Raw genomic sequence first — 72,089 nt, forward strand, 5'->3', positions numbered from 1 at the left:
ACTTTTTCTACAAAGCGGCGTCCCAGCGGGCTGGCCCCCAGCCTGTCCCGGTGCACGGGGTTGTTTCTCCCAGGGGCAGGACTTGGCACTTCCCCTTGTTGAACTTCACGACGTTCCCGTCAGCCCATTTCTCCAGCCTGTCGAGGTCCCTCTGGACAGCATAGGAAAATCATTCCAGCAATGTTCTTGTGTCATTTCCGGGCTTTAAAGGGCTGCTACTCATCTGCATGCCCTTATCTCCAGGATTGATGAGTCCTACTTCCCTAAATGCCAGTCAAGTATAATAACAAGGAAAAAAAAAAATCATACTGGGCCTGTGCTACAGCTCGTAATGGGCTGGCATTCCAAGAGCTACAGATCCAGGCTTCTTTAGATGGAAAGATTATGGCTTGGATGCTGGTATGGCTATCAAGAAGCTTGCTTGTATAGAGTTCCAATAATAGACCAGACAGTGTATTAGCTTTTGTTGAACAAAAGTTCTTTATATGTATAAATTTCTGGTACTAAGTACATTAATAAAGTTCTCATCTCATAATACTCCAGCTTGATGAATCATGAAATTTGAGTATGCTCTTGTGCAGCACAGCTAAGGGCAAGGCTGTAATTTTGCCGTGTGAAAGGAAGACACCAGAGCCTCACGAGCAGAGGGAGAAGTCTGACATTGAGCAATTACATGTGACCTAAAGTTTCTGTGTGATGTGATATATAAATGCCCTTTTCTTTTTGGAGGGTGGGTGTGTGTGTGTGTGTTTCTGACTCACACAACTGATTTCGATATAGGGACTAAAGACTTTGTGAAGACTGTGGATGAAGGCTGTATCCTTGGCATAATTATGCAGCACTAGACGTGCAGAATACAACTGGGAGCTACAGAGAGACAGAACAAACAAGAATCTGGCAGGCACACTCCATACAGGCACCCTCCACACATACACACACCCCCACGCTTCTTCTTTAAAATAACAGAAATACCTTCCGCTCCTGCCTAGTCCCCCCTGCAATGTTTTCTATTCCATCAACATTTCCTCCCCCAGCTCAGAATGGCTTTTTAATCTGTGGCAATTACCAGACCATGGTGTAAGAGCAAAAACCGTTTGGCCTGTTGGCTGGCCGTGTTGTTCAGATCGGACCTGTTTTAGGACCGTGTTCCTTTTCGTCGTTTTACTTGTGTTTTCCTGCTTTTTCCTGAATATGGAGGGACTTGAGGAAATGTAGTTTCTAATCCAGTCCTTGAAACTGAATATATCAGTGAAACGCAGGATGCAGTACTGCAGGTATTTGATCTGTGTATATGAGTAAGTTAAAGCATGTGTCTGTGATACTTAAAGAGGGCGCTCTGTTGTTTAATATGCATCAGCGTATACTAATGCCTCATGTAAAAAACATCAATGAAAATGTGTCTGAAAGATAATGTGCAAGAATAAACTGACAGCTTACAACAATTTATTTAGGGTATTTTAATACCAAGTTAATGCATTTCTCAAGTAAGAATTTATAAATCTGGTAATTTATAGAAAAAAATAAATCACAGCTTCACAAAAAGCTAACTTTCAACAGTTTGTCCCCTCCCCCCCAAGACGCAGTTTACAATATATTTCAACTATGTTGGTAGAAAGTCATCAGTGGTGTGAAATTCTTACAAAATATTTGCAACAGCAATTGAAAAGAAAATAATGATTTTTACTCAGTGAAAAAGTAACAGGAATTGTGTTTCCCAGTAAAAGATAAGTCAGAAAAGCAGCAAAAAAATCTCCCTCCTCCTTATTATGTGCTACCTTTCCCCCTGCTACATACGTCATTGGCAAAGGCAACACTTCAGCATTAATCGTTCCCAGGTTCAGTACTTCAGTGTTTTTGGCAAGAAGTCGTACTCAGAAGTCCCGTGTTTGAGGTGTGTGCTGCCCTCGCCCTGCGTGCTCCAAAGGCTGCTGTTACTCCTGTTCCTTGGGGTAAGGTGGGATCAGCAACAGCTCCCAGTAAAGCTAAGGAGCATAAAGATTTTTCTATGGGTTCCTGTTCATTTTTCACTCTTTCTTCACCTCTCCAATACAAACTGGAAAACCCAGAAATTTTAGTTGTCACACCTCACATTTGAGTATTTACAGGAGATATGGGATTTGAATGATGTTATATTTTCACCCGTGCACAAAAAAATCCCTTCTGTGGAATTTATACACGCAACCACAGGACGAAAAATGTTCCTTCTCTAACTTCTTAACTAAAAGTCACATTTTCAAAGGTCATTGCACTTGATAATAAAAAGGCAATTAATATGCATTTGATATTAAATATATTGTATAGACCTGAACTTCTGTGCAATCCATTGCTTCAGACACACACATATTTAACGTCTTTTTAAAAACTAAGCCTCTAATCAGTTTAACAAAGAAAAAACTTTTTAAAGACTATTTTTTTAAAGACAAAAATCTTTAAGAACAAACGCACACACAAAAAAGCTCCCTTTAACTCCTAGTGCATTTAAACACACCTTTGAAATTCCCCATGTTGTTCCCACATTTAACCTCGCTATCATTCTATACTGATCTAATGACAGTATACAAGAACACATTTTCTCTGACGTAACCAATAAGGCTGGCATTCATCATGCTGTTGGTACAAACAGGAAAGCTGAAGATAAGATTATCGCCTCACTCTGTTACCTACGGAGGACAAAAAGTTTCAAAGTGGACGCAACTCACTTGTCACGCATGTTGCCTGTGAATTCCAGTGGCCCATTTCAGATGCCAAGTGCTTACTCTTCCAAGCCAGGGTTTTGGGTTGTCTCAGCGTATTTTGTGACAACTTGCTGTTAAAACTATGGACATGGAAACTGAAAGGGAGATTTTGGTCCCTGAGATATACTAAGTGAGATCAAGAACTAAAGCACTGATATTTAATTTGGAGTGGACCCTCTCTAAGGAAAACTAAGTTAGCTTCAACTTTCAAAAGTTTAACAAATAGTCACTAAAATATCCTTAAGCAGGATGACAGAATATATGCAGTATTGGTCAAGAAAAGTGCATTGTACAGAGTAGTTTTAAGAGTTATCAGTTGCTGAGGACCAAGAAGCTGTCCTGTCAATAGCATGCTGTATCGAAATTGTCTTTCCAAACTAACACAAAAGCACAAGAACATGAAACATGACCTTAACCGAAATATCTATTTGCTCCTATCTCTTTAAATGTACAGACTTAAGTGTCTTAAATACTTATAATGGGCAAACTGACTGCATATGCCAGAAGCCAAACCAAACTTTTTAACTTTGTAATTGATCATTTCAACAGTACTCTGTGGACCATATCAGCAGCCTCTTCATTGCCAAACCAGTGGCTATGTGTGCTACTGAAAATACATTTTGAGCTAGTGTTTAAAAGGTTTATACCACTGAAGGTGTTTCAGACCAGCGGCCACTACAATAAAACATCTTTGGCAACCATAGACATATGAAAGATAATTCACAGCAGCTGGAAGAATTGTAAGATGTTTACAAAGTCCTACAGTGCACCATTAACTCTCTGCAGTGTGTTGTATAAAGTACCAAACCCCTGAAAAGGATAGCTAAACATCTGATGTCATTACCTCAGAAGTTGCAGGGTTTTGTTATACCAACTTTCTCAAACAAAGCTAGGGCTTGTGAAATTTTAGAGGATGATGTGAGAGAGTCCACGCAAAGGCCTCCACTGCAGTTGGAGTTGATGAGGAAGGGAGCAGAGTAACGAAGGGCTGAAGACGTAAGTTTCAGTGTACCACTGGGAGGTTACTCAGGGACTGGCAACAGATGGATTCATGAATGTATTTAGTCACACAAGTAGTATAATCACATTGGTGGTGGAATCTCTTCAGACAACAAAACAAAACGAAACAAAGAAATCAGCTGCATCCAGAGAGTCCACTAAGCAGTCTCATTTACCAGTACCTTAAATAAGAAAGAATGTGCATTAGTAACATAGAATTTACTCTAAAGCATTAATAACACTCTATAACACAGCTGAGCCACGAGGGGAATTCAGTGTAACCATCTTTTGTTTTCAATTAATGCAGTTATAAATTAGATGTATCTTGTGACACCAGATAAGCCAGCACTTAAGTGTGTGGGATATGCATATAGCAGGAGAGAAGAGACCACACTATTAAGATGGGTAAATTTTTAACAAGTAGAAGAATTGAAGGAAGGTACTCTAAGCTTATTTTTTCTGAATATGAGCTCAGCTTTCAGAAATTTGGGAAATATTATTGCAACTAACTTGCAGAACTGCATAGTGATCCCTGTATGTAAATTAGTATGCAATTTGACAGTAACTATCACAGTGCAAGAAACTAAAAAGGAAAAAAAGAATCTTAAAAAAAAAACCCAAAGGGTATTTAAGCAGGAAGAATACAGTATTACTATCAGCACTGACACCTTATTCTGTGAGAACAAAGTCAAAGAACTGTATACCCCAGAAGTCACATAAGATCCCGTAGATATCCAATCCCTACTTATATCTCACGTGAGAGCTGCCAATTTAAGCATGCAAAGGCATTTCTTTAAATTTGAGTCTAATAAAATATAGTATCACTTTCAGTTAACTCCCACCCACCGAAAAAGTACAGCTACAGAATATGTTGAAACTTCTCAGATGTCCGCTTCCAAAACTAGTGTGAAAAACTTAATAGAGTCTTAGCACAAGGACACCAGTCACTACACACTACTTGCTTTAATAGTGAAATAAACCAAAATATTTGGCCCTTTCTCCTCTGGGAGAGAAGAATGAAGATCATAAAGTAAGGTACAAGTAATTGACCTGATTTTGATGAAATTACAAAATGATATCATGAAATACAGTATTGTTCTTCATATTCAGTCAAGAGGTGCTGCATGAGAAGGAAGTTAGTTTAGTAGTTCTGCAAATGGGTTTTTGCCATGTTAGTGTTCTTTATTCTGCCACAGCAGATTTTTCCTTCACATTTCAGTAGCTGTAAAATCATGGCCCTGCCCTTCAGAGACATGTTCAACAACAGCACTGTTGCCATGCAAGACTTACTGCTGTTTCAGCACATGAAGGATGAATTCAATCCTCAGTAGATTCAATCCTCAAACCTGCTATACTGATGACTGCATTGGAGTTCCAGTGTTTCATTAAAAGATAAAATGTAACAAATTAATTAATGGAGTTCCTGTACTGAATTGGAAGGAAAGTCTGGTCAGCTAGTTCTGGCTTTTAAAAGCAAAAGGATATTTACCAGAGTAAATATCTAAGGGGGGAGCAGCCCTGCTCCAATCAGCAACACAAATTCTGTATGTCATGTCCTATCCTAACACGTAGCTGAGCAAAACTACAACCTGTACATATCATCACTGATGCTATTCTTTGTTAGACATCATCATTTTTAAAACAAGTAACAGCTGGAAATTTCTTGCAACTTCTCCTGTCCCCAAGCTTACCATGCAAATAATATGCCAATATATTGGTATATAAAGTACCTATATCGGTATATATAGTAACTATATATATATACAGTAACAGTAACTATACCAATAGTTATCTGTAGTTAACTATACTAATAGTTACTGTTATCTGAAAACAAGGGCAAAAATGGGTTCTGAAGGCCGGAGGCAGTTGAGATGAAAATGTTTTCCACTTGTGGGTCAGAAAGTCACTGACAAGCTTAGGGAAAGGACAAAAAAAAATATCTTTTTTTATGAGTTCCAGCAGTGCAAGTTTAGATATTTATAGGCAGGTTACTGATTAGTAGTTTTTAAAAAGCAATAAGCCCAGAATTTAAGTTGCTTATCTGCCCACTTAACACTGATCTTCATATTATTTTAGGTGTCCTTCATGTGGTGAAGAACCTGACCTGGAATTAATATTCAAGTTGCTTAGTTCAGCTTGTTAAAAATTTACCCACTTATTCACAGCTGGTTTTATTTTATTCTTCATAATCAAGATTGTTCTCATTCATAGATGCATTCCAGAGTTAGTAAATCAATGTCAATTCAGTTTGATTTTTGCCTAGCATTTGTTTAGTTTGATTTTAGTTCTCCTACAAGCTCAGACAGTCTCTTCCACGCAAGGAAAATTACAATTGAATAGTTAATTCAGGCTGAATAAGTAGAAACAAAATACAAACACATCATCACAGGAGCATGCTAGAGTCCTCAATTGTCTGTTTAATTAACACCCCCCGCCCATCCCACCAAAACCAAAACAAAGAAAGAAAACTAAACAACCACCCCCAAAAAGCTTACTAAGCAGCAACAATGGCTATACTGTAAAATATTTTCTTTGGAATGAAATTATGAAACACAACAACAAAGAACAAATGGCATCACCATATAAACTTCTTTTTCTTATCATAAGAATATCTTAATGAAATGTCTTACTTCTGGCATAAGTAACTAACAGTCATTCATATTAAGAACTTTCTTTTAAAATAAAACATATATTAATAGGTTGAAGATGCATCTTCATTGCATATGCACACAGTCCCTTTCCCCAGTTTTGCAGATAGGCCTTTTAGGGTCTCTTCTCTTTACACAAAATGAATTCACTTATCCATCAAGAACAAAGTACAAAAAGAATATTCTATAGATTTAGTAGATGAAGATTTCTGACCACACAATAGCTCCAAGGGGAGCAGAAAAATGAAAGGGGTGCATGAAGCCTTTCAGGGACAGAAGAAAAGTCTTCACTTTATTCAAACAAGATCCTCAAAATAATTTTAAACGTTATGAGAAGAAATATAAGATAAAGGATGGAACCTTATTCTAACTGCAGTGCACGCTGTAATGCAGGCAATGCAAAACTCTGCTAGGCTGGTCCAACCTATATGCCTTTTATAAACTGTGTAGAGTCTGCATAGCTAGACAAAGGGAGGGAGGAGTTCAAGGTTTCATGTGCATCTAACAATTACGAATTTCATGGCACATGAGGATGAATTTGAGATGGCATTCACTTGGTTCCCTTAGGTATCATATGTCTAATTCACATCCTCAGACACTCGTGTGCATGAACAACAAAAAGCATCAGTCATTTTTGCTAAAAATAAACAGACGGAATACAAAAAAAACCCAACACTTAAACTAGTGTAGATAACTTTTAAAGTGATCTAGTTCAAATAATAACTAACCTGAGACGTACTTTGCTCCGATTAACATTATCATGCTACTCATAATAAAAAAACCCAAAGGCAGACTACAGAAGATACTAGTGTCACCTGATGTCATCCAGGGGAAGGTGTTTCCAGTCAAGCAAATCAAAAGAGAAATATATATATATAAATTGCAATATATGTGTTAAAAACCATATGAACAGCAAAAAGTAAGAAATGTAGTAACATTTGCAGAAAAACTAAAAAAGATTAGCATAACCCCCACAATAATTCAAAACGGGCTCTCAATGTAAGAGTTCAAATCCAAATTCCACTGTTAGCAATAGTAATTGAGTTGAGCCCATTTCTAGTATTCTTCAATCTTAAACACTCCTAGCAGGCAGAAGACAAAGTTTCAAAGCAAGAACTAAGGAAAATAACATTTTCCTGTCCAGTGTTAAACCAGATAATCACTGAGGCTAAGTTTTGATAAACATATTTCACATGAGCTGAAGAACGCGATCTAGTTTTATTTTCTGCAAGGCAGAATTTTCTATCCTTCAAAAGGAAATAAAGATATGTAAGTAAGATACGCATCAAGCACTTGGGATTTTAGGATCCATAACAGAATTTAGATGTAAGGCTACTAAACCATAATAGACAATACTGAAGTGAATCTTGTTACTTAGCATAAGTTACCTACTTCCCTTCCAAATAGCCTTGGCAGAATTGTTTGTATAACCATGGTGTTAAATAAAATACTTAAACCAACATATAGGATGGTAAAAAGAAAATTTTAGCTTTAGCTTTCAAGAATAAAGTAAGAGACTTCAAGCAGCTTGAGGGCTGCAACTGTGGATTGTGGGTGGAGTTTCCATTTTGAGGATTCTTTACTTAATACTTTTCATTCTAATAGTTTTTCCAACAATAGGGAAATGAAATTAAGATAAAGACCATAAATGATGTGTTGTAGGATGATTCAGGACTCAAACCTCATCCTGAAAAAGTGCTGAAATATAAATTCAAATTATAGATCATAGAAGACTGCAGGTTTTATTTAATTCAAACCTGACAGATGAAAAAGCCCTCTACGTCAAAAGAAAGATCTTGTTCAGTCCCTCAAAAGTTTTTGTATATTCTCTGTGTGTGAACAACAGGTCTATGAAATTCTTCACTTTATGATAACTTCTTGCTCTTAGCCCTTCTCGGTCAGATTTTGATGTGGCTATCAATCCCTCCTTCCTATACAGCAAATAATAAAAGCAAGATGTAGGGAGAAAAATCACAGGATGAAACTTTTCTCCTTTGCAACATGAGGTTATAGTATAAGAAAGTTTACAAAATCCCTGCACTGTCTTACGATTGTGCTGTATCTCTTCTTCTAGGTAAGATTTTTTTCTTTTGTAAACCAATACTATTCTGCAAAACCTGCAGTTAGTCTGGATTTCATGTCCTCTGTTTTTAGAGCCCTACAAGATGTTGCTTGTGCCCTCTTTTCAAGAGGAAGACCTATCTATCTATTCTCCTGCTTTGTTTCTACAGTGGTCTTAAGTAGTAATTTTTAAATCATTGGAATGGTCCAGAGATGGTACGAACAGTAAAGGTCACCAAACTCAAGATCAACTACCTAGGCTAACTGGCTAATTAGTAATACTTGACCTGCATTAATTTCTGGTTTACCATTTGAAGGAGCTTCAGATGTCTCCCAGCCCATAGATTTCAGCACAGCTTTCTTCCATCTGGCATAGCGATATTCACTTTCTGAAATTAAGAAATCAGCAAACAGAAAAGCCTCTCAATGCATACGAATACAACTACAAGTATTTAAGAAGCAAAGACTACAATAGTAGCTTTCCACTCTTTTGCACAGTATAGTTTGTCTGCACAGAACAAGTATTATAAAATGCTGTTTTGAATACAAAAAAACCCTCCCACCCCAAACACCCAAACAACCCCAAACCCCACAAATATGCACAGTTAGGAGAAATAAACCTTAAAAAACATTTTCTGCATGTTCACCAATAAGAAGATTTACAAGTAGGACAAAATGAAGCAATTGTTATTCATGCAGAAGCCCTTCAGTGTTGAAAATACTGTCTTGAAGTAGGGATTATAGCAGTAATTATAATCAAAATGGTAAAGCAAAATTCTGTAACAAAAATTAAGAAATAATTGAAAAGACAAAAATGCATTTGTCTTGCACATGGATTAATTATGTCAAGTACATGCTTTCCATCTCTAGAAGCACTTAAGAACTGATGAAAAAGATAATCAGCTAAAAAACAATGATTAATGTAGGCTTTTTAAAGCCAAAAGAAAAGTCTCTCCAAAACAGTCAGTCTGTCCTTTTTACATCTGTGAAAACTCACAAATGCACAGGAGCTTTAGGAGACATCTTTCTCAGTAAAAACCTTTCAAGATTTCTTTGATTTTGCTTCCTATAAATCAAAAGCTACTAACTGCAACGCCCAGTGACAAGCTGCTTTCAAAAAGAAGAAAGAAAAAAACCCCAACACATTTCCTTGTGGAGTTAAGTTGTTTTAACCATTTCCCAATCTTACTAGTCAATAAACGGACAAAACAGCAAGTGAAATGCACTTTTCTCTAAACCAAACACTACAAATCTGATCTTCAATGTTTTTGAGGATATTCATATATAGCTGTTTTTCTATCAGCATGTTAGACTGCAACAAAGAAAAAAACGATCTGTTGGACATAAAGCATTAAGTCTGCAACTTCTTAGATAATATGAAAGGGTTTTACCCTCTGGGTTGATCTGTGGTTCAAATCGTTCACATGTCACTGCTGTCAAATCTCCAGGATTCAGACTCCAAATTCCAACTCCTTCTGCAGCTCCTGCTGCCATAGCAGCTCCTAGAGCTGTTGTTTCAGGCATTGATGGCTTTACTGAAGTAAATTGCAGAGAAGGCCATGATGATTTTTAGTGAAAGTCACCTTGATGACATCAGAACTAAAGATTTACATATATATCTAGAATGATATATATTTCCTACAACTGCTATATGCTTCCTTTAAGTTTACCAACTGCAAACCTCATTTTATTGCCATTCACATGGTTATGAGGCTAACTTCACCTATGAGTCGTCCAAGTCTTTGAAATATCTCAGACGACTACTTCCTTCAAGACTGAATCATGCAATTGCCTATTTTCATACCATGTGCAGGGCTGCTGACTTCAACCATCAGTTTTCTTAGAGTACTCCTGTTAATAATATACTATTTTCTTGTCTTGCTCCCTCCTCAAAGCAGTGATTACTGGCTAACTTATCAGTCTTGTTACCATGCTCTAGATGTTGCGTTATTAAAAGCACTTATACTTAGAAAAGGCATCTTAAAAGAGGCTACACACCTGTACTTACTAGCTTGTTTGCCTTCCACAGATGCTACAGAAGACCATCCCACCCCCGAGACGTGAATGGTAAATCTGTTCCATTAACTCTAGAACTGCCTGCTTATCTGCTTCAGGCAGAGGATCCTTTAAAATCTGATTTTATTGATCATATCCTTTCATCTGTTAACTGTGCATCTGCACCGATAGTATGAGCCTTGTGCATTATGTATTATTAAAGGCAAGCTACAATATCTCTAGAGTTAAAAACTTTCCACTGAAGTGTCTCACATTTATGCATAAGAAACAACACGATGTTTTTCTAAATGATTTTCTAGGAGCTGCATTAGGCAAGATTATTACATTTATGCAGCAAATTATCAGTCTTCAGTATAGATGAAGATATATAATATCCTGATGTTACTCAGTGACACACTGCATCCTTAGAAATGTTTATGTATAGCTTATAATAGCAACCTGAGATCTGCTACAGGTGTTAAAACATGTCTTCAGAAAGATGCACCCTTTTCACTGATGCTGAAACGCTCCAAGTTTCAAGTGAGGTCTTTAAAGAGTTTTAGTGCATTGAAACACATCCTTCAAAAGCTAAAAACCCAAAGGTTTGTGCAGGTAAAGGGAACAGAATAAAGGGTATTTTCCATTTGCTGAAATGCAAGACCAAACATGAACGAGCAGTGGAGGTGCAAAGTTCTGATTTATCTCTGAGCAAGATTCTCAGGGCCAACATGTTGCAGCAGAGCATTCATTTCACATTTTAAAATTGTTAGATGTTTAGAAATTGATATGACAACTTTAAAGTTCAATACTCTCATAGTGCTGTAATATTTCAACACAAGAAGTAAGTCAGTGATTCTCTATGAAAGTGAATCTCAAAACTGGAAGCAAGATCTAAAAACTTTTTCTGAAAAAAACCCAAACATTCTCAAGCAGTAGCAAAAGACCAGCGACAACAACAAAGCAAGCCATCCAATTTGTCCTCATTAGCCATTACAAGCCAATGTTGTTTTCAGCTTTAAAAAGAAAATAGGAGTTGCAATTTCATCTTACCTACTGGAATACAGAGAATGTCTGATTGGAGTTGCATGAGGACTTTGTTATTGGTCATTCCTCCGTCTACTTGTAACTGATTTAGTGGTATCCCACAGTCTTTGTTTATGGCATCTAAAATCTTAAGTAAGAGTAATATATGTTATGATTTAACTGCAGAGAAATCCATGACACCCTCTGAGTATAAAATACTGATAATTCAGCATTTGCTAAAGAGTGTTAAGTAGATAATTCCCCTCCCCTACATATCAAGAGGGCAAAATAGAGGTAGTAACAACACAGTTTTGTTTAATTTACAGCAAATACATTCTATTTATTACAGAAATCCTAGTGTAGATGTTTCTCCTCTGTTGCTCTATATCTAGCCTATGTGTTGGTTATATGGTCTGAGAAGAAGAATTTTGAAGAAAAGCTGATGACAACTACAACATTTATTAAAGCTAATAAAGGAAGAAGTAATACTAAATGGAGTCCTTTAGCTGATTACAGTTTGCTAGGTACTTTCTCTAATTTGATGCATTAAAGAATTGAAAAATTAAAATGTTTAAACTGGCAATCTGGAAGACACTTCAATAGGAACAGCTGAACGTTGAACTGTTTTGAAAGAGCAGCGTCTTGAAATATTTTCCATTAGTGGTTGAAAATTGAGAATTTTACATTACACGAGATAGACTGCAAAAATAAACTGTTAGTGTAATTTTTTGTAAAATTATGCTTCCTTCTTTTGGGCACAGTGGATAGCTGGAAATAAATGAAAAGTGTTGAAGTGTTTGCAAGGGATAATTAACTAAGAGTGAAGTATGTAATTCACTGATACCTATTGATATGCTTTTTAGAGGGTTTCCTAATAAGATTTGCCTCAAACCTTAGCTACTGGTGACACCATGGCATTATCCTACAAGCACCTATTAAATGCAGAATAGTGGGTTTTCTAGGGTTTTGTAAAGGCAGTCAACTAAATGTCTCATTTACATTTTTTAAGGTTAGTGCATAATTTTTGTTGACAAAGTTAGGCATTAACTAGTGCAGAATGATTTTATCTTTGTAATTTTTCAATTTATTTGAATAAAAAAAAGGTGTGCTTTTCTCAGCTTTAAATGACAAAGCAACATAGACCACTAAAGAGACCAAAACTACAATGCATTCCGTGCTGTTCTGTAGTTCACAAAGTACCCTATTATACAATCCTTACTGGGAAAAGTCAACATTTTTTTTTTAAAAAAGAAAAGAAAAATTGTAGGTTTGTAAGCTAGTAAAAGGTATATAGAGATCAGTTGTCCAGTAGATTCTACCCATTCCCAGAAAGTAAGTCAGCAAGGTCCCTCACCAGAAAATCTTTAAAGGAACTAAAAGAACTGCCACAGGATAAATAATGGTTAAAATTAGAAGTTGAAAGGCCAGTTTTCATGGTGGCAGCATCTATCCACAGGCCTGTGCTGTTCAATACATTAGAAATAACCTGGAAAAGAGGATTCATAGCACAGCAGCAAAGTTTGCTGGCAGTACCAAGCTAGTACTGCTCCCCACCACTTATTTCCTTTTTTTTGCATTCGTCTATGCTGACCTCACCTGCCTTTTCTACCTTTCAGAACTTCAGCAGTGCCTCATAATCTCAGCTTTACACACACATACTGTTGGAGGCTCTGGCTTTGTTTATCACTGTGCAAGAGCGTGTTGGATCATGCACTCGGTAGAGATTAAAAAAATGAAAAGAATGCTAGAAATCAGGAAGGGATGAAGGAACAAAACAAATCATGATCATGCTGCTGCTCTCTCTATTGTACTGAGGTTAGATGAAGAGCAAGGTATCCAAGTATGAAAGTTTTGTCTAACGACAGCATTGTACAGCTCTTAGAACTGAAAAATTGCTTATTTTTTCATAATGCCTTCTGGAAGAAGAAACGTTACAAGTTTCATCTGTCTGCACAAGGAAGGAGCTTTTTGTATAACAAGGAAAAGAGACTTAGAAGGACTGGATGGCACCATAAACTAAGCAAAAACTCCAATGAACATGAAATTTGAGGGTTTTCCTGAAGGATACAAAAGACTTCCATTTTAACTGGAATTAAAACAAAAGAACTTTGTTTCTGACAGGACAGAACTAACAATGTATCTTTGAAAAATGTACACATATTTTATCTGTGTCGCTAGGACTTAGTCTGTTAATTTAAGCGTGTCCAGAGACCTGATCAGGCACTCCCGCCATTGCGATAAAAGCACATTGACTAAAGTATGAGGAAGTATTAGATCTGTTCAAACAGTTAACTTCACCCTCACTCAGTCTGACAGCTTTACTCCCCTCCCTCCTACTCCCAGCCACATGCCCTGTCTCTCATTCTGACATTTGCTACACTCCTCTGCGAGGCAGCTGAGGTCATTAATTCAGCAGAAAAATAGCCCAGCAAAAAAGAGGGATAATTTTCTGCTGGAAAGTTCATTGAGCTGTCATATGAGAGGGAATGGATGGGAGGAGGGACAAGGAAAGAGAGGAGCAGACAACAAACTGAAACTATCGGTTCAGTTCCCTGTAACTTTACCCTGACTTCTAGTGCCAGAATTAGAGATATATGCTACTTCCAAGCTCCTTTACAACTTTCTGAGAACTCAGATGCTGTTAGCACAGCTTCAAAAGCAGACGTCTGGGTGAGATTTCTGGCTGTCTTTTTCCACATGAGTACTTTTTACTCTATTCTATATCACTACAGAAACAGCAAGCTGCTCTCCTCCGCTCACATGGTTTTAGCCGGGTGTTATTTTAAAACTCAATGTGTTTAAATATGAGCAGTTTAGAAACATGCAATCAAATTAAGGTTGACTGTTACCCTTTGAGGTCTAGGGATTTCATTTTCTCCTGTATTTGTATGGAACACAGGGAGTGTAAATTGATGGTAGATGGTGATATAAAGATTCTAATGCTCAGAACATACTGATATCAACCCCTTTGATTTGATTGGAGGATTCATTTCTTCTGTGAGAATTTAGGTTTGCTGTTGCAGAACGCCAGCTAAGGTAATACATGATGTAATGGGCAGGAAGTGAATCCAGATTTCCCTTGGTATGTTTGCTGCTGTCTCGCTTTAACTCATTTTTGTTCTTGTGTACCAGAAGCAACATAAGCTATCTCCGACACAGCAGACAATATAAAATGTAGTCTCCTACCAAATGCAACTTTTTAGTTTTGGCACTGGCCTTGTCATTTCAATGTTTCTATGTTCTGCCTCTCAACATATTCACAAAGTATGTTCACCTTATTTTAAGTGCTGATAAAAAGCAGCACTGCCACCCCAAAATAATGTACCACCCAACCACATCATTGTAGCTAAGCCCACAGGAACAGTTTTTCAACATTAGCACCATGTAAAGAGAAGAATAGCATCCAAGTACAATATAAAGCGTATGATTAATCTTCATTAAATCTCTTCAATCCTCTCTCTTCCTGAAGAGCTACGGTCCCTGTTATTATACTAATTTACAATGTATTTAGGACCCAATTTGCCTTTACCTCTCGTGTTTGAAAGCAAACCGCTTCTAGTGCAGCAAAGGCGATGTGGTTTTTATTTGTAAACTGAGTAAGGCCACAGATAATACTGTTGAAGAGAAAAAAAAACCCCAAACAGTTAGGACATACTTCTTTACCAGACATACACCATTACTTCAGACCTAAGCTTTCTAATTCAAAACTCATTCAGTTCATTTGTATGAAGACTGCTTTTCAATATTAAAAAGCTTGTTTCCCTTTAATCTAAAGTCTCTCATCCCTGTTTTCCTGACAAACATGGTTTCAGTGTCCAATCAATACAATTGCCATAAATTAAAATTTTATTGCCAATCTGCATGCAGATGGATGCATATTCACCCATACACACACAAACACACACAAAAATTCTAGTCTTCCTTTAAGAAAAGGAAATGTATGATTGAGGCTGATTGTTCTTTAAAAAATAGTATCATTTATCACTAAAATCTTAATTCTAGTCTTTAAATTCTTAAGGAAAAGCCCAGCTGCGTCAGTGCTATGCTCTAAATGCTTAAAATTGTGTTCAGATCTATTCTGATCATTAGTTGTTTCTGCACCTTCAAAGAGATTTTTGATTATGGAAATTATGGTACATCTAACCATGAGTAAGCTGAATTCTGTCAAGGTACTCTGAACTGCAGAGCAAATAATCATCCTTTTATTCTATTTTAACATCTGAGGAATAGTAGCATTCTACACAGAAATGAAGCTATATTTGGTGCTGGATACATGCAAGTTCAAAGATATTTTTAGTTGTTGCCGTTCCAAAGATCAGCTTTTAACAGTTAAAAAGTTAAGCACTATGATCCTAAAAAGGGTAAAAACATCTAACTGAAAGATTTTTTTCTTCCTTACAAATTCTAAATTCTAAAGATGCAACTACTCAAAACCTTGGAAACTAGGTATTCTTTAAGATTTCTTTTCTGACTTTAGGAAAGCTATATTTAAATTTGTTATGCTTCTGTGACTCCCATGGCATGTTGTGATTCCAGCAACAGGAGGTGAACTCACAATAGCAGAAAAGACAAATGGAAGGTTATTGTTTGAACAAGTAGTTCTAACTAGTACCAGCTAGTTAAGTCTTAACAACCAGGAATGGGACTTGAAGGAGAGGAGAAAAGAGTATTCAATAGACTGGAAAGAAAGCTGGACATAAGGGGAAGGAGAGGGAGGAGAAGTGGGGAGGAATGAAGTAGCCTGTATCATTTGAAATAGTGAATGCAGCAGCCATGGGAAACTGAGCTCAAAAAAACTAATCAGCACTAAATTCTTCATTTTCTACTTTTGTTGCCTGACAGTTCACAGGTATGCAGGTGTCCTTTCAGAATCAGAAATGTGTGACGAAAAAAAGCTGGCCCCATTAGTGGCAAGAACGACAGAACTATCTTGTACCTGTCCTCTGAAACACACAACCCAGCCCAAATGTTCTCCCTGCCCCCTGCCCCCCCCCCCCGCCTTTTTTGGGGGGTGGTGGTGGGGGCAAGATGAGGGTGACTAGCTGAGCTAGCTAATCCTTCTTTTTCTCCCAGTAGCAGTTGCTGTTTTGAACAGATTAAATACAAAAGAGATACACAGTAGTTGCTTGAAGATACCACAGAGAATGATGTATCCAGACACATCAAAGGAAAAAAAAGAACAATTTCACATACCTGGAAGAACCAGTGATAGTATTTGTAAAATCATTAAATCTCCCTGCAAATGCAGTGTTTAGTCAGATCCTTACCCCCTTGCACTGGGTTCCCAGTATGGTGCATACAGTCCTGAAAATGCTGGCACAAAGTAGCAGCCATAAGAAGTCCCCACTTCCGCGGCCAGTTTTTCTAATGCACACACACAAACAGTCTTCACTTAGCTTTTCACAACAGTACCAACACTTAAATGTGACACTTAAAAGTGTTATTATTTAAATAGGGAAAATATTCAGAATATGTTAGATAGCTACAAAAATAATCAAGCCACATACAGTTAGAAAATACACCTCCAGCGCTCTGCTTCTCATTAACTAGTTGTCCATTTGCAACAATATGAACAGAAGATGGGTTATAGGGAGTTGTGGGAAACGTAAAATACAAAATGAAAAATCAAAACGGAAAACCAAAATCGTGTACTCAATATTCTGACCTAGATTCTGTGATGTTTTCAAAGGGTATCCTGTGGGTAAAGAATGCAACCTTCAAAGCAGTCCAAAAGGTCACATTTACTTGCATTTAAGTCAGGGCAAGCAAGTGAAACTGGATCAAGACCAAAGGGAGTTAAGAACTAAATTCCCATTAATTTCAAATGGATTTAGAGTTCTAAATTCTCAGCTTACGTATATAATCACAAGGCCAGCTACAAGGAAATCTGAGGTTTCTTAATATCTGAGTAATGACGTTGGATAGCTGAACTCCACAATATTAAAATATTTGTAATTTTAAAAATTATATTAAAACATCGAGAACTGCAAAGGAAGTAATGCTAATGTGCAGCTCCTTCCTATAACAAGAAAGGAAAGTATCTTTTTTCTGCTTTTGTAAATTTCCTCTGCATTGATCAGAGAAGCATAGTAATAGAGAAAAGAGGTAGGAAAATTTATTTAAAGTCTTTTTAAAATGGTGCTTTCATACAGACTCCACCTAAAAAAGGAGTGAAGGGAGAAGGAAGGACATGTTCAGGGAAACAGGACGAGATGATGAAGTCCCACATGACTTTAACAACACTGACAAGATTAAAGTTCTTGAAACTCAAAACTTCCAAAGGTCTAGTCAAACTCGTGAAGGCAAGAGGTACTGTAGCGTTTCAACAGCTGGCTAATTCACATGACAGTAGTTTATATTCTTCTGTATGATCTGCGAAGCTTTCTTACAGAAAAACAGACTGACATTTTAAGTTTTTGCTTAATCTTTGAAGTTCTACATAAAATTTGAATTCTGAATTTTTCCACCTTTGAATAAGATATCAAATTATTAAAAATATGTAATGTTTTTTAATCCTTAATCTCATCAAGTCAGTCACTTTCAAACTGTTACACTGGCATGCTTCTGACATTTTCTCCTTTTTCAAAGTTTGATATATTCCTAGTCTTTATAATGTCACCCACCAGCTTGTTTCAGTTCAGCTCAAGCAGAAAACATCAGCTCCCCAAATGCTAAAGGATTACTGTATTCTTAGCCAAAACAGATTACCATCCTCCACAATTCCTGTAAGAGGCAGCTTTGCAAACTGAAGTCCCTAACTTAATGGATATGAAGCCTTCTACATAAATCGTTGCATATGTAGGGCCTCAGGTTCTCATGTTTATGACAGGAATGAATATGTAGGTTTAGGATCAAATATGCTCTGGCTTCTGTAGTAGAGACTTACATAGTCTTGGCTCTGGAAAATTCAATATTATAAGAAACCAGGAAATACACTGTAAGTATAGTATCTTCCTGAATATCTGCTTGCTAGGGAAACTACTAAAAAGTACAGACTGCAATAGAACAAAGCTGACAAAGGGTTTCAAAGACTGTATTGATATGCTGTATGAAACACATATATCAATAAACAGTGATTTTGTGGATGCAAACCAAATTGTCCAAACACAGCAAAATATATGCATCTTGCATCTTTTCTTCACTTGAATATTTTGAGCTTTCATTCAACATTAGAGACAGCAAGACATTGGAAAAGAAAACTTAAAAAACTGAACGACTCCAAATTGTGAATACTCACCAACTTCCTGTGAAGTCTTAACAATACCTAGATTGTCCCTTAGCCAACGAACAACAGCACCAGCTATTGCAACAGATCCCTGAAAGAAACAAAATCACTACAACATTAGGATACAACAACTGGTAGCTTTGTGTTCCTTTTTACAAGACTGGAGAGGAGGGGTAGCTGTGGCCTCCAATTGCAGGCTTACAGTCACAGCTTAAAGCACTCCCAAGAATGCTCACAGCTAAACCACAAGTTTCTTGGCAGCTGGAGACTGCCGTGTAAATATGGCAGCCTGTTACACAGGCTCCATGTAGAAAAGGTGCATATTGCGTGATTCTTCCCCTTGGGGGGAGTTACCATGACATTTGCTAAGCAGTCTTCTTGTCTCTCTAATTTAGGTCTTCTCCTGAATATACAGTTATGAAGTCCAGTAGCCTTAGCCTTCTTTTTCTGACAAATTATTGAAGAGTTATTAAGATTTTTATGCTTTGATTTAAAAAACCAAGACTGATTATGTCTAGAGTCTAAATACAAATGCCCAGAGAGGCAGAAAATTTAGGCACTTGCATTTGCCAGCAAAATTGCTCTGTTGTCTGAGCGAACGGCCCTGAATGGCTCCATCATATCATAGATGAATGGTATGGCTCCTGTCTCACTCCAAAGTCCAAACGGACTTCTCTACAAGACAGTCTCAAGTCTACTAGAGTAAGCTTCAAGTAAAATGGGAAGAGCATTATATTTTCATTCAAAGCCGTTGCTAGAAGGAGCAGGGGTATTTTCTAACCAGCTAGCTATTACAGTTACAAGATATGGGTTTAAAAGAAAAGGCTGAATCCACATTTTTTGCGTCTCTGGAAAGTGTCTTAACCAGCAGATTGTAGATGATTGTAGCATGGATACAGGAGAAAGGGCACTTAATATCTTCTGTTGAAGCCGTTTCTTCAGCCAATATCATTAAAGACTTGGAGATGAGGAAGAAGCAAAGTACACATGCATGTGTTTCAGCATGCAGAAATACAAATCACTCTCAAGACAGTTCCAGTTCTTGCTTCAAGAGCATGGGTTAAAAATAAAACAAACCTCTCACACACCTGCACAAAATGAAAACCCCAAAGTTTGCCAGAATATGGCAAATGTGAGATCAACTTTCCTTAGGGAAGAAAAAGGAAATGAACACAGCCTCCCACATCCTAGTAAAGCACTGTAAGCCACAAACTATTCTCCCAGTGAAGAAAATCCTGTGTGTTGTCTTTGTTTCACATGGAAAACATAGGCTCTCTACAAAATCTCAATAGCAGCAGAGAATTCAGTATGCATGTTTTGAGAATAACTATTAGATCAAGCCCACTAAGCAACACAGATGGAAGAATAGTCATTCTGTTTTTCCCAATGAAGCTTTGGTGCCAAATAGGTGCTCAGCTGATCTGTGCTTCAGAAGCAGAGCTTTAGAACAATGAACCCTGAAGTTAAAGTAAAAATCCAATTTCCTACAGAATTTGGATGCCCTCAGAGTTGTGTGGAGAGTTGAGGAACTAAATTCTGGAAGTAGGCACCTAAGTCTTAGTAGGTAAAAAAGATCTCAATTGTTAGAGGATTGTTGTCCCAGAAATCTCGTTCAGATTTTTTAAAGTTAGAAGTAAAATCCATTAGAATGAAATAAACTCCAAAGACATTTAGTTATGACTTTTATTATGAGAGGACTTTTTTCCCCTCTTTTTAAATCCAATTTTAGTATAAATTTTTTTATTTATATGTAACATTTATTAAAGATTTGAGAGACTGTGTAACAGAAAAAATGCTTTAGCTGTCATGCCCTGATAATATAAATGATGCAATGTAGAAATATTTTTATTAGATTATGTGATACAGATTGAAGATAGGGATAAACAAAACCACACATAAGCCTTGAGGCACACAAACTATAACACAAAGCTATTTTGATTTCCATGCAGCTGAAGATAACATAAGGATACTAGAAAACAGAAGTAAACAAGAACAGGTATCACTACAAAACAGAAGAAATTACTGGACTTACCTCTAGTGCATAACAAACAGGTTTGTCTCTGCCCAGTTTGTAAGCTATTGTGGTTAGAAGACCATGCTCAGAAAACACAGACTAAATGGGGAGAGGGGAAAGAAAAGGTAAAGCATGAACAGGAGCAGAAAATATTTAAATACAAATATTCAAAAGATAATAAACAAGAGACAAAACCTTCACTGGAAAAAAAATGAAATACGGAAAGTTTAAACAAAGTAAACTATCAGTCACTCTGAATAAACACCTAAGATAGAACCCTCAGATCACTGGTATTAACTCTCATTTCCACAAGCTACCTCAGATCTTTCCAGCCTCCTTATAGCAAAGAATTGGGGGTCTTTAGAAGGAGATGTGAATGAGAAGGAAGCCAAAGCTTTGCATTATTTATTCAACTACAACTACAAAGAAACAATGGGAGAAAACGAAGGGAAGAAATAAAATAGCCAAGACAAGGAGAAAAGCATGTGGTTAAGTAACACAACACTCAGCACTTCTGGGTGAGGTTAAGAAACATATACAAGGAAAGAGCAAGAAACTTGCTATGAAAAGTTCTTTTTGGAAACTTACAGAGCTAGGAAATGGAGTCTTACTGAAACACCTTGAAAAAACTATTACTTTCTATTTCTTCAGTTTTCAGTATGCATTTTTCCTTATCTCTAGCAATATAATTGTTGTCAATAAGTTTAAGAAAGGCTAATACATAGTTGTACTCAAGAACTTAAATTAAAGATTGTAAAAAAAAAGTGAACAACTGAAAAATGCAACTGACCTTCTGACCTGTATTGCACAGCAAGAAGCACCCTGTTCCATACCTAGCATGAAAGCAAAGGAAAGTTAAACCCAGGATGTTTAAAGGATAAACTGTTACTGTAATTCATGAATCCATGACTCCACTTTTTGCCCCTTGAAGGTTATGTTACCATTAGCTAATGATAAAACCACCCTCAAAAAGTTTATTTAAATGCAGCCTGGAGCTGAAAAATCTAGTCCCACACCGCTCTCTCTGCCTATTTCTCGTATAATAGTTGATCAAGGAGCAGATACGGCTGAAAACTAAGTGTGAATTCCTCTTTGGTGGCAGTGTTTACCTACTTCAATTTAAGCCGATTATGAAAGCTACTTTATAAAATAAATATTTCACAATATTAAATTCAAGCTTTTAAGGGGGAAAATTTAAGAAACTTTGTTCCTGTCACAAAGAAGACGGTTTTCTTTAAACATACTCAGTTCAAAAATTTCTAAAAATGGCACATTTCTCATTCAAAGACCACATCACATATATATGTGCATATACACACATATAAGGACACAGTTTAATAAAAGGTGTACAAAATACTTAAAATCCACTCTAACTTATTCTAAGAAATTATGAGTTCCCTACCTTTTTAATGCCCTGAAAATTAATAGCTTAAAATAGTACTGAGATAGCCTTCAGTTATATTTGGAGAGAAAAAGGGTAAAGCGATAACACAAATAAGTTAAAAAAATCTCACTTTTACCTTTTGGTATAGCTGGTTTTTTTTCAAAAGGTCTGTTGTGTTATGGAAGTATTTCTTACAAAAATATTTTTGATAATATTACTTACAATCATGTTTGTTATACTAAAATACAAGGCCACTAACCATTAAATTTGTGTATAAATATAAAAGCTAAAGTGAAGGTTAATTAGCAACAAGAATAGATTAATGTGTAATTAAATCTGTGAAAGTCCCATACTGTGTATGTACCTACATGCTCAGTTAAGCACATGGCTGTAAATGGAACAGTAAGTCATTTAAGCAGAGAGCTTTTCCTCAAATGAATGTTTGATTACACCAGTTGCCTGATTTAACTGATCAGCTATTTTAAACAAGGGACACTAAGAGGCTGAGAAATAGAAAAAAAACAAATGTGAAATTCTCCACACTGAGCTAGACACAGAAGCAAAACTAAGCACTGCAACTGAAATGAACCTTTCCCATCTAGCAATGCTGTGGGTTTTTTGTCATTCAAGTCTATGCAATCTAACTCACATGGCCTGTATTTGTTTAACTTTAGGTCACAATTTAAATGATACTGCAACTGTTTTAATCTGTGTTTTGGAGAATTTTAAAATGAAAAACCTCCTGTCACACAGACATATTTCCTCACAATGACTTTGTTCCAAAATATACCTCACAAGCCATGTAACTTTAATATCTTCACTATTTTTTATAAAAGTCAGGAGACTCTTTACTTTGTAGGTCAACACAGTCAAAAGGTAGAGCTGTAGTTATGCAGTAACTACAAAAGCATTTGGCAGTTAGCTTGTAAGAGAACATAACACTAAATTCAAAACAGAACAGTGTGCTATCTTACAACTTTCATAATAACTTACGTATTTTTTGCCTGCCCATCTTGAAAACACATTTGCCCAACAAGAGCAGCAGACTGGTCACCCAAGCACTGGAAAGAGATTTTTTTTTTTTTTTTTTAGCAAATGTGTGCACACGAATGAAAAAGGAACATGAACAGATATATTTAACTATAACTCTAATCTATTAGGAGCATGCAGATAACTGAAGGTAAGGAAAAATCTATAGAGACAACCTGTGCTTTTTACTACCCTCCCCTCTGTAAGAACTGCAAATGAAATGTGTGGTGCTACTTATGGTGAACAATTCAAAGAAATCAAATTAAAATTTTCTATCTTTATGCATGTTGTATTGGAAAAAGCTGAGAATCTGCCCAACATTTCTGGATTATGCATATACTGAACCCCTTTTATATATAAAGCAGAGCTTGCTTCTATTTTGTAATGTTGCTCATTTACTTAGAGATCCTAAGTTTCCAACAGCACTACACGTATGCATTAAAGCCGTCAGCTGTATTTCCACAGCCAGACCTTAACTTAGAATGAAGAATCCAGTCAATTAATAATTCAACTTCAAAAGTTTACTTCATGTTTAACATGAAGTAAAAAAACATCAACTGAATTTGTAGCAGGATTCACCCATCTTAAAGTTCTTTCAGTGAAGATATGTTCATTCAGTATCAGGTTCTCATGCCAGAATCTGAATTGAAATAGGACTTACCCCAGAAATTGGTACACCTGTCAAAGCTCCAGATTTCTGATTCGCAAAAAGAGAAAGAAAAGTTCCAAATTAGCTTTCCATGACTACAGTTTAAGGCAATGAAAAAGAAGCTAAACTTGTAATGCTCAAAGGAAAACAAAGAAGGGTCACGTAATCAACGTGGTTCACTTCAGGTTTACATTGGACTTCAGCTTAATGCAGCTCATGCCTAAAACACTAAAAAACAGAAAGCAGGAAATTTACAGGTATACTTTATGTCACCTCAACAGTTCTTAACATAAATTTTGTTGAAATCATAGTGTACAGAAAATTAGGTTCAGTGTAATCTGTGCAGTCAGTGTCAAGTGTAAAATACAAAAGTGCAAAATGGTAAAGTCACTAGAAAAAAATGTGATTGTGATGACACACTAAGCAAAGACAGATGCCTCATTTTAAGACACAGCATTTTAAGTCTCCTATAGAACTTCTTCCAAACACAACCACGCAGTTTTTCAGTTGCGTTCTTGCAACAGGTATCATAAGAAGTTTACATCCTGACAATTTTTACTTCTTTCTTTAGTTTCTTTGTGCAATTGTGAAAATGCATTTTCACGAAGCCATACAAGTGCATTTCCAATCTGAATCTTTTTTTCTTTAATTCTGATTTTAATTAACTGGATTTAAGGTAATTGAGTTTATAAATGCAATAAAACCCCCTGCATGAATCTGATGTTTCACTATAATAGAATGAATATTTGTAGACAGAATGGCCCGCTTTTCTCATTTAAAAATGAGACATAAAATGAGACAGCCAACATTTATTAGCCAGTAGTTGTATTTTTTACTTCACTATAAAAAGAAATGTTTAACAGCAGCCTACAAATTAAGGCAAATGCATACATCAAGATTACATTTTAGAAACAACTTTGGCATGAACTCTAATTGTAATATCTCAAATTTGGAAATACCCGCCAAATTTATTGGTCTAGAAAGTGTGCTTTTACTAATCCTTAAACCAATGGAAATGCACAGCATCTGAACAGAATGGATAAGATATAGGTGGTCAGCCTAATGGAAGACTCTACTCACCAGGCTAGGACAGATTTTCTACAGTCAGCAAAAGGAAGAAAAAGAAAAAAAATGGAAGGAAAGGGGAAGAGAAATAAAAGTTCACATTTAAATTGACCAGCTATTACGTTTCAGTTGCCAGGTAGTATCTTTTTCCATTTACCTCAAAAATTCAGCTTAATACAACTCACTCTCATCTGACCATCACATTAATAAAAGTCAGCAATGACTTCCAGTCGCATCTCCATTAAGAGATTAGCAAAAATACTTACATTTCAGGCAAGTTAGAGTTATATTTTAAATAAAAATCTCCATAACTTGTCTTAATTACAAAAAGCCTGTACGTTCTTAGTAAACAACAGGGCAAACTATGAGGAAAAAGAATGCAAAATCACAACATCCGGTTTATCTGATTCTGAAGCTAATAAATTAGATGTCACTGATTCAGAATAGTTGGTGCTGCATCAAACTAAACTTGAAACCTCAGCCCCATGAAAACAATTAATGATTTACTCCTAAGTAATATTCACAGCTGCACTGGCAACAGTGTGATTTAAAAGACATCACGATATTCAAAAATTTTTTTTTACTGAGTGCTATGTAAATATACATGGCAAGAGAAGTTTATTTTTCAAAAAGAAGGCAATCTAAGGTGTCACTTGTGATTTTCCAGTTCACAGAAGCTGACTAATCTTGCCTTCAGTTATTTGGAAGTAAGACATTACACGTCTTGTCCAGTCTTCTTAGATCACGAAGACTTCCATAGCGATTTTCATCTCTTCTTTTCAATTGTACAAGAAGTAAAAATATTGTGCTCTAATTACAGCAACCTCATTCTTTTAATCTACTGATTATACATTGCATTCTGATGGGTAGTTTCTAAATCAATAAGTAACTGTAATAAAAAAATCAAATTTTTATCCTTATTTTTATGTAAGAATAATTATTATCCTTATCAAAAACCTCTCACATCTTGCTTTGTCTATTTGACACTTAAAAGAGAAAACAACAAATATTCAACTTCATATAATATTATACAAGAGTAGATAATGACTTACTAATCATAAATCAAACAATATTGGTCTAGAAAAAGCCACTAGTCTTAATCTATGGAAATTCTGTCAAATCTATACTGAGGTAGTTATATTTTTACAAGATTAACTTCACACACACACGCGCAAACATACCATCAGGCCATAAATCTCAGAGGAGCTTCGTACTTTTGGGAGTATTTCCATAGGAATATCAAAGAACCTGAACACAATACAAAATAGTTTATATATATGGTCAGTGCTAAATCAGAAAGCATTTTGCGTTTATTTTCTTCAATAAGTTTAAGCTGTAAAAAAAAAAAACCACAAAAGGAACTTTGATTTGTAGAGTTTAATCCATCACTATGTGTTTTTCCACTTGTTACAGCATGTGACACTGAATTATGGAGGAAAACAGCATATACTTGAATATTTTGAAGACTTATCCAAATCTTTCGTGTGGAAAGTCATTCCTCTTCCAGCAATATCTTTATAATATTGTTGTTAATAAATTTAAATTTAAAATAGAGACACTATCATTGTAACTGCCTTACAAATTTGATTAAGGAATAAAGAAACTATTAAACGTCATTGTTTCCATGAACCAGTCTTCCACCTACAGGAAAAATCTGCTACTTTTAATTAATCCAGACAGTTGTAATTTGGACTTCTGGATAACAATGAATCTTAATTACTAACAGTAAATACAACAGTAATTGCTGATCTTAGTCTAGATAAGAGATTCTTACTATTAAATGAGTTTCTTCACAGATCACTTGTATAATCTATTTAAATAACAGTATTACTGAAAAACTGAGCTTACTGGCAGAGCTCAGGATCCCATTCCAAGGAATGAATGTTGAACAACATTGTTCTACTGGCATTGGTTACATCTGTACAGTGAACGCCTCCATTCTTTCCACCTGTCAAACTCTGAACAAAATAAATAAATATCAACAGTATTTGCCAAGAAAACAGATAGGTTTACTTCAACACATTACAAAAAAAAAAATTCTAAATTTACAAAGCTTTCAGCTTGGGACTGGGAACTCTGATATTTCTGCAACAAGTAAAAAGGCGGACCTGTTATAGCAGAAGAAAGGCATGAGAGAGGTAATAAGGGTACAACAGTACCTCCTGTATTCTTATATTGTAAAGGTGTCTAATACACCTTTCTAAAGTCCAAGACTTTTCCAAAAGCATGAGCAAAATTTTACAGCAACCTATAAGTGGTAAATTACACATAAGCACCTACAAAAAAAAATATAGTGATACAGGGACAGTAAAAGTTCATATTGTAAGGAACTTTGATGGAATTTCTTTAGTAGCTTGTATTGACATCACTGTGTGATCAGTGGGCCTCATGTCACAGTCCTTTGCACAGGAATTTGCATGATATGGAAATTAATTTTTAAAAGAGTGATAATAAACTCACAAATACATACCCATATAAGCCATGAATCAATAGTCCCAAACATAGCTCTTCCATCATCAACTGCTTGCCTAATCTCTTCCACATTATCCAAAAGCCACCGAAGTTTCACTGCACTAAAATAAGTGCTAAGTGGAAGACCAGTCCTAAACTGTAAAATAAAATAAAAAAAAAATCATTTAAACACCGCGCAAGTACGTTTTCCATGAATACTGTAGTTACATATAAAAATGGTGATAGTAAGTGAAAAACCGAAGACACAAAACTCAGAGAAATTACACAAACTTGTTATTTAAGTAAGCACTAAGCGTACAATACACAAGTCTGAAAATATCAAAAACAAATGACCAGTGCATTAATGGACAAAGATCAAAGCTGATCTAAATGCAGTTCAAAGACCATTTACATGGAAATAGTTGTTTGCAGAAGTCCTGTCTTATCTAGGATATCTCCATATGACTAGACAGCAAGTAACAACAACAAAAATGAGCAGCATGACACAGGAAAGATGGAATTTGTATCCTACGAGAAGTTAAAAATCAAGTTTATATGCTATTTGACATCCATTTCCTGCCTATAGGAAAACATACAATATATAAAATATATAATATTTATACAATCAATCAAGGAAAATATAAAACAAAGAATTAAGACACCTTTTTGCAAGCATTTATTTTCCAAATTGTTATATATATACCCATATAAAAAAAAAAGAATGAAATTGCTCTTTATAAACTATCTTCCCAATTCTCAGATCGGTTGCAATTAATTTCAATATTAAGGCATAAGATGAGAAAGGATAATATATTTCACATCAATAAATTATTTTCCAAACAGTTCTTTTCTACTTGCTCTCAATTTTTGTGTGTGATGTTTACTTATCATTGGATAGGTAGCACGTGATTAAATCTCACTAATGATTAGTCATTTAACTCCTCTAGTGAGATATGTAAGGAGTGTTAACCACTGACTTTGAGGAAAATAAACATTTTCCAGTCTCACATTGGTGTATAGTATTATGCACATTTTTTATTATTTGGCAAGCTAAGAAGTGACTAGAAGCTACAACTGACTGACTTCGTTTTGGGGAATTTTAAGCAGTCATCTCCAAAACATTATATACCATAGCAATAAGAGTTCAGCTACTATTTAAATGTTCTGGAATATCTCTTACCTTAAAATAGGCTTTGTTTTTTCCTGGAATTCTTTTAAGAAGCCGTTCAACTGTTGACTGGGTTCTCAGGTCAAGCCACACTAAAAACATGAATAAAATTAACTGATCAACTGATTTAATACACGAAAAGTGACATGTACAAGCTGCTTCCACAAAACTAGAGCTCTTGCCAGTAAATTCCTGTCTTTATTTTTAGCTTTTCATGAGTTGAAAGAATACTGTATTGCCATTGATTTTAAATGCATTATTGTAAAAATTAAAAATTGTTAGATAAACTCATTTGATTTAGAAGAACAAACAATTTGAGAAATCAAACAGGATTTTCCACATAATAGGACATATACTTTTCTCTGTCAGAGCATAAGCAAATGACTAATACTACGCTGTTCAGAGCAGATGACTGTCATTAAACTAAGAGGTTAAAACAAATAGCAGGTTGATTATTTACTATTCCTATGAAAACTTTGAACTGGAGTGCTATGTCAAAGTTATCAAGGTACAGCTGGGCCCAATATAAAGCTGTTAACAACATATATTTGAATATAGAAGAGTCCTGGTTTTTCAGTGATACTATGCTAAACTAAATCTGGCACTTGACATGGCCTAAAAGAGTAAATCTAGACAATTATCATTACTCAGTTGACATAATCTGAAAAGCTAAGGTAAGTTAAAAATAAAACTCCAAATCAGTAAGTACTCATGAAACCTATTTAACACATTTTTCCTTTAAAGTTAAATCAAAAGCATCCCGAAAATTTAGCAAGGTCCTTCATTTAAAAGGAACTGATTGGGTGTAAGTCAGAGCTTCATTACATGCCAGAGATGTACAAAACCCCTCAGGAACATTGTTTTTTGTTAAAAGTCCATGAAGTGATTTATTAACTATTAAGTAATAATTTTAAGAGAATAGTTTTTTTTTTTAATTGGACTGGTGTATACAAACACAAAGTTTATGACACAGACATTAAAAAATCAAAGAAGTTAGTAGGCTAGGCCACAATGAGGTCTGTATAGGAAACTAGGAAAGCATTTTTCTATAACACACTGATGATATTACATATTCAGAAAGTATAGTAGTTACCAATAGCATTATAAAGAGGTTCTCCAGTTGTCTTGTCCCAAACCACTGTTGTTTCTCTCTGATTGCTGACTCCAATGGCTTCAGGACAAAATAGAAAGAAGTATCCTTTTCAGAAGGTTTGTTTTCCCCTTTTGGGGGATGAGGGAGGGGAGGGAGAGGTTGGAGAGGAGGGAGGAACAGGTAAGGAGAAGAGGAAAGTAAATGGGAAATAAAAAGCTTCCAACTTTTTCATGTTATAATCTAGAAATATCACTTCTAAAAGCTCATCATTCAACTTTTGCTGCTTAACAATGTTAAAAAATCTCTCTTCTTTTTTTGCCACAAACTGAGACAGCAACAACACTGACAGGGAAACTAGCTTTTCCCAGTAAGTCCTAATTTAAATTTCAGAATTTCTTCATTCATCACTTGTCTCTGTGACTTTGCAAGATTAGGTTAAGTCTCCTTTGTAGATTCTGCATTGCTAATATACATGAAGGACTTGTTTTCTCATTATTCCTCCCAAACAAACTGCTCTCAATTCCAATTTAACATTTCTTTGAGGCCAGCACATGCTACCACCTTTCTATTTATTGACTTAAAGACTAGAGAATTTGACTTGCTCAACCATGAGTATGTTAAAGCCCTCAGTTACCCTTAAGTACTAGGAATACCTTTTATGTTAGTGATGTCTATGTTTAGTTGTTGCAGTTTCTCACAGGTCCTTTCCACACATTCATGGACAGACTTCAGTATTTCCTTTGGATCTTGTTCCACCCATCTTTAACAAACAGTAGACACCAGTTAATACAAAGACAAAAAATTACATTTAGGGAAAAAAAGAAATTCTAGTCTGAAAATCCAGCCGAGTATTTTGACATGATCTTAAATGTAAAGTATGTTTTACATATCTAGAAAAAGTGTCATAAATTTCAAACTCTTTTTAAACAGTAAGCTGCATTTTCCCAACAAAACCATCTGCAGAAACCAAAGAATTTTGTTTTGTTTTATTCTATACAGAGGGCTTTGGCAGCAAATGGTAGGTCAGTTAAGAACAAACAAACAAAAAAACCACCTCAGAGAACAAACTAAGCAGTTTCTATGGACTAAGCTGAAGACTACAATTAAACTGTAAAAATGACCAGCTTTACCACTTTAAATGAGACTTTAGTTTTAAACCTTAAAGTTTAAACTTTAAATATGTTAATGAGTGATCGGAGTGAAACACCAAGTATTTTTAGTTTACATAACTCAGAGCACATACCGGACACCCAAGGTGAGGTTTTTTTATGCCATTTTTCCTACCACACAGTCTTCTATAGCAGATACTATGTTCTTAATAATTATTAACCAACTTCAGTTTTGATCATTCAGAGATAAAAATACATAAGCTCTACCAAAATGTAAACAAATAAAAAACCCACAGAAAATTCATACCCTTCTTTAGGGAATTTCTGCTGTATCTCAACCTGATGGTGACTCAAGAGCTCTGCTGTTTTCGCATTAAAAACCTGCAAATAAATTACACAACAGAATTTTCTATGAACACAGAAGTTGAAACAACAATAAATTAACATTTATTCTTTTGAACAAACACAGTGCTGTGATAATTGATAGCCATTTTCTATCATCAACCCAAATATCCATATAACCTGGGTTCAGATATATGAACTTTTGTGATTAAGGTAAGCAAAGAATATTTTGGTAAGCTCTTCTGTGATTTATAACTGCTTTTTTTTTCTTGATGGATTGGGAAAGAAACACGTTTTTTCTTGTGGGGGTTGCAGAAATTAAACTAATTATGCATTTTAGAACATACCTCTCCGAAAATACCCACTGCTAGTCATAATAACATTTCTTTAGTTCCTGCTCTGATACTCTAATGCCAGAGATATGCCTTTTCTTGGGTTAGCTCACTTTTAGGGACAGTGATTTTAAGAGACAGACAATCACATGTAGTTTAGAAATCACAGAAGGGACCAAACTGTGAAGACAGAAAAAGCACCTGGGTAGAACCCAGTTTGTTTCAAAGCAAACTACAGATACAGAGCTTACGAACAATCTGACAAGAAAAGAACATCACTGCAGCAACATGATACATTAAAAAAGAGAAGAACATGCAGAAAAGTGACTTAGATTTGGATATACTACAATAAAAAACACCAGAGTAGAGAATCATGAGGACTATACTAATGGCTGTTCTTAAGGATTCAGAAGTTAGAGGCTCTGCCTTGCAGTAGAAGCTCTGCTAGAATACACAACGATCTTCATTAACCATCAGTGGCCTGTTTCCAAAAGTAATCTACTGTGGCCAAGCTAAGATGACACCAAGTAAAACATCCAACTTAACTGCACAATTAGTAAACCAGCGTAACTAACTGGGCAACGATGACATTCCTGGGAAAATGGCTCTTTCTCACTAACACCATTTAGAGTCTTTTCCTTGAAGAACATTCAGGGACCTAGAAAGTAAAATCTAACAGCAGACTCAGGTGAACTGTACAACATGCCAGTAGGACACCATCCTATCTTTTTATGGCAAGCAGAGGAGGGTCAGATTCAGAAACCACCCTCGTGCTAAGGGTACAAAACCCATTCACTCTCTAGGAGACAAATGAATCTTTTCCACACTTCCTTGGTAATGCTCTCTTCTCATTCCACAAATTTTAGGAATTTCTCTTAAAGCTTTTAATCCAGAAACTCTTGATTTCATTTAGATAAGACAGTTTACTCTGAAACTATTAGAACATTTCTGACAAAGAGCAGATGAAGTTCTGATTCTCCAGTTTCTTTGAAACCTTAAAGTGTATCTTTAGAGTGAAACTTTGAAGTTTAGAAACATTCTAGTTCTATATTAGAATCATAGAATTATTGCGGCTGAAAGGGACCTTCAGAGATCTCTAGTATAACCTCCTGCTCAAAGCAGGGTCAGCTATGAGGTTAGAGCTGGTTGCTCAAAGGCTTTTTCCAGGCAGGTCTTGAAAACCTCCAAGGATGGAAACAGCACAACCTCTCTGGAAAATACTAATTTTTCCCCTCCACTGCCCAGAAAAGAAGTCTTAAAAAGGTACATGTTCATCCTTTTCTGTTATCAGCTGGAAGGTTTACATAGAAAAAGCAACACTGTATTCTTTTTACCATATTTACTTGTCTGTGTTTCATCTACCAGCTCAGGCTTGACATGAAGCTATCCCAATAAGAGGGTAAGCTCTGTCAGTACTACATGTTTGGAGGGAACTAGTATAATGGGATATGGGTCTTAAAACACTGTGCAACATAGTTAATAGGAGAGATTACATTCTGCATGTATGCAGCAAGATTTTTTTACTTGAAATTGCCTTTCTGCCAAAAGCATAGTAACATTTACTGGTTTTATAATAAAGATAGAAAGATAGAACACTTTTTATTGAACCTGTGTTTATCTGACCTACTAACAATGTTAAATATCATTTGATAACCATTCACCATTAATCATTCAGCATTCCTCGAAACAGAAGACAGTGCATAAAGATTCCTACTGTTAGCAGGAAATAAATAGAGATTCAATTAGACAAGGTCATTCATTGAACCTGGATTGTGTGACCTGCAGATAATAAAGGGTGAAGCTCTAGCACAGCACGGCTTTTTGTCTCCTTCTAAGCAAGCTGTTCTAACAGCAATAAATTCTCAACAGAAGCAATAATGCTACAAATGCACAGATTTTTTCATGCCCATAGAGAAGAGCTAGGTAAACATGCTCTCCTAATCCATCACGAATAAAACCACAAGCTTCTGACATCCTCAACAAAAGCAGCAGACACTCCCTGTACCTCAGGGCAAGGGATTAAAAAGTTTCACTGAGAACAATACCATGTTCTACAGTGATAAATAGAACTCTGATACAGGAAAAGATGCCAAACATAAATGAGTCATTACATTTAAACCTAGAAGACAATAAACAAAGTAGGGAATAAATAGAACAAATGGGACCTCCCCTCCTTCCCTGCTCCTCCACCCCCCCAAAACCCCTCCTGCCAGAAAAAAAACCCAAACCATCCTTGTTTCTCTCTGACAGTGGTGAGAGAGAGAAACAGGTGACAATAAGTATGAGTAATTCAGATAAGGTCAATACATTCCTGTCGAAACAGGTTTGAAGTGTATTTCTGTTACTGCTTTCCTTCTGTTCATATTCATTAAGAACTGGTTCCAGTTTATGATACTGATCTCTCACTTTTTGTAGGGGAAAAAAAAAGTCGAAGTCAGTTTTGCCCTAATTTTATCAGCAGTAGTCACAAAAGAATTGTCTAGGCTATTTGGACATGTAGAGCTATCTCGAACAGAGATGATTTGATGAAAGACAGTGAAAACCACCAGATACATACTGAATTCTCTGGTGAGAGATTAAAGAAAAGCAATAAATAACACCCTCCTTCCACTCCCAACAAATTATCATACAACGAATTAGAGCTTGAGCCTTGAATCTCAAGAGTGGAGGAGAGAAGAAACACCTACTTAGCTATGCTGTATGTAAGCAAGCAGACAAGCACAAGCGCTGATCCCTTAATTCAAGCTCTTTATAGGGTCTCTAGTATAATACATGACATCACATGAAGGGGTGCAAACAGTTGCATGGTATTACATTGAGTCTTCATCATTTTAGTGGAAAAGAACTCAGATGAATCAGTTGTAACAATTTTCAAAGAATGAAAAGAAATATGAGACAAACTGAAACATGAGGCTCATAGAAGTGATGCAAGAGGCTGCACAGCTGAAAAGACAATAGTGAAAAGATTTTAGAAGTAACATTTCATGACTGTCAAGCTTTGCCATGTAACTCTGCCTGCAGTAAAGCTACTTCTGTTAGCCTATGCTGTATCTTCATGAGTTTCTGTTAGACTGGAACAGCTATGGCTTTGCAAGCAAACAAGCTCAGAGCTGGAGTTCTGAAATTGCATTGACATAACCCAACTGGGGGAAGGATGACAAACAATAATTCCACCTTCCGTATTTAACTAGGATTAGCAGGCAGTCAGAATTTATGAATAAGTACAGTTTAACAAGTCTCCTAGAAATTATCTTGCTTGGAAGGCTCCTGATGAAAAGACCTCCCTCCTCCCTCAAGGAGGTGCTAATGATTATGGGAATAAAAAGCAAAACTACAATGTATTTTAAGTGATAAAAGCTAAGAGTTAGGGAAAACCTGAAGTATTTGCAATATTTCTAACCCTTCTTGTTAGCTATACAATCCAGTTTTGCTTTTTCCCAAAAGGTCATGTTACTTCAGTAGAGGGGTGAAATGGATTCCCCTCTGAAGGGTAAGCTCAATGGGTATTAAGTTTTTCCTTATCTAAAAGCAGGTTTTGCTTACTGAAAATAATGCTTACAGTGCAATATAGCTTTATTTGAATGTTTCTTCTGGAAATGAAGTAAAGGAAGAAAGAAATATTCCTCTGAGGTGGAAAAAAAATTTGTCTGTGGCTGACTGGCAAACCTAGAACTTGAAGTACTGTATATGTACTTCACTGGATGTGTACTTCACTGAACACTTTGACTCTTGCTGCTCCTGGATAAAATGCCAGAAAGACTTTACCCAGCAAATACCTTTCAAGAGATCAGGCAGTGGTTCAGCTTGCCATTAGCTCCTGATCCCAAGACTTTTAGCAAAAGAAGTTACAGTGGATTTTTATGATATGATTCTTGAACAAAATAAAATGGAACATGAGAGATGCAAATATTTGGCAAAACATCTAGACCAGAATTCAGTCATCTGGCTACACTTGTTTAGCCTAGTCAATTTATTTTCCTGCTTGCTATCTTTAAGAAAATGAGCCTGAAGCAACTGCAGTGGTACTTAACGCACTGCGCTCTCCCTGGTAACTCTGAATCTGTTATCGAGGTTCAACCCAACTTAACAGAAAAGTTGAGATCTCAAAAATAATTACAGTTTATTTTGCACAAGCAAGTAGCTTAGCAAAGAAACGATCCAAATTAGGGTCCCCAGAGGGTAAAACTGTAGCACAAGCTAAAACTGTATGTGTATTGTGTGTGAGAGGCAAGGATAAATAAGGAGTGACAGTAACAGAAATGCACCTAAGTTCTGGTGCTTCTTTATCATCTGTGCTCATACAGCCTCATTCATGTAAGCAGTAGAATCTCTCAAAACTTGTGTCCATACACAGAATAATTAATTCTGGAAGGAATCTCTGGAGGTTGTCTAGCCCAACCCACTGCTCAGGTAAGCTTAAATTCAATGTTAGACCAGGTTGTTCAGGGCCTTTTCTAGTCAGGTGTTGAGCATCTGCAAGGAGGGAAATTCCACAGGCTTTCTGGGCCCCTGATCCAGAGCCCCTCATAGTGAAACATTTGTTCCTTACATCTGTTTGAAACTTCACTTGCTGCAACTTGTGTTCATTGCCTGTTGTCTTTTTCTGTGCACACCTGAGAAAAGGCTGGTTCTGTGTTCCCTACAAACTGTGGTTAGATGGCCGAAGACACACCCTCAGACTCCCCTGTGACAAAACAACCCCTGATCTCTCAACCTCTCCTTGCATGCCTTGTGCTGCAGCGCAGTGATCGTGTTAGTGATCCTCTGCTGGGTGAAATCCAGTTCTTCAGACTCTCTCTTCCTCTGGGGGGACCAAAACCAGACACAGTGTTCTGGATGCTGCCTCCTGAGTGCCACACAGATGGCAATAATTACTTCCTTTGATCCACAGTCTGCACTTTTCTTAATGTGGTTAATCTTCACCACCACAAGGACACACTGCTCACTTATAGTCAACTTGCTGTCCAGCAGGAATCCAGGTCCTTATTCACCAAGCTGCTTCTTAGCCTTCTGTCCCAAGTGCTAAACTTTGCTGAACTTCATGAAGCTTCTGCCAGGCCCCTTCTCCAACTGGAATTCCAGTCAACTGCTCCCCCTGCTCTGTGGTCATCCGCAAACTTGAGAGGGCATTCCAACCCATCCCCCAGGCTGTTGAGGAAAATACTTCGGGGTATCAGCCCTTGCTACTGACTGCTGCAGGACACCACTTGTAAACTGGCCACCTGTAATTGTAAATTTAGACTCTGAACTGTTGACACTACCCTTTGGCCCCAAAAGACCAAGCAGTTTTTCACCCAGACATCTTTAACCTGGTCAAAATCCAGGTTAAAGATGTCTGGATCCATATTTAAAAACAAGGTAACAGTTGCACTGTGCTACTGAATAGACATGTGCAAAGTAACCAACAATTTGATTTTGACTGGTGACTTGATGAAGACGAAAATTGTTGGAAGCACTAGAGAAAAAAAAAAGAAGAGCTATCAGTGACAAAGCTATGCAAAACAACTAACACAGTAAAAGATTGAGAGGTAATAAGAGAGCCAAGGAAACAACTCAGGTAAAAAGAGCACCACATTACATTTTGGCTTAAAATATTTCAAAGCAAAGTCTCTCTTCTAAGCGTGGCAATCTCTTTCCAGTACAGAACTCTCCAGATACATATGTTATTATCTGAATGACTGATGCGGCTTGTAGCAGGTCCCTGCACACTTTGCCCTCTTCTTCCACCCTACCCCATGTTCTGATTTAATTCAGATCTATCTTTTTTGCTCAAATCCATATAACTTTATTATCATAATAGTTTGATCACACTGCCAAGTTTAAGACAATGCTGCATTTTGAAATTAATTGAGAGAAACCGAGATGGATACAAGAAGAATTGAAGAGTGACAGACACAATACACTTTAAAAAAAAAATAAGGAAAGAATTATGACCTCTTATTTATTTGTGTGAGCACCTGAATCCTCAAACAGAGGAACCATACCTCATGTGGACAGAAAAAAACCCCGGCTGTATACAAGCCATTGATGAATGCATCTAGCATAAGAAATTCCTTGTTAGAAGAACTTGTAAAAATACTTGTAAAAAGAGCTTGAGTATAACTTTAAAGCTTGCAGTGTCTCTTTTAGTTCTACTAGTGTTATCCTTTTAGGCTAAGAAAAAAGTTAACTTGGCGTACATGTAAAGCAGATAGAATTTATCTTCAGGTGTTACAGGGAACTTTTCCAAATTCACTTCTGAAAAGGACTCCTGACTGGCATTCAAGACAGTCCGCTGGTGACATTTGTCAGTTTGTAGTTTCTCTCCACCCCCAGATCTGTGTTTTGTCATTTGACAATCCCATGAAGGTCGTGATATTGAGTAATAATGGTAACATAGGTCAAGAAGATATTCTAGTCTCCTGCTTCATGAAAGAACATTCCACATGGGGGAAGCATTAAAAAAAAAAAGAAAAGAAAAAAGCAAGGGCAAGCCAAAACATTCATCTTCCCCGTTCAACACTGTGCACACTTGACAACATTTTTTATCTAGTCATTATCTCTATTCCACTTCCACGGTGGAAATTATCACTGGGATCTAAGTCTAATTACCGTGACTTACTGGCTAGGCAACAGGACATTCGTAGAGATTTGCAAGCAGGAAGTTTATATAGCAAGTTTCATATATAATAACAACATTAGTTACTGTCTATTGCATAAGACAGAAATATCTTCGAACCTTGAACTAAAGGGCTTATATATATGATGAATATATTCATCGTCCCATCCTTAAACAAATTATCTTCCTCCTGTGTTTAAAGAAGCCCATCTTTCGTAAGGTGTACAAGTTCAGTCACCTGAATACGTACAGTGCACAGGATGCATTGACATTAGGGTTGTAGCCTCCGGAACTGCAGCAGTCACTCCAACAGGCCCGAGTAGGTTTTAGAGGGGAACACAGCAGAGTCATTGCATTGTTTGAACACCAGCTAATCACAGTCACTGAACTCACGCGGATCTATTCCTCCAGCGCCTGAGCACCTTGTCCATTTGATTTCATTCAGGGCGAGATACCCGACCGATTTAAAACACAGCCTGCTCGAAGCAGCAGGATTTTGCAGCCCCCCTCAAGCAGCGGCCAGAAACGCTGGCCTCCGCCTTGCTGAGGGGGCCGGGCGGGCACTGCTGGAACCGCCGCACGGCCCGCTCCCCTCCGTTCTCCCCCCTCCAAGCCCCAGCGCGGCGGGAAGGCGACGGGGGTCTGATCGCCGGAGGACAGCGTCCGCCGGCCGGCGGCTCCGCCACCCCCGTGTCCACCGGCGCCCGCTTCTCCTCAGGGCCCGGCAGCCCCGGCCCGCCGGGGGGACAGAGGGATGCCGGCCCCGGGCAAGGGAACGGGAGCCGGGGCAGCGGCAGCACGGCCCTGCGCCGGCCCGCTCTCCCCCCTGCCCTTCCCCAAGGGCGCAGCGGAGGCCGGAGGGACCCCGCGAGGATGTGGGCGAAGGAAGGAGCGAAAAGCAACGGCTCCCTCCGGCCGGCGGGGCCGCCGCCTTGCCCCCCGCACCCCTCAGCGCCGGGGGCCGCCCCAAAGCCCCACGCTCTGCTCACCAGGAAGCGACTGGAGCTGGTGCCCTGATCGATGGAGCCCACCAGCGGCCCCAGCACCATCCGGTCCGAGGCGGCCATGAGCCCCGCTCCGCCGCCGGTCGGGTCCCCTCAGCGATCGCCTCAGCCAGCGGGTAACGGCCGCGCCGCGCGACACCGCCCGGGCAGCTCGCGGCCGGCGGCGCGTGGCTGCCGGGGTGAAGCCGGCGGCGGGGCGGGAACGGAGGGGGGAGGAGGGCGGGGCGTTGTCACGGGCGGGGGGCGCTGCCTCGCGTATTGTCACGCCGCAGCCAACCAGCGGTCGGGGCGCGGCGGGGGCGGGGAGGCGGCGGGGCGGGGCCGGGAAGGGCAGGAAGTGGGCCAGCGTTGGGGAGAGGTGGGGGGGTGTGTCACGTGACGGCGCCGGGAGCCGTTGGCGTGAGGGGAGGCGCGGGAAAGCTGAGGTGTTTTCTGAGGGGAGTCCGTGCCGCTCGGCGGGGGTCTTGCCGAGGGCCGTGCGAGGCTGCCGGCGCACTTACGTCCTTCCCCGGAGGGAAACCTGTTTCGTTCGTAATCGGAGAGAACGGAAAGAAACCCCTGGCGGGCCCGGCCGGCTTTCCCGGCGCGGCCGCCGGCGCTGCCGCTCTGAGGCGGGATCCAGCCGCAGAGGATGAGCGCTGGGGAGGTGCCAAGCCGGGATGTCCGCTGGAAGTTTTCTGTACAGAGCGAATATTGCCGAGGAGGCGTTCAAAACTGAGTCACCGTAGCCGTGGTATTGGCCGAAAAACGTTAGCAGCCCCAAAGCGGCTTGTTTCATTTCTCAAAGCTTTACCCTGCGCCAAGCAGAAATAGTCATTGGGTTTAAAAAATGGGATCTTGATCTTCCTTACTTACTACGTGTTGGTAACTAGTGCTTCAAGAAAAACTGCTGGTGTTGCAAGACCCGTGATAGAATTGCAAAAGCTAATAATGCTGACTAAAGCACACGAGAAGTTACCCTGTGACACGCATAGCCAGCAACTCGGCCCCCACAGGCGCCATTAAATAAATTTGTCTTTGTTGTAACTCCCCATTAGTGGTAGTTGTCCAAACCCTTGGTGTTTTGTTGGCATTGCTGCCTGATAAGCAAAATCTGGTTGCTGCCACTTGATAATGTTTTGCGTGGCATCTTACCCAACGCTTCGGACATACCCTTTCTTCCTTTTTCAGTACTTCAGCTGGCATCCAGGAGCCTTGGTTGGGATGTGAACAGCACTAGCTGCTAATGTGTAATAGATAGCAAGGGATTTAGTTGCAGCCCGTAATTACAAAATCTGAAATGAGACACATACAGTTTAGTAATAAGGTGCATATTCTCAAGAGTGAGAGTAATGAAACACTGGAACCACTTACCAAACATTATGAAGGATTCTCTATTATTCTAAAATTTTATAACCAAGACTGGTATCCTTTCTTAAAACTTAAGCTGTAATTCAGAGATCAATTTGCTCAGGGACATGCTGAAACCCATAGAGAACGATCCACAGCAGGTCATACAAGAAGGTCACGACGAACACTCCTGGCTTTGCAAGAGACCCCCCTCTACGTCCTTCAGTTGTCATGGCGTGTGCTGCAGGCAGCTTCTACTCCAAAGCCACAGGCAACAACCGCAGTTGACTTGAAAAGTTTATGCAAGACTACAGCATCTCCATGTAGATTAGCGGTTCAAGGAATTAATCTCATGGGATCTTAGTTAAGTCTGAATTCATTAGTATAATTGCTAGGAAAAGCGTGGGGTTTGTGTTACTTCATTTCTGTTAAAAACTGCCGTATGGTGTTTTGAACGTATTTTCACTCAAGATAAGAGATGACTATTTTCAGCAAAGGTTGAGGTCTCTCAGGATCCAAAAAGAGAGGAAGCAATATCGTGACTGATATTTATGCAAAACATGAAATACTACTGCAAGCATGCAAATGTAAAATTTATAAAGATTACTGAGTTACAGAAATTTTCTAGGAGGTGCAGATCTACCATTTTCCTGGGTGTTCTTTAGCAGTGCCTGTGTATTTTCATAGATCAGGAACGGGAGGGGTGGCAACGATACCATTTCTTTAACGGGCAACAGACATGCAAGCAAGACAGACAGAAGGGGGAAGAATTTTGTCTGAAACTAGAAAATATAGAGTCAGGGAGAATAGCTTATTCTTCCTAGCTCATTAGCTTATTTTTCCTAGCTCATTCAACAGTGTACTTTCCCTTCTTTTACGGTTCTATTCAGTGTTTGCAGAGAACATTTTTTTTTCTGTGATATTTATTATACAATATATGAGCGTTACTATTTGCAGAGTCCTTAGCACAGGTAGTGGGCACTGTCCCAGGGAAGTAGCCTGCAGGGGAAAGGAGGGTGGAGCTGTGGCCGTACCTTTACAGTAAGACAGTGTGAGGCCACACTCTGCTGAGATAGTTTTAAAGGAATTAGCTTCCTTTAAAGGAAGGAGCATGGACATCTGTGTGGACTAATTACTTCTGCTTCTGGCTCAGAGCTCACTGAGGCAAGTCTACACAATGCAGCTTAAGTTGTTAGCTATTCTATTCCCCCACTGAAGAACATACAAAATGGGGAAAAAAAAAAAAAAATCAAGCTCATATCCAGCAAGTGCTTGTTGGGAGCCTTGTATATATTATTCATGACAGAGGGAGAGATTTGGGAAGTTAGATATACTTACTATAACATTCTCAAGCCTGGCAGAAATAATGGAGGCTCCCACTGATTTGGGAGAACTTAATTACAACAAAGTTGAATTCAGTTCCCCAAATATTACATTTATGAAGATGGTGCTTGTTTTCAACTGCCCGTGCAATGCGGATTCCTGCAACTGCTGCTCCACATGCAGTTTTTTGACCTCGTGTTCTTCAGACTGAACTTGAATGGAAGTTTTCTCCGCCTCTGAATATAGTCCCACTGTTTTTTGGGATATTTTAAGGTAGTGAACACATTTGAAACACATTCGTTAAGCACATAAATATTTACAATGCATTTTCCAGAGACAACATAATTTGGTTCCTAAAGAACTATTTTCACTAGCAAATAAACCCAGTTGTTTGCTTTTGGTTTGGGTTTTTCGGTTTTGGTTTGGTGGGTTTTTTTTCCACCTCAGCAGAATGGAGGGATGTTGGTAATTACATTCTGCTCTTTCTGGCTGATTCTTTTTTATTGACCTCAAGTTAAGGACAAAATGTGACTGTATCAGGCTACACCAAGCATGTGATACCGTGTGAATTAAAGAGTGGATGCCAGAGGTGCACATGTCTTTCCCTTCTGCCTCTTGGTGATGGAGAGGGCTTGGCAGTCGAATCGTGCTCTTCCTTACTGATGTCTGATCTTTGTGTTCCCCCAGGAAGAGCTGAAGGCAAATATTTTGAACTAGCCTGGAACAGGTGTAGTTATAAAGTGTATACAGCGTGCCAGGAGAATGAGTCACGCTGTCACATACACCCTTTTGCCTACTGGGAAGATGAGTGGTATGTGTGAGAGTGCATATGCCTGCACACGTGGATAAATTCAGTCTCTCTCACTGGCTCAGGGAGCAAACAGAAACAGATCATGACCTTGGCTGCCAATGCCCTTACACTCATATAGATTGTCTGCGGCACCCGTATGGAGGGAACCTTTTCATAGATCCAGAGGAAGGAGATTAGAACGAACAATTCTACGTTCTGTCTCCTAGGTTTATTTTGGAAGGTGTCCACCATGCAGTACTCTGTCACCATTTGGCAAGAACAGTTTTATTGTGAAGCCACGACTGCGGTGATGCAATGAATGTCTCACAGGATGTGTTTTACTTCTGACCTGATATTAGACAATAGTTTTCCCTGAATGACATTTTATATTTGGAGTCACTCACACTGTTCAAACCCTGAGCAATCATTGTTGCTGTTGCTGTCTTTCTGGTGGACAAAAATAAAACTTAGATGAAAAAAATCACATTTTAAAGACAACTGATACTAAGTACTTTGAAAAGCAGTTACTAAGCCAATAAATCTTTACATGCGTAGTACTATTCAAATCGAAATGGGGAAATCAGAAAAAAATACCCGAGAATTTTATATAGATAAAAGTAAGCATTCTTGGGAATTAAAATGAATGATTCAGAGAAATATAAATATTCATTAGTGGTATAGTAGATACTCTGTGCTTCAAAATCCTTAACACTGAGATACTTGGTCTTCTAGCTTCCATACAAAAATATGGCAATTTACTGCAAAATTTACTCCTGAATGAACGTGTACACTGCATTGAAAGGAAGCATTAAAACTGAGTTAGTTTTCTACTGGTTTCACAGCAGCTGTATTTTGCAAGCTTTTTTTTTTTTTTTTTTTACTTATTTTTATCAAATGAGTTAATCTAGTTTGTGCTCCATAAACAGAAGATAGGACCAATTCTCATAGGCTCATTCTTTTTTTACTTTAGCTTTCAAGCAGAAGCAGGGCAACTGCTGCTAATACAGGGCATCTTTTCGCATATATCTTTTTTGCATTGGATAGTGGATATTTCAAAAAATAAGCTTAAGTGAAATTGCTATGTATGATAGTAGGATTAGAAAAAAGGTCAATTGCTCTAAATACTGATATTGACACTTTTGTCTCTTAATCCTAGGTCAGGATTGAAAATCTAGTGATACACACTCCAGGCTCTGGTTTCCATATGTGGTAAAGATCTTAAAATAAGGAAGCAGCAGTGGAATTGTATGAGAACCCTGAGACTGTCACTACACTGGATTTAAACAATTTCTGTTAATCCTGCACAACCCTGAGCTCTTACATTGTGCAGAAGAACTAAAGCAAAGCAGAAAAAAATAAAGTTTCAAGTGAGAGGTCCCATATGTCCACAGAGAGTACAGAAGGATAGTATTTATTAAAACATACCATAAAATATATGTTCATTTTGTAGAAATATATTTAATTATATTAAGGAAAATACATATTTAGTATACTTAGGAAAATACATCCTATACTTTCGATTTTCTGTTTCAGTTTGGTTATTGCATGCTGAACTGCTGTGCAACATCCTCAGAAAGGGCATTGAGAATTTAGTACTGATTATTATATAGTGGTCTAGTCATTTACTCTAGGTAATTAGATTGCCACAGGATCCGTACATTTCTTTGTCTATGAACTTCGAAAGCTTTTGATGTATTATCTCTACAAAACCTCTTGCAGAAGTGTCATGCTTCTAGCATTTTTTTTACAGATGTGGAGAAAGGCTCAGAGCAGCTAAATTACTGGCCAGTGGTCACGTAGCAAGTCCTTAGCAGAGCAGAGGTAAAGGACAGCTTTCCCTCAGGTCCAAAGGCACTGCATTCCTTAGTCACTGCATTTCTCAGAAATCAGCAACTGCATTCCTGTTGACCTCAGAGAGAACAGGACTGAATAATCTAATAATAACCAGTAGAGGCAGGATTCCACAGGGTAAGTTGATCTAGCTGCACATAGGTCCTAAAAGATGATGTTTTTCCACTACCACCCTGATCCCGGCTGTGCACAGTTTCTGCTTATTGTGCAATGGGTCTGGTTTTTGTTGGATCCTTTCTCGAGTTGTCTGAGCTCATTAATATGGCAGAAAACATACCCAGACAAAATAAAAGTGGATTGTTTTCTGCCAAGAAGCTGAATTGACTCACTTACTGTAATGAGTGCCAGAGCTGGTGCAAAAGCAGAGCTGTCCACAGCTAGGAGCATGGGAAAGGTTAAGAATAAGTAGGAGATGATGTGGAGGAGACTAGGGACAGCGTGAAATATTCAGCAACTGCAACCTCCTAGATTGCCTCAGCTGCTCACAGACCTTCAGCCTCCGTATCATCAAATCAAATGTTAGCCATCCATTGGGAAATTCTGGAGATATTAATGGCTACACTATTGTCATGAAGACTGAACTATACTGTCTGTTTTCCAGAATAAATTTAATACATTGCTGTTTTCAATTTAGTGTATCTCTCATAAAACTGATGGGAGAGCTCAGCTATACGGAAGTCTTCCGGAGATTCTTTGTGCTCTAGTTATATCCTAAGGCAAAATGATGTTAGTTACCAGCAGCTGGAGTTCTTGGGGACTGGTAGGTACTGTACGAAGAGTGTCTGAGAGCTGTGTTTGCTTAGCCGTAAGAAGAGAAGGCCTAGGGGACAGCTTACTGCTGCCTATAGCTACCTAGTGGGAGGGTACAGAGGAATGGTAGTAATTGCTACTAGATTAATAGTGAAACAGATATATAAACTACACAAATGGTTCAAAATAAAAGAATGAAGACCTAGGAGCAAAGCTTGATATGGTAACTGGAAACCCAGACTTAAGAGTTGCTGCCAGATTAAAACATTTCTCCTGTTTTTACAACTCTAACCTTTTTATGTATTTCTGAGTTTTCTAGCTATTTCTCTAAATGAAAGAAGAGGGTAGGTGTTTAAACAAAAACTCTGTAATCCTACCAAGGGCTTGATATTTACAGCCCACTACTTCTGTAGAAGATCACTGAGTAGGTAAGAAGAGTCCAGCAGAGCCTGATTTATAGGTAAAGACATTCTGGAGAGACTGGGTGTTGGATATTGTCCTATAAACCTTGTTCAGTATTGCTGACTCCTCCAGCAGTACCATAACATTTGGGAATACCTTCCACAAGAAATCACGAAAATACCCTGAATTTATGTTGTGAATCTAGGGGTTCTGTAGGCAGGATGAGAAATCCTTTCTGATTGATATTGGGGATAAATGGGCCATTTTCCTGAAAAAGCAGTGTTCAGAAGTGCAGGAAAAGACTGGGCTTCGCAGAATCCATGATTGATCAGTACCACTATCAGGACAGAAGAGGCTGAGCATCTTGTGTGAGAAGCATCCCTGCTCTGATGGAGTTTGGGTTCTAAGAAGAGGAGAACTCCGGACAGTCCTAACCTTGATGTCAGAAGTAGCCCTGCCCCATAGCCTTTCCTTTCTGAAAGGAGCAGTGTCAGTATTTGCCTAAAAGGCTGGGTTGAGAGATGTAAAGTTTCAAGTGTATCAGAATTAGTGTGGCCAGAAGGACTAGGGAAGTGTCTGTCCCCCTGTACTCAGCACTGGTGAGGCCTCTCCTCGACTACTGTGTTCAGTTTTGGGCTTCTCACTACAAGAAAGACATTTAGGGTGGAGTGCATTCAAAGAAGGGCAACAAAGCTGGTGAAGGGCCTGGAGCACAAGTCTTATGAGGAGCGGATGAGGGAACTGGGGTTGTTTAGCCTGGAGAAAAGAAGGCTGAGGGGAGACCTTATCGCTCTCTACAACTACCTGAAAGGAGGTTGTAGTGAGGTGGGTGCTGGTCTCTTCTCTCAAGTAACAAGTGATAGGACGAGAGGAAATGGTCTCAAGTTGTGCCAGGGGAGGTTTAGATTGGATATTAGGAAAAAATTCTTCACCGAAAGGGTTGTCAAGTATTGGAACAGGCTGCCCAGGGAAGTGGTGGAGTCATCATCCCTGGAGGTATTTAAAAGACACCTAACTGATTCTATGATTCTAAGTGTGATTCTAAAGGATTCCTGGAGACTGAGTCCTGCAGAAAACCCAAAAGGTTTTCTTCTTAGTAACCTTTTTTTTTTCTTTCTTTTTCTTTCAGCAGTACTAGCTGATGTGGAAGGAGCTGTAAACAGTTCTGGGGGCTGAATCAAGCCAAGCACTTTGACCTTCTTTTAATTCTCCTTCAAGACCTTGCTGTTACTGACGAAGGGCTTTGAAGCTTAGCCTAGAACCTCCTGAATTGGCAACTGGATATTAAGAAACCAAAGTTCCTTAGACATCTTCAGTCAACAATTGGGAGAAGTTGTGTAAGGAGATGGCAGATGAGGAGGTCTCAGTTCAACCAATGCTTCCAGGGACCAGGGTGTGAAAGGACTGATCCCAAGTAATGGATCCTTTCTGATGCCAAGATCTGACACTGATGTGATGGCATGTGCTAGCAGGAGCTATTTGTGAAGCTTGTACTCTCTGTTTTTGAGTGTTCTAGGTTCAAAGGAATAGAGATAGACATGTATCATGCACAAGTTTCTTCCTGAGTCAGAAAACTCATTTGCTATGTAAGCTGGCAAATATAGCTCACTGGGGACACCAAAATGAACACCAACCTTTTTGAACTTCATAAAAGATGCCTTGCTTCTATGGGAATCGCATTGGATTTGAAATTAATTTGGAAGATATTGCATATATTTCTTTCTGGGATTGCCGAAGCAGAACTCCCAAACTACTTTTGTGAGGGCAAAAAACAACCCAACTCTAGAAAGAGAATAAACTCTCAGATGGAATCAACTAAAATAAACTACAAGAAAAAGACAGGGAGGAAGCTAACCAAGCTGTCAATGAAGCTATCAATGAAGCTGCCCAAGAGAAGAGTGCTCTTCAGCAGCGGAGAATAACTGAGGTTGCAAGGTAAAAAAACCTGTGTAATATCCTGAGGAGAGCATGAGAAAGTTGAAACATATCTAGTAGATATCATTAGGGCAAAAAGCCCAGTCACCCAAAGAGAAAGCGGATGTGTGGACTGATCTTCAAAGACTGAATTTGGCATTTTGATAATTTATGGTGTGCTTTCTGAGCATCTGCTGAGACTACGTATCTTAACCATTTCTTAGGATAGCTAATCTAAAGAATGTACTCTCCTGGTGCAATGGTGGAGGAGCATGACGCTCAAAAAAGAAAATCGCTTGTCTGAAACAGTGACTGGTTCAGCTGTTCTTGCTCCTTTCCTGGAAGGCGATGATGAACTGCTTACCACACAGTCCTGACCCAGCACAGGAACCCGCCTGCTGCAGTCCAGGAAATCCAGGGTGGCTCTAGTGTTAATACCCACTTCTGTCAGAGCCAGCTGGATTACAACCAAGCCTAAAAGGCAGGATGCTAGACCAGAGGCAAACATAAGGGGTGTCTTTCCCTGGAGTGACCATAAGGTAACACTTACATACATAGCGTTGCAGGCAACCAGAGTGGTCAGATTTGCACGCTGGATTCTGAAGCACAGACATTTGTGCAACAGGAGGTGTTTGTTACAGGCTTATATATGCAATGTAAAGATGGCTCCACCTATGCTATCAGTTATGGCTATTTCAATAGGTTATTATGCAGTTCTATACATGGTCAAATGATGTGAATCTTATGTGCTGGCTGAATGGTTTTCCCACAGCAGGTTCCTGTTTTTCTTCAATATACCTCAAAACATAGCTTCCTGCTCATGTTTCCCGAGGTAAATTCCTGGTAACTGCAGCACACTGTAGTCATGTTATTGCCTCCTATTCCGTGGCCTTTGACATTTCAGTCTACCCAGCAGTGGTTCATTAACAGAATGTATTTATATATTCATATTGCAGCTACTTCTGTTAACTTCTGTCTAATTCCAGTAATGCTCTTGGTCTGTTATCAGAACAGCTTACTCACAGGCATTTGGTTCTCCCCAGGTTACAACACTTTTCTGCAGAAGCAGAAGCTCCTTAGGGGCAGAGTTGAGAGCTAGGGTGGAAACTTGCTCCAGCTGCCTTGTTTGTGAGGCATCCCTGCGAGTATATTAACTTCTAGAAGCAGAGCTGATTCTTCTATGCAATTTAATAACATTCTAATGACTACAAAAGAGTGGTTTGTCTGTATATACTCCTTATTGAGGCTATTAGGCCAAAAGATACTAGGGGCATAGATAAAATCATAAAGCTAGACATTCAGGTAATGAACATCAGTGTAGCAGTGGTAAAATTCATCTACTTATTGCAGAAGTAGAAAAATACCTTTCTAATGACATTATAAGGTTCCTATTATTCTAACATAAATTCATAGCTGACTGTTCATTCTGCATGAGATTATATTTTTGGTATAATAATACTACTACAAAGAAATTTAATTGCTAACCTTAGCCTCTCTTATACATCCATTTCTACCATATTATTTGAGACAGGGAGTCAGCCTGAGGCAACACACTGTTCAATTTGATTTCATATGCTATAGATGTAGTTTATTCTTTCTGTTCTATGCAGAAATAGTTATCTGGCTAATGACCAAGACACTGCACAGTAAGCGCACCACAGCTGGATGTTTCAAAAATGCTTTAGGAAAATTCTTGCTCCCCCTGCAGTCAAAGGAAGCTTTTGCATTGAATTTAAGAAGGAAAGATGTGCATTTCTCCTGTGGATGCCCTAAAATGTGCTTGATGTTTGTGTGTGTGTGTTTGCTTTTCTTTGCTTTGTCACTGCTTACTTAAGAAAGAAACTAGCTTTTTCTTGGATATGTTTGCTTACTCTCTCTGTTTGCTCTACTTTTGTAAACAAGATAAACAGTGAGTAAACAGAAAAACCTACTTCCGTGGTGTATTTTGTGCAAAGTTCTCAGATGATTAAAGGTGGAGCATGTGAGTCTGCTAAAACAAAAGAGGACAGAGAGTATTAGAAATCTCAAAGCCATTTGAAATGTAGGGAAGTACAGTTCTAATCAATTCACAACAATATTTTAAAGCGTGACATGAACATTGAAAATAAATGGTATTAACACTAATTAATTATAATTATTACATATGTATATAATATATATGATTTAGTAAATGTCTTCTTATATATATGTAATATAAACATATGTAAAGTTTTGTATAATAATATAGTATTTCCAGATATTATATTAAAATAATACCATAATATAGATCAAATAGCATAAAGTAGTAAGTGGTTTTCTAAGAGTATAACGCCATTAATTTTCACAGAATAATTTAGGTTGAAACTGAACTCAGAAGGTCACCTCATTACCCTCTTCTAAGATTAAAATAAACACCTTTTTTTTTTTCCCTAGAGATTCAGTTATGCTATTCCTTAAGTTCCCATGCAAATAAACATCCAAATAAAAGGATTTTTTTTCTGTACCTTCTTCTGGAAGGACTGATTCTTATTTTCTTTTTGCCTCTTCCTCTTTTAAAATCTTGTAATAATTGGAAGCCTGATATAAAACAAAGAGCTCCTCTGTGGCTGAAATGCTGTGTTTTCCTTATACACATCAGCAGAAGGTTTTACTTTTTATCATTTTGACAACTGAGACAGCGTATGTGAAACAGGTGATCCCAGCTAACAAAGCATATTTCTCATGACAGCTTGCTGGGCAGGAGAGGAAGGATTTAAGAATTGCATAACAGAATTAAGCACTGAACATTTCAGATGCTTTAAAGTTACTGCAGAGCTATATATTTTGGCAAATAAAGGAGAGGTTTTTTCATCAAAATAAATTAACTCTGAGAAGTTTTTTTTAGCTTGGAATATTAGCTTTTCTCCAGGCCAGTCCCATAAAATTTGAAGATCAGATTTATACTGCTAAACAGAAAATATCTCCTGAAAGAAACACCCTGCACACTATCTTTTGGCTGTGCAAAAAGCCCTCATCAGGTAAACTTTGAACAGCCAGCCTGCGAAAGAAATCTGATATGCAATCACTCACTGAAGAAGAGGCTGTTGTGGGAGAAAGGTGAGAAGCTATTTTCCCTGAATGTGTTTTGTCCTTCTGTGGGTAGAGCTGCTGGTGTGTGGATACTGTATTTGTTACACAGTCACTCTGCCTCTCGTTTGTTGATTCAAGTTCAGAGACTATCTTGTTTATAACAAATTTCACTGGTCATGGGAAAGTTCATTCTACAATTTTATGAGCAATGCTCAGTTCATTTACCTCAGGAGGCAAAGAATGAGGAACTGGAATGTGCTTTGCCAAAGAAGAAGTTCAAGGGTGGAGTGTCCATTTCTTAGCAAATCTTACAAAATATGTCTTATCTCACTAATGCAAATCTCAAGAGACCCAACCTCTTTCTTTCACCTTTGTGCCTTTAAACATGAGCCATGCCACCTGCAGCAGGTGAGTCCAATAATCTTCCGTGGTTGTGGGCCTCAGGACTGGAGAAGTGAAAAAAAAAGTAAAAGGACGATTTCTTCCAGTCTGCATGTAAAAGAGTTTCTCAATTCCCAAATGGTTTCATAATAATAATATTTTTCTGAGGACAGGACACAGTTGTCTCCCCCTTGCGCTACAAAGACACCTACTGTTCCTCATTTCAGCTCTTCTCCTCTCCTCTCCTCTCCTCTCCCATGTTATTTCAGGAGGACCGTAGCTTACCAGTACAGATCGAATCAATCTATAGCTGCCAGGGTTGTGAATCAGGGTGCTGATAGTTTTTCCTCTTTCCTGGGCTGCTCTAAGAGCTTTGTATTGGATGAGAAATGCCTTTCAATTGCTATGGAAGAGCTGGTCAGACCTGCTCAGTTTATCCCAGAGTTCACATTGTTTGGCAGGAAAGCAAGCAACAGAATGGCTGAAGTTACCTCTTCTCCATCCTCCCCTTAGTCACAGCTGAAAGGCAGCAAGGCAGTGACCAAGCAGCTTCTGCTCTTTAGGAGAGCTCGTGCTTCATGCTGGAGATACAGCTGGGTCTATGGAGAAGTTGTGGCATGTATCTGGGGACATACGGTCCCCTTCCAGCCTTTTCTTTAGAGTGATGTAGCTTCAGTTAAAAAACAGTCCAACCCTTCAGGGCAGTCATCAGAGACCAGGTTTTCTGTTTACACAGTTGGCCTTAGCAGTCATACTCTAGAGCTCCTCAGGGTGACCAGAGAACGTTATCTATAATATGAGCACGTTTCTCTGAAGTCCAGAGTCTGTGAGTGATAAGCAAACAACCTGTTTTAAGGGCAGCAAGCAGCTTGAATCCTGAGTTTTGCCTAGGCATAATAATACTGGGTTCAAAGTACTGTGTTCTGGTACAAGGCTAGATGCAAATTTCTATGACCATTGATTGCATCATGTATCACACATGGGTGAGTCAGGGATGTTGTGAAACATTTCCTAGTCACTTGTAACAGTAAATCCATAGCAGAATGTGAATTATGCTCTGATGTAAAGTGCTCCTTACCCTATTATAGTATCTGGGTATGTATAATTACTTTACAAACTTCTTCTATTATTTTATTTTGCCTTGGCTGACTTAGCATGAATGGTTCCTCAGTTTGATGATGATACAGATGTCTGTATGGTCACTGTAATTTTTAAGTTACAATTTCTGTGTTGTAAGTAATGATGTTTGTGCAGCTTGTTGTGATACGAGATGAAAAAAATTAGAAATGGCACCAATACTAAACTTCTCTAATTTCTGATGATTTATCTAGTTCTTCCCTAATAAATATCTTTACCAAGTCATTAAAGATGCCAACTACCTAACACAAAAGATAAACCATTTAAAGAAAAAAAAAAAGGAAATAACCAACTTTGCCTGACAGCACAAGTGTACATTTTTCAACATTTCTAGAATGCCCAGAAAGATACAAACATTCCTTAATACTGACTTAGGAGTTAAACTTTTCAGTTTAGTAGGTGCTACTCCTACTATTCCTGGTTTCATAATTGCTTTTTTAAAACAAACAAAGAAACAAACAAAAACCTGTGTCATCCACATTGTCCTGAACTCTAAGTTTCCTACCTTTTTTGGGATTCTTGATGCCAGCATTCAAACTTGCTCCAGCAATATCTTTTACTATGGAAATGTAATTACTTGGCCTGTGGCCCCCTTCTTTGGTTAGCTTTCTCTTAGTTCCCAGTTTTGCTTAGGGGTTACTGAAATCACTTGAATTTGTTTCCCTTTTGTGTAACCAAATCCATGAGATTGCCTTGTTTTCCTGAAAGTGTTGTGTGAACTAGTACTTGCTGTTAAGTAATGTTACAAGTTGAGAAAATTAGTCATGTAATATTTACAGATCTCATTCAGAAACATAGAAGATGTTGGCAGCGTTGGAGATATAGACCAAATTATCAAATATCAAAAGTTGCTTTGAGCACAAAAATTTTGCTTCACCTTAAGTCTTCATTTTTCTCCTTTGTGGTTATTCTGTTACCTCTTTGTCTAGTTTCATATCCAGCTTTTATCTGTGTCGCTGTGCTTACAGTCACACATATTTGTGTATTGTATTGTATCAATGTATTTTCACACATCACTGTTATTTTATGTTGCAGTAGCAACAAACATTCGTAGGGAAATATTAGTTGTCTTTTGTACAAAATACTAGATTTTCTACCTCCTTCCGATTTAGAATCACAGACCAGCTGAGGCAGGAAGGCACCTCTGAAGATCTCACCTCTGGGCCTGGCAAGATCATGGAGTGGATCCTCCTGGAAACTATGCTAAGGCACATGGAAAATAAGAAGGTGATGGGTGACAGCCAACAGGGCTTCACTAGCGGCAAATTGTGCCTGACAAATTTGGTGGCCTTCTACAATGGGTTTACAGTGCTGGTGGATAAGGGAAGAGCAACAGATATCATCTACCTGGACTTGTGCAAAGCGTTTGACACTGTCCTGCACAACATTCTTGTCTCTAAATCGGAGATACATGGATTTGATGGATGGACCAGGAATTGGCTGGGTGGTTGCACTCAAAGAGTTGCAGTCAATGGCTCAATGTCTGAGTGGAGACCAGTGACATTCCTTGGTATAGAGACCGGCACTGTTTAACATCTTTGTCGGCAGCGTGGACAGTGGGATCGAGTGCACCCTCAGCAAGTTTGCCAACGACACCAAGCTGTGTGGTGCGGTCGACACGCTGGAGGGAAGGGATGCCATCCAGAGGGACCTGGACAGGCTTGAGAGGTGGGCCCATGTGAAGCTCATGAAGTTCAACAAGGCCAAGTGCAAGGTCCTGCACATGGGTCGCGGCAATCCCAAGCACAAGGACAGGCTGGGCGATGAGTGGATTGAGAGCAGCCCTGCAGAGAAGGACTTGGGGGTATTGGTGGATGAAAAACTGAATATGAGCCAGCAATGTGTACTCACAGCCCAGAAAGCCAACCGTATCCTGGGCTGCATCAAAAGAAACATGACCAGCAGACTGAGTGAGGTGATTCTGCCCCTCTACTCCGCTCTCATGAGACCCCACCAGCAGTACTGCATTCAGCTCTGGGGCCCCCAGCGTAAGAAAGACATGGACCTGCTTGAGCGGGTCCAGAGGAGGGCCATGAAGATGATCAGGGGGCTGGAGCACCTCTCCTATGAAGACAGGCTGAGAGAGTTGGGGTTGTTCAGCGTGGAGGAGAGAAGGCTCCGGGGAGACCTTATGGCAGCCTTCTAGTACCTAAAGGGGGCCTACAGGGAAGATGGGGAGGGAGTCTTTAACAGGGAGCATAGTGATAGGATGAAGGGTAACAGTTATAAACTGAAAGAGGGTGGATTTAGATTAGTTCTTCACTGTGAGGGTGGTGAGGCACTGGAACAAGTCACCCAGAGAAGTTGTGGATGCCCCATCCCTGGCAGTGTTCAAGGCCAGGTTGGATGGGGCTTGGAGCAACCTGGTCTAGTGGAAGGTGTCCCTGCCCATGGCAGGGGGGTTGGAACTAGATGATCTTTAAGGTCCCTTCCAACCCAAACCACTATATGATTCTGTGATCATCTGGTCCAAACATCTGCTCTCAGCAGAGTCAGTGTGAGCAGGTTGCTCAGAGTTGTGTCCAGTTGGGTATCTTCACGGATGGAGACTCTGCAGCCTCGCTGAGCAACCTGTTCCTGTGTTGGACCAGCTTCACTCTAAAAAAGTGTCTTATGTTTGCATGAAATTTCTTATATTTCAGTTTGTGCCCATTACCTCTCGTCCTGTCACTGAGAAGAGTCTGGCTCTGTTGGCTTTACTCCCCCCATCAGGTATTTATGCACATGGATAAGTCCCCCTGAGCCTTCTCCAGGCTGAGCAGTCCCAGCTCTTTCAGCCTTTCCTCTTATGTCAGGTACTCCAGTCCCTCAGTCACCTTTGCGGCTCTGCGCTGGACTCGCTCCAGTATGTCCAGGTCTCATAGTGGGGAGGCCAGCGTTGGACCGAGCCCTCCAGATGTGTCTCACCAGGGATAAGCAGAGGGGAAGGATTGACTCTCTCAACCTGCTGGCAATGGTCTGCCTAATGCAGCATAAGATGATACTGGCCTTCTTTCTAAAAGGACACACTGGTGGCTCATAATTTTATTTTTTTAATTTAAAACGTTCTACCTTATTCCTAAGTCTTTGTATTGTTTCAGTCCCAGTCTTCCTGAACATGTATATGTACTTTCAGTAAATCCTCCATGCACCACATCAAACATACACTTTTCATTAACTCACTGTGTTCCACCTTAAAGCAAATATATGTGTTGTTTTCAGAAACCACACTGGGTCCATTTTTCTTACATTATTTTCCTCTTATTTATGTAACTAAATAACCTTTTGCTATCAGTTTTCTTTGCAAAATCTCAGTTTCAGCCTCCATCTGAAAAAGCTTCCTTGGTTTTCTATGCCTGTATAATTGCTTGATTTAATGTTTTTCTGCCCCTTACCAGTAACCATCTCTTTAAAAAAATCAACTCAGTGACCCTTAGCTTTCAATCTGCTTTTCAGAAACTTGTCCATGGTACCATTCCTTCCTCTCACCCCCTCTGCCAGGTCTCATGCCCCGGATATTGCTTCAGCAGCAAACTGTGATGAGCATCGTTTCTTTGTTAGCAGCCAGAACCGACGATTTGTCCGCAGTCATTCCAGCCTTTAACATTTGCTGCTTTTCCTTTTTTTGTTTGTTCGTGGCATGGTTGCCCAGGAATACCTAACTCAAACAAAACCACAGACAGTGGTTTGCTGGCATCTAGTTTGTATGGACCAAAGTGCAGGAGGGTTTTCTATTATTATCTTGTTAAAAGTACTCAACAGATCAACTGCTTTTTCTGTTGCTGCTTCCAGATTTCCCTGATCATCTCCATTGTAAACATCCTGAAGACAGTGCCTGAATTCAGACACAATTTGCAATTGAATGTTACTGGCAGAGAATTTGAGATAGCTGAAAAAGTTGGTTGCTGGAAAGATGAAAGAATAAGAAGCGAGGGATGCGGAAATCAGAGTCAAAGTAAGAGCCAGTACTTGCGAAAAAGGTACATGAAATTCAGGCAATTACCACTGGATGGCTCTACCTAGAAATTACAGACATGTGCCAATATGCCTAATGTAACCAGACCTCTGTAATACCTCTCGGGTTTCTGCAATTTTTGTGGTATTTTGATACACTGTCAAAAAAATCCCTCCTTAGTAGCCTGACTGCCTTCGATTTTATTATGTTACACTGAGGTATAGTAAAAAACTAAAAAAGAAGAACCCCCCCCATCTATTGCTCAATCCTGTTTGCCAGTTAAAAGCTCTTTGCCTGATCTTGAAGCCTCACCACTAGTGACTAGTTGTCACTGAACCAAGAAGTACATTAGCAGCGTGACGCATGATTTATTTTTAACAGACTCAATGCAAGCATTGGAATTAAAAGTAGGTATCATATGGCAGGATTTTATACAGGTAGGCAGTGTTCCAGCCAATCTGTATTGCCTTTGGAAGTAGCATTTGAAAATTTTATAATATAATTAACTAGTTCTTCCTTTGGAATTACACAGAAAATCCTGGCTTATCCCAGAAAGTCTGTCTAGCCACAGTGGGAATCTGACAAAAAGCTAGGAAGAAAACTGCCACTATTGTACTGAGCTAGTCCTGCAGAGAGGAGTAGTATTCCTTGTCCTCAAGATGCACACAGGTGAAACAAGCAGCTCCTCCTCTTACCAGCTGGGATTTGCTGAGGCTTAAAGCTTATTAAATCTGGAGACCTGCTGAGAAGGGAATCCAGAGCTCACCCAGAGGCAAAAAAGCAGAAAAAGGTTTTTGGGGAAGAAAGCCAAGGGGAGGAGAGACAGGTAGGCGACACCCTGCTCTGGCAACACCGGTAAAACAACTGCAGGCTCTGCTACACAATTCCTAGGACGGTGGTGTGGGCTGCTGGTGTCTCTGCTCCAGACACTGCATCTGTAAAAAGACTCCTGCAATAAAAGGTGGACCTACGTTCCAAGCAGCAAAAACGTTTCCTCCCACAGACCTACTGGTTAGTCTTATCACTAATCCAATGATGTGCCTTTCTGTCTGGTACGTAGGATGTAATTAGCTGCTACTTAATTAAGTGAGTATATGTGAGTAATCATTTCAGACTTGTAAAGCAAAGAATGCGTTATAACATCCCTGTGGGATTCCTGCAGTGGTAGGAAGTGATTTGACATAGGGGCTCGAGTACTTTTTTATTCTTCAGGAGATGCTTTGAAATGCAGGGATCTGACATGGCTGCTTTGTTTGCCACCTGAAATACTAATTTTGATCACTCGTATTTGCTACCCACACTCAGGCTTACAAATAAAAAATAATAATTAGGAATTTTTTTCACATTGTTTGCTGAAATGATTTACGTGAATTTCAAGCATTTAAAGAAGTTTTCAATGTATGAAAAGCATTAAATAAAACTAAAACCAGGAGAAACCACTAACCCTTCAGATTACATATTCATATTTTGAAAGTTTAGATACTTACAAAGGAATGAGGTGTCTTGGGGAAAAATCCAGAAAAAAAAGTCACTGCTAAATTTCCTCTTTGTAAATGGACTTTTTAAAGAAATGGATGAGGCCTACCACAACACAAATTCTATGAAAGGAGCAAAACTGATGTCTTTGCAACCTGGAAAGCTTAAAAAATGACCCCAGAAAACTCCCTAAAAAGATCTGAAAGGTGCAAATGTAAGCAGGGTTATAGCTGCTGATAAACCCTTTAGCTGAGCTGGCTGGTAAGATGGGGAAAAATACGCTTCATTGCTTGAAGAGTAGTTGTGGTTTGCGCTCTGCCCTTGAAAACTGCAGTTTCAAGCTCCTCTCTGCTGCTGACTGCAATGCATCATACCCTGAGGTATTTCAGTCAGCAGCAGAGAGCAAGCTGTACGCAGTATTTACGGTGTGCATCAGTATTTCAGTAAATATATATCGATATACCTCTCATTATTATTTGAGGCTAGAGCAGTGTTAAAAAGTAGGTGGCATTTAGATTTTTTTTGCTGCTGTTTAAAACCATCCATTTCTAAGTTATCACGCTACTAGTTTAAAAAAAAAAAAAAAAACACAAAGAAGAAAAAAGAGGAAAAAAGAAAAGTTTCTGGCTTTTGGCCAGACGTTGGCAGTGGGAAGAGGGCAACCTGCCCAGCACACCACCTTCTGATGCTTTACAGGCCACTTGTGATTCATGCACTGCAGACTAAAGAACAGTGCTTCTATGCTTATGTGCCCATATGTGGTTATGCACGGAAACCACAGTATACTCTCTGCCGTCAATGGGATCACTTGTACAGTAAGGTGCTTTATTCGGAATACATTGGTGCAGCCATTATTTCTGACCTTCATTAAAAAACCTTGGGCAGAACAGTTTGACCACTAAAGGTAAATAAAGGATTATGAATGAAGAGAGGTTGAGATTGAAGGGAAAGATTTCTGAACTGTGACAAGACCAGTCTCCTAGCTCATGTAAATTAGTGAGAGGAGAAAAGAACATGAACTGAAAAGACTTCATTAACTGGCTATTCATTACTAGAAAAGACTAATGCTGGGAACGTAGTGTAGAGCAGCTTCAATATGCTACGTCCAATGCTGCTGTCTTTTCTCACAGAAAACTCCCTTTGGCCTTGGAGATTTTATCAGAGGGTGCAGTGGTCTTGCTCATAATTTTCTCATCTCAAAGGCCTTGCTTGCTTTCTTGATTTTCACATAGATTGAACCTGTAGAGATGACTGGATATAACTAAAATATTTATGTGAGCCACAAAAGAGAAACAAAATTTAACACGAGAATAAATTGTATATTTTAGTGACTAGAAGGAGCACGTAAGGCAGCAAATGTTCCCTATTACTTTGTCATTCAAAGTACAAAAAGCGTATTATAATGCAACAAGAACTCAGGAAATTCGTGGCCCTTGCCTCCGTAGATAACTAAAAGATTTAGTAGTCATTTGTATGATGAAATGAGTTATTTCATTTTGAAGCGTCAAACTCTGGGTGCAAAGCGCGATGGATTCAGCCACGTGGAAGGTGCTGTGCTCCCTGGCGCGGGTTCCCGGAGGTGAGGCTCCGGGCCCCAAGCACAGCCAGGCTTCTCGGTGCCGCGTGGGCTGTCGCTGGCCGTGGGCAGCTGGAAACGGTAAATACAGGTGGGCACCGGACCTCCCCTGCCTTTTCCAGAGCGGCGAGGCTCTCTGTGCTTCCATGCCCTTTTTCTCCTCCTCGGAAGCACGTGGCCAAGAGGAGGATGATGCCACAACCACCCTTCTTCCACGTAACAGGCAGAGCGCTGAGGTAATTCATCCGGGAGACTCCCTTCAGCCTGAGATATCTCAAAGCCAGACTTGCCCGGCACTCCTTTGGAAGATGGGAAACCTCACATTTTACCTAGAAAATTATATTGATCTATTTTCTACTACCAGCAATGAAGAAAGAGGAGAGAAAAGTGTGTATGATGGAGGCCTCTTGCCTGTTCAAAGACTGATGTTTTACTCAAATAATTGATTATACTTGTGTAATTAGTGCATCGGAAACTGAGTTTCAGGCTCTAATCAAGTGTGGCATATGGGGAAGCTTGAAATAGAACCGATTTTGCTGCTGTAAGGAACATAAATCATTCATCATTGTTCTTTATGATGAAGTACTGGATAATGTGCTTATCTCCTTCCCATAACCTCTTCCCTTCCAAAGACCAAAAGGATTCAAAATATCCCCTTTGTCATATTGCACAAAGTAATTATAAACTAGGTGATAATCTTAAGGTGTTATCTTTAACCTTCTGGATTTCAAAATTCCTATTTAATGGTACAGACATACCAAATGGGGATAGAGCTAAAATTGTTTGATAACCTGATAGAGCTTACTGTGTACATACCTGCTTGAATATATGTACAGGAAAATTGATTTATTTTCTGCATTTATTCCTACTATTAATTGTAACAAAAAGCTAGGGGATATTGGTCCTCTCAAAGGCTCCCGATTTATAATTTCTAGAATACAAACATTTCACCTACAAGTGACAGGCAGCTGCCTTTGCAGTGTTTGACAAAACAGGCCCAGGCTAAGCAGAGATTTATTTATACCGAACCTCAGTGGCGGAGCCTGTAGCTATACAGAAGGAACTTCAGCCTTCTCTTGTGTTTATGGCAGCATAGCGTTATCAGTTACAACATATTGAGACACACGAGCTGAATGGCATCGGTGGGCAAGGGTTACTTGGTGAAGAACTGATAAACTGTCTAGCACTGTCCTACAGATGAGTCCCTTGGCAACATTCTTCTGTTCTGCTTACATCAACCAATAGTGCATCACATTCGGAGCAAATGTGGACGGCGAAAGAGCTGGTGCTGAAACTCTGCCTCCATGGCCTGTGTGTCCTGGGGAGAGTATTTTGGACTAGCTCCGCTGCGGTCCCATGAAAGCCCATGAGGAAACTTGCCCACGGCAAATTTCAAGTATGGTCCTGGTGTGCATCCTCCTGCTGAGTTTCATCCAAAAGGAATCTGCTTCACATGCTTCAAGAGGCAAACCAAAGCACGGTGAGGGCATACAACTGGCAGATTTGTTTTGAAAATAAACTCTTGAACCGAAATAAAAAGCTAAGATAGATGTACTTAGGGTCAAAATTAAAGCAGTTTCCTAGAGGAAACTCCCTGGGAGTAGAAGGAACGTGGTAGAGAAGGAAACAGGGAATTGTGCAACTTACTTGAAATGTTTTTCTTTTCTTTTTTGGGGGTGGGGATAACACATTCTTGATGCATTGGACTTGCCGTAGCAAAGTACACCAACAAAAATAAGGTGGTATGTCCTCAGACAATCTGAGCTACATTTACGGATGAAGAGGCTGACTGAATGACTCCCTAAGGTGCTGAAGCTTTCCCTCTCCTCTCATGCCTGTTCCGCTGGGTGCAGGAGGCACAGCACATGCGGGGATCTTGGCGAAAGGGGTCAGGTGCCGCTATGTTGTTTAGTCTCCCAATATATTCAGCTCTGAATCTGGCCCTTAGAGTGCTACACTCAGAAAGTTGATAAGGCACAACCTAAAAATTCATATAGGACAATGCTTCTTAGCTGAGGATAACCCTTCCAAGGTCATGAGCGAACGTAGAGAAGATCACTAGAATAAACGAGTGTCCCCAAAGCCTGGACTGTCAGGATGTTAATGTGCAATTTATATGACAGGCAATGACAGTTCTACATCTCCCTTCCATAAGCACATGCAGCTACTGTGCAGAAATACAGACAGTGTTTGACTTCCTCTAGAGCACTGAAAACATTACATGTGCATGACTGGGAAAAAAAAGGCTAATTATTATTTCCAAATCTAGGTGCCTGAAGGTAAGTCTTAAATCCATATTTAGGTACCTCTATGAAAGTAGATTGATTTTTCAGTGGTTCTGGATAGCTGTGCTTTTCTGGCTGTGGAAGCCCTTCTTACTTTCAAAAACCTGTCCGTTTGTATCTTGCTGTTTTTACATGGATTTAGATGATTTAAAACATATTTTGAAAACTCTCTGAGGACCTTTACAGAAATGCTTTTTTATACTACCAAAGTTATTTCCCAACAGTCTAACTAGAAATATTGAGCTCCTGTGTATATGGAGCTCTCTGGATCTACAGAAGAGGTAAAACTTCCTAGTGATTTATTTCTTGCTCCCCTCAACACTATTTCAACCAGATATGGAAACACTGAAAAAAAGTGTTGGAGCAGTATAAATTTGACAAGGCCTGAGACTGGTCCATAGCACCGATGAAAGATCAGAGAAAAAAATACAATAATGTTAATATTAATGTTAAGCATAAAAGAGTTGTCTGTTACTACAGTAGCTTTGTTTCCACAGGGAGCGCTTTTACAGCAAAGACATCTGTTGAGATTTGCGTTAAACTGCCAATTTTGTCCAGTTTTTGTGCTTTTTAGATGTTGTTGATCCTAGCATAGCATATGATTGGGTACGATATTATTTGATTAAACTGTTGTATGAATTAGCTAGGGATGCGTAGGTAGGGCATATGACATATGGACTTTTTCCATGCCTATGGTTAAGATGACTTTGGATACTAGTCCCAATCATACATCATATCCCAGCAAATATTTAGCAAAATTATGTTAATAGAAGCATTGTACTACAATGTGTTTTCTGGCTGGCAGAGTTGGAGGCTTCTGAGAAAAAAAAAGAAATATGTCCTCAGTAAGGCAGTTAAAATACACTGAGAATGAAAATAAATTTCTCTCATTATTGCAATGTATGGATGCCTGATGATGCCTTTTTAAGCAAATTCTGTACATCCTATTGGGATCAATTCCAACAGTCCAGTTACATCCTTCGAAGCGTACTTGTCCCCTCTCCTTTAAGGGATAATCCTCCAACACCAATCTCAAAGCCCTATTCACTGCCCATACAGCTCAAGCTTGGAGGGTTTATCCCGCTTGCCCGAGGAATTTTCACAGTCTGCCCCTGCAAAGACAAGCTGCCTGCCTGGGTCCGGCAGGCACCGAGGTACTGCGCGCACCTCGAGTCTAACTTTCCTCGTCACAGGTTTTGCGGATAGATACCAAGCAAAACCTGATAAACCAGCTGAGCTGTGCTGTTCGGTGGAAGCTGCGATGTACGAGGGTCTGCAGACAACAAAGTAGGCCTGCTGTGAAATGCATTTCTGCTTCGGCATCTCGCTCTTCCTTCCTATTTGGCATGACAATCTTGACAGGTCTAGATGCCTTGCTGTGTCAATTAAAAGGAGAACGATAGATAGCGGTTGAAATGGGGTACGCTGTAAGTTGCAGACAAATGAGCAGTTTCTCTAAGATTGTTCTAGCTGTTCAATTCACCAGGTTTTTTCTTTTGTATAACAGTTAATAAAGAGAAGTCCATCTGCCTGGACTGAGTGTGTTGCAATCGGCTATTTTAACAGTACATAGTTTCACAACAAAGTTTCATTTAGACATAAAAGAGGAAGCGAGTTCAGCGTGTTGCAGTTCAGTCAGTTATAAAACCCCCTCATCTCCTAAGGGACCTTCTTTCTATACTTCTGTGCTATAGAGGATTAGAAATAAAACACATGTCATCTTAGAAGTGTATTTAAAAAGGAAATAAAAACAGAATGTTGCATTTTGGGGTAGGACAGACTCACGGGAAGCTTTAAACTGGTTAGAAGACAACGAATTTTCTGTACCTGGTCAGCTGCTGTATCCTTGGAGGTAAGAACTAAAATATACTATGCATTATATAAATGTATGAAAACGTTGCTCTTGCTTATCAAAGTGGCTTCGTTCTGTTTGTGTGAGATCACAGCTGGTAGCTGGTAAAATGAAGCTGTGAATTTTCTGTTTTGAAGGCATGTGCGTGTTTGCAGAGCCTCAGCCACTGTCCACATGCAGTTTCTGCTGCCTTAAGAAGTGATGAGAACATTTCAAAAGTGCCATCTTCACAACCGTGACTGACCATGATTGCAATGCAACTTCAAAATGCCCCCAAAATTGTTCCTCTGATATTTCTAAAGTCTTTCGCAAAATCGTACTAAAAAATGTTTTTCAGAGTACTTTTAAAGGGAGTCTTACCACGTGTGTTGTTTTTGTCATAATTATGGTATTTTTATTGATCTTTCTGTTCATGTTAGTGTACTGTCTGAATAATGTCTTTGGAGTACTCTATTTGTAGATTAGAAATAAAAATAGGCACCGTAATAGATAAACATGGGCATCTTATTAAAAAAAAGTTCATAGAAAAGAAGCCGAGACTTCTCTGAAAACAAGATGATGTTAAAAAGTATGAACAAAGAAGCTTTATCATTGTATTTTCCTGATTCACAGTGAGTTTCCTGGTTCACTGCAAATTCACAGCTTGACATGTGTGTACACACACAACATGCACCCTCCCCCCTCTTTTTTTGTACTCTACAGCAGATGTGACTAACGTTTCAATGCTCGTTAGTGCACCATTTCCCTCACTCCTCCTGGGAAACCCCTTCAGCCTTTTCTGTCTGTCTTGCTTTACCATTTATTCTTTTCACTTCTAGAAAGTGTATTCTCTTCTATAAGAGTGTGCATGAATTTATTTCCCCTTTACTTCAACTGCTTAGATACAAAATACTGCAGTCCATATAGTTCAGTCATGATAACAACTAACAACTCATTAAAATAAACACAGAAGTCCAGAAAGATGAAATGATTTCCACCCCAGAAAGCCATAAAAGCACAGTGTAGAAATATCATGTAGCCAAGTCAACCTTACGAATGTGGAGCCCGATCCTTTCCTGCCTCACATTTCACGTTGTTGCTTACAGCTGTGGATATGAGATGTAAAATGCTATCAAACCAGATTGATGATGTCCTAAACCAACTTTGTATGGGTATAGATGATTAAGAAAAGTGTGGAAAATGATGAACCAAGCTTAGTCTGTACGAAGTTTCAAGGAACTTGAACTGATAAAATGGACTTGGATGGGAAATTATTTGAGAGCTGAAGAAGCTGTATTTACCCACATACAGTTTTAATTGTATTTTTATGGAAGCCTGTCCCCCCAGATTCCACTTAAAGATACAACAGCACTCAAACATAGAGTAAGAATGTATTTTTTTTCTAAATGAAAGAAACCAGCTGCTCCTGAAGCTCTCTGCCATCCATTTAGCATGATTAAAAAAAGGGGTAGACACTGGTATGACAAGAACATTCAACAGTACAATAGACATATAAAGTATAATGTGTTCTTGGGGAAGATGTCTCTCCTTACTTTCTTCCTTCAGCCTGTCCTTCAAGGAGATTCCCTCATAGTCTTGAAATACAGGATTGTTATCCTCTCAAACCTACTCTACTCGTTCCCCCCAAGACAGCCCATGTTCCCCCATGGGAGAGGTACTCCTAGCTTTCCTGCATGTCTTGAACTCTTGACATATGAATAAAGAAAATGATGTTTTCTTCTGTGAGAAGACCAAAAGATCCGAGTGAAGAGAGCTGTGGGAAAGGGTTTGGCTCATGACCGCTGCTGAAAGAGCCTCACGGCACCGTCCCACAGGTCCCAGATCTTCCAGAGCAGCAGCGGGGAGAGGAAGTTACGCACGCAGCGGGTAGCGTTCCGCCGCTTGTGCAAAAGCACCTCTTAGCTATTCCTCTTCTCTTCTGCCATGGGCAAAGTGGGCCAACTCCTACCTCAAATAGCAGCCACTGTTATTGTAGAATCGTAGAGTCATAGAACTGCCCAGGTTGGAAGGGAACTCGAACGATCATCTGGTCCAACGTTTCGTGGGAAAGGAAGCCTAGATGAGATTATCTATCACCCTGTCCAACTGCATCTCGAAAACCTCCAGCGATGGGGACTCTACCACATCCCTGGGGAGGTTGTTCCTGTCATTGATTGTTCTCATTCTAAAAGATTTCTTTCTTACTTAGGTCAAAATGAAACTTCTCCTAGTGCAACTTGTACCCTGTCCTGATTTCAGCTGGCATAGAGTTAATTTTCTTTCTAGTGGCTGGTATAGTGCCGTGTTTTGGACTTAGAATGGGAATAATAACATACCCATTGCCCCTTGTCCTCTCCACGTGGCTCCTTGTGAAGAGCGAGCCTCCATTCTGTTTGTAGATGCCCTTTAAGTACTAGAAAGCTCTGATAAGATTCCCCCCGAGCCTTCTCTAGGGTGAAAAGATCAAACTCCTGCAGTCTTTCCTCATAGGGCAGGTTCTCCAGCTCTTTAATCATCTTTGTGGCCCCCCTTTGGACCCCCTCCAGTCTGCCCACATCTTTTTTGAATAGTGGGGACCAGAACTGGACACGGTACTCCAGGTGCAGCCTGACAAGTGCCGAGCAGAGGGGGACGATCGCATCTCTATCCCTGCTGGTAGTGCCCCTGCGGATGCAGCCCAGGATCTGTTTTGCCTTCCTTGGTGCAGCAGCGCACTGCTGGCTCACGTTCAGCTTCTTCTCCCCCAGGTCCCTTTCAGCAAGGCTGCTCCCCGGCCACATCAAACCCTCGCCTGTACTGGTCTCTGGGGTTATGTCGTCCCAGGCGCAGGGCCTTGCGCTTGTCTTTGTTAAACTTCACGCTGTTATTGCTAGCGCACTCCTCCAGCCTGTCCAGGTCTCTCTGTAAGACAGCTCTCCCTTCTGACGCGTCTACCTCACCACGCAGTTTAGTGTCCTCAGCATCACCTTTACCCTGGGCATCGGAGATAGCCCTTAACAAATGGGGTTCAGATACCAAAGATCTGTGGGTTTCAGGCATTAAGGAAAGGCTGTACTCATCCATATGCACAGCTCGTTATACTACCTTCTTCACTCCCCTGATTTCCCTACGCTGGCTGCGCTGAGGCTTCCTGGGAGCTGTTTCACACGAGCCCCAGTGGAAAGCGAGATGTGGGTCCTGCGACGTACGCAGGCTGGCTCCCCAGCCTATCCTGCTTGCCAAGTGAACTCTTGCATGTGTGTCTTGCAATCTGAGGTAGATCCCGAACCTCACTGAAGGGATCTGTCTGTATCTCCACAGCCTGAAAAAGCGTCTCTTAAAATAGGGAAAAAATACTACAGATGGATCCACAGGATTTGAGTTCCCTCGAGACAGGGAGACTTTGTCATCTGGGGTCTCATCTAGTAAGTCAGCTAGAATGTAAGATATAGCCTGTGATGAAACTTGAACTCCAGCTACCAGCAGCACAACTTTAGTGCCATTCAGAGCCTTGTTCAGGGATCTGAAAGCCAGACATATTCAAAACAAGCTTGTCTCTTCTATGAGTTTCCATCCCCTCCTTTTGCAATGCAAAAGAATGTCCCTTTCCCCACTGAGCTGTGATCCTAGCTGGCACCACATTCTTCTGTTCTCCCTAGCAACTTCTCATCTTGCTCAGGTTTTTTTATAGGACACAATTTATCATATCTCTTTGTGTACACTTCTCAGGCTTTCCTTAAGTGTTTTGCTTATCCTGAGCCAAGAACTCTCATTCTGTTTGCCTGCTCCCAGACTCTAATCTGAGGTCTTTATGCAAACATTGGCACCATCTCCAAGCATTATAACCCAGCAAATTTGCTGCCACTCAGAAAATAGTGGCAATACTACTGAATTCTCCATGTGGCTTTAAACATTCATCCCACCTTTAGGTTTTTCTTCTGCTGAAGAACTGAACAAAAACCCCAGGCAAGACATATGGGATTTTAAGATCCTCTGACAGTAATAAAGACTATGTCAGATAGAAAAGACAGTGTAAACCAGACAGTCTTCTCCCTCTGCCTCCGCTAGGCTTAGATAGAACGTAGTCAGCTCCCATTGCCAGGACAGTAGCCACACAAGGAAAAATCTCTTTGTTCACCTCACATGCGAAATGCATCACATCAGAATTGTAACGGGTACTGTCTTTCCTTGTGCAACGAAAGTCATGCAGTTATTTTCAGAAAGAGGGAAGTGAAATCTGAATTTAAGGAGCATGAAACCCAAAATATTGAAAGACATTAGATGTAATCCTCGTACGCTTGGAATCCTGGTGTATATGTGCGTCTGTGGCATGGAAGAGGGATTAAGAGAAGGGGCACGAGAAAGCAGAATTAATGGAAACTGTCATCCTTATCAGATGTAAAATGCAAGAATTAAAGGTGACCCAATTGCATGACCAGTCATTGGTAGTGATGGATTAACAACTTGACAGGGGTATATATTCTGTGAAGTACTAGGACCAGAGATACACACACCTCTCTTTTGCATTCAGGCTCTCAACACTGCCTATCAAGACTTCAATCAGATTTCTTCGCAGAGCTGGGAACAATCAGATTACTGCGACAGCCCTTGCCAACTTCAGAGGGTAAGCTTGCAACTCATTCAGCGAAACACACAACTCCTGAGCACGACGGGAGCCTAATCGTTTTGAATTTGCCAGTTCTTTTGTTTCCACTCCTGTCTCAGACAGTGTGCTCTAAAACTCTTAAAATAAGTATTGCAGAATGCATTACAAAGAAATGAAACCAGTAGTTTCATTTCCCTAATGTATCACCTTATGACAGAAACAACATACATCTGGGCAGTAGGAAAGACAGAAGTGTCACATGCTACCTGAACACAACTGGCTTTGCGTACGTTGGTGGAGCAGCGAACAGGCCATATGTTGTATTTCCACTCATTTCTCAGAATCCACTTTAAAAATAAGCATAGAAATAAGCGTATAACAATTCCAGATTCATGCTAGCTGAAGTTAGTGGTTACTTTGCAATAAAGCCATCTGGGCCACGGATAGCAGGGGGAAGGGAACAGCCTTTGCGCTTCAAAAGGGGGGAACAGAAGCAGAAGCGAGAGGGGGATGAGTCGATAACCAAGTAGCTCTAGCATTTGGCTAAGATTTCTGTGGTGGCACCTTAATCACAGCTAAAACCTAAAGCAAGGCAACAGCAGCATACTGCAAGGAATGCCAAGCCCCAAACATGATTTTTCCCCCTCTTGTGTAAATAGATCGCTTTTCACTAAATGTTACCTGCCTGTGGGAAATCTCACACAACTGGCAGCAGCAGAGGGGATCCGGGGTCACCAAAGCGAGTGTTTGGACACATTTAATTTCCATGGATATTCCCTTCTGAAGGAAGTTTATTTTCCCTCCAACCTTCTTCTTCATAGTGCAGAAGCAATTTTTCCCCCCCATGAGGAAAGTCTTTTCTTACTCTGTCTCCTTCCTAACATCTGTGTAAAGTCTATATCCATGCTTAGACAGGATTTAGCCAACATTTATTATTATTGCAGCGTTTTGCACTAGCGACTGTGACACATGAAATACTTTACTTAGAAATGAGAGTCCTTTCACTCTTGGAAAAGATAAGTTGACAGTGCCAGAGAGTTGCCACCTCCCCATTCACAGCTTGTGGGAAGATGTTCCCGTTCTGGTGCTCCATCACAGCGGGTGTTTTGAAATAGACAGGCAAACTGTCAAATAACTGGGACATATGTTCATATCTGCAGAGACAATATCTGTTAAGGATTAAAATGATATAATTGGATTAAACAGTAAATGAGGAAAAGTACTCGCTAGTGAAACAAGGACAAGTTATTTGTTCCTCTATCACACAAGATATTTTGTACTATAGAAAGAAAAAAACAATTTTCATTTAAATTTATTTTTACTTAAGATTTACTTTCTCTTGGCTGGACCACACAATTTCATTAGGACATCTTTCCCACTGTTCGTCTCCTTGACATCTGTTAAAAAAAAAGACACAGAGGTGGACTTAAGAACAATTCTGTGGTAGTGGAGCTGCTAAAGCTTGGGCAGAACATTTACTTATGTGCAGATGCATGTGTGTCCTTGCTAGCGAGTCCTGCCTTCCATTACTAACATGTCTACGCAGCTTTTGAGGCTGAGCTGCCTGCTCAGAGAGTGGAGAGAGTTAGCAACTGCTGGAACCTGATCATGTCTTTGTAGAAACGCAATGGAAACTGATTTCAGAGCTGGTGGTACTCACGACTAATCCAACAGTGAAGAAGCCGGAGTACTTCTGAAATGTGCACTTTCCTGTGCATTGCACTGAAATATGTCTCTTTGAAAGTACACTGCGGATTTCTACATCTAGGGTAGTCAGTTTAAGATCCTTTTATAGGAACTGGAGAGTGATAAGCAAATCTAGGGCACAATTCAACTTATTTCAATTTAGGTGTCTAAAACAGTCCAGATAAATCATGCCTCCAAAAAGCCTTGCTTTTGCCACCGACATTTTCATGTCTAAAAGTTAGAGACAGTTAATTCCATCCTGCTTGGCATGCAGAAATGCAAAGTGCTAATTTAATAATCTGAGATTTTTTAATGAAAAAGGAACCACACGGAGCCATTGATTAGTCTGGAACAGAAGGGGTGATACTCTCAATATGAATCTCAAATCAACATAGTTCAGAGGCAGCTGACAAACCACACACAACAAAAGTTGCTTCAAAGCATATGAGAAAAAGGGGGAAACCCCTTGGCTTCTTACTGCAGGCAAGGGCAAAAATATACATATTTAAGTGTAAGCTATTACAGCAACTATTACCACAACAAACCACTTCTTGTTCCTCTCTTCCCAACTCACTTGTCGTTCGATGTAGTGGACATGCCATACGTTATGTTATACAGAATATGCTTTGATGTGATTGAGTTAACAGCACAACAGGAGGACTCGCTGATCACTTCACTCACTGACTCAAGTCCTCTAGAAAGACAGAGACACTCTTGTTCATGTCCAAATCAGAAATATCTCTCCGCAGCTAGTAACAGACTTGCGAGTGTAATCACCACTCAATGAGTTTGTAATGAACTAACGCTTTCTTCTTGCCATTTTTTCTGTCCGCCGGTGCTTCCTTTCCTTTGGCGAAGGATGCTGTCGGAAGGTTACCTTTACGGAATCGCCTACCTTTGTGAAGATCTGAACCCTGAGCTCTACAGCAAGAGTTCGGCTGAGGAAGTGGTGTATGAAATGAAGTCCATTAATTATTCTTCCACGGATGAAGCACAGGGAAGAAGCTTCCTTCAGAGACGCCGATCTGCTGGCAGGTGCATTTCTTCAGTCTGCTCTAGAGGTAGCAAGCACAGCAGAAGGCAGAAGGATAATCTGCTTCAGCCGACACAGCACCCCGCGCCCGCTGGGCAGCCGTCTCCAGCTACGCATGTCTGCCAGGGGCTGGCGAGAAAAGACACCTACCTGGTTCCGTCTTCCTGCAAAAGCATTTGCAAGAACTACAACGATTTGCATATAGCCGGGGACTACGTGGTGCCGATTAGCTCAGTCACGACGGATTTTACCTGCGACAGCGGCCTAGGCCCCTTCTTGGAGTCCTCGGAGATTCCTCCCGCCATGGAGTCCATGAAGGTCCCCATCTCCAGCGACACCAGCCGAAAGCCGGTCCAAGGCTACTCCTCGTGCTGGCGGCTGGCGAGCTTAGTGCCCCACCAGCAGCCCCTCTCCGACTCAGCCCTCAACGACTACCTCGAACAGAAGCTGGTGGAACTCTATAAGCAGTACATCATGGATAGCACAGCAAACAGGGCATCCCCCACTCAGATCCTGGCCTCGGAGCTTATCATGACTAACGTAGATCAAATCAGCATGCAAATATCACGGGAGAGGAATATGGAGACCACCAAGGCCAAAGACATTGTCATTAGCCGCTTCTTACAAATAGCCAGTGAAAAAATATCCTCAGAAATTAGCACACCCAGTCTGCATATTTCCCAATATAGCCACACTAACGCATAGTATTTGAATGTCTGCCGTCAGAAGGCTTTTATGTTCCGCAAAGTCAATTTTTAGTTTCTTAAGACAATTTTCTGCTTCATAAAAATGCATCCACCAACTACCACTTAAATTAAACCTTCCAGTACATATTAAGCAAGCAAAAATATCTGTCCTGTGCAGGCCCTACTGTGGACCAGATGATTTATTGTTTGGGTTTTTTTTTTTTTTAAAAAGTCTTTCCCTAAAGGCTTATTTTAGTGAGCCTCAGACATTAAAAAAGTTTTGTAAAAAAATGACTAAGGGCATATGACGCTCTTCCAGGTGCTCAGGTGTTCGCTTTCTTCCCCACGTGCTTGACAAATCATTTCAACTTTCCTCCATTTGGTGTCTGCATGAGGCGAAGGCTTATGCCCACGCAAGCACAAACGCAGTGATGGCAGAGCCACAGAAATACAGAATTTAGGATGTCATCTAGTTCATCTCCCTGCCCCAAACGTCTTTACTTTATGACATCCCTCACAGAAGTTTTTATAATTTGTTCTTAAAGATATTAAGGGATAGACACTTCACGGTTTCTTCTATACTAACCCTAATTATTTAATTGGTGTCTTCCTGTTCAAAAGCTACCATCCCTTTTTGTGAAGCACAAACTCTGTTTCCAAACAGACTTCATCAGTAGGAGCGTGCGTGTATACCTGTGGGTTTTGCACTGAACCGAACTATAACAACGGGCGCTGGTGACCTGGGATCGCAGACAGATGTCACCTTTGCCAGCTGCTTACAGACCTGCAGCCGCGGAGTGGTCGTGTAGGGACAGCGATGATAGTAAAGGGGGAAAGGGAAGAAGAATTCAGCTCTGTTAAGAGAATCACACATTGAAAAATAAGGGCTAATCCAAAGCCCGTTTGATTAATGCGAACAGTTCCTTTGAATGCAGAAGGAAAGCTGAAACGGATTGCTCAGCAGCATGGCTGACCCCTCCTTTTGTTAGGATCATTGCTGTGTATCATAGGTCAAGGTCATTTGAACCTGATGTATTTCTAATAGGAAGGTCCTTTTTTGTAAAATTTCACTAAGTCTTATAGAAGAAGAAGAAGAAGAAGAAAAAAAAAGATGCCCTCTGGCAAGGAGGGTTACCTACTTCGAGTTT

General features: G+C 39.5%; 2 protein-coding genes across 8 annotated transcripts in view; one reads left to right on the forward strand and one right to left on the reverse strand.

Moving 5' to 3' along the window:
- Positions 1-1,442: 1,442 nt before the first annotated feature.
- On the reverse strand, positions 1,443-39,125 carry GK (glycerol kinase). Of its 6 annotated transcripts, XM_041124890.1 has the most exons (22): positions 38,910-39,125; positions 30,956-31,029; positions 30,193-30,299; positions 29,540-29,617; positions 28,459-28,538; positions 27,298-27,435; positions 26,676-26,785; positions 26,009-26,075; positions 24,843-24,860; positions 23,775-23,810; positions 23,078-23,145; positions 21,491-21,533; positions 20,719-20,799; positions 18,699-18,777; positions 16,729-16,825; positions 14,991-15,075; positions 11,489-11,609; positions 9,835-9,978; positions 8,752-8,832; positions 7,111-7,197; positions 5,025-5,095; positions 1,443-3,916 (listed from the first exon to the last, which is right to left on the reverse strand). In XM_041124890.1, the coding sequence occupies exons 1-21, from the start codon at positions 38,985-38,987 to the stop codon at positions 5,052-5,054; spliced, it is 1,716 nt and encodes a 571-aa protein (XP_040980824.1). In that variant the 5' UTR covers positions 38,988-39,125; the 3' UTR covers positions 1,443-3,916; positions 5,025-5,051. The 6 variants fall into 6 exon arrangements, with proteins under 6 accessions (XP_040980824.1, XP_029876160.1, XP_040980825.1 ...); XM_030020300.2 differs by lacking the exon at positions 24,843-24,860 and having other exon boundaries at positions 38,910-39,113; XM_041124891.1 differs by lacking the exon at positions 7,111-7,197 and having other exon boundaries at positions 38,910-39,113.
- A 23,579-nt stretch (positions 39,126-62,704) lies between these two features.
- The window catches only part of TASL (TLR adaptor interacting with endolysosomal SLC15A4), a 9,497-nt gene continuing 112 nt past the window's right edge, over positions 62,705-72,089 (forward strand). Inside the window, exons 1-3 of one of the 2 annotated variants that reach the window (XM_030021002.2) lie at positions 62,705-62,972; positions 67,462-67,554; positions 70,081-72,089. The exon at positions 70,081-72,089 is cut by the window's right edge and continues 112 nt beyond it. In XM_030021002.2, the coding sequence (XP_029876862.1) occupies positions 70,082-70,960 (879 nt within the window). In that variant the 5' untranslated portion in view covers positions 62,705-62,972; positions 67,462-67,554; position 70,081 and the 3' untranslated portion in view covers positions 70,961-72,089. The remainder of the gene's footprint in view (positions 62,973-67,461; positions 67,555-70,080) is intronic. The other variant, XM_030021003.2, reaches the window with a different exon arrangement.

The sequence above is a fragment of the Aquila chrysaetos genome, chromosome 7, assembly GCF_900496995.4.
Source record: "Aquila chrysaetos chrysaetos chromosome 7, bAquChr1.4, whole genome shotgun sequence".
Lineage (NCBI taxonomy): Eukaryota > Metazoa > Chordata > Aves > Accipitriformes > Accipitridae > Aquila > Aquila chrysaetos.

Coding starts and splice junctions, on each gene's coding strand:
- GK (XM_041124890.1), bottom strand. CDS start 38,987: ATGGCCGCCTCGGACCGGATGGTGCTGGGGCCGCTGGTGGGCTCCATC. Junction 31,030..38,909: donor CCAGCTCCAGTCGCTTCCTG/GTGAGCAGAGCG, acceptor ATTTATTTGCAG/GTTTTTAATGCGAAAACAGC. Junction 26,786..27,297: donor TTGATTCATGGCTTATATGG/GTATGTATTTGT, acceptor TATTTTGTTCAG/AGTTTGACAGGTGGAAAGAA.